This window comes from Lygodium microphyllum, chromosome 14, assembly GCF_053477565.2.
Source record: "Lygodium microphyllum isolate KBCC chromosome 14, Lygodium_microphyllum_v1.1.10, whole genome shotgun sequence".
NCBI lineage: Eukaryota > Viridiplantae > Streptophyta > Polypodiopsida > Schizaeales > Lygodiaceae > Lygodium > Lygodium microphyllum.
The window spans coordinates 34,396,243-34,468,331 of NC_141148.1; positions in this window are offsets into that span (position 1 = coordinate 34,396,243).

Here is a 72,089-nt window from a genome sequence, read left to right on the forward strand (position 1 = left end):
GGAAAAATGAGCTTGAAGGTAAGTGGCTATGGCTGTCCTGTCAAAACAGGGACCAATGACTAGTAAATGAGCTCCCACGAGCTCTACAGGTCAAATCTACTCAAACCCTTTAAGATGGAGGATCCTCACTAATGGATCTAAATCCCCCTAAGAGGGTTTGTACTTGTTTTGCCTGAGTTGAGAGATCTAATCCTTCAAACTGGTCGCTATAAAAATTGCACCCAAATTTGGAAAAATGCAAATGCCGGGCATGCTGTGCATCAATCTCCTTGATTTTTGTGCCAAGAAGTTGCGCCTTGACCTGAAGAACAACTCTCGAGAAGAAAAATTGAAGAGATATGGCTTGGTTGATGAGATATGACTACTCCAACAGAGGTAGGTAGGTGCTCTCCACAGACACAGTTATGGCAACGACTCTGAAAAGAGGCAATGTTGAAGCTATACTTGCCCAATATCAATGATTGAGGTGCCAGGGAGGAGATCTAGAAGTAGAGAAACACTTTTCTAGAAGGAAGTTTAGAGAGATTTGGCCTATGGAGAGAGATATGAAAGCTTCAAGCTAACAGGGTGCTATTGGCTATGGTTGCCATGAAAGCTTCATTGAAGGTAGGAATGCAAATGAAGTTGGAGATAGGGTCTAGTACTCAAACTGAGCTGAGCAGAGATGGAAAGGATCTGAGAGGAGCGAAAGGAGAGTTGGGACATGTTCAGCTAAGCTCTGATACCATGTTAAAATACGCAAGATCTAGAGCATGCTATGGTGGCTTGTAAGCATAAACTAAACTCATGATGACATTGGCTGAAGACCACAACTGTTACACAAGTGAATTAGGTTCCAAGATGGAAGCTTGGACTCATAAAGACAATCTTGTGTAATGGACTGACAAAGGCAAGACACTTAACTAAAAGTACAAAGCATCATGACATTGTATTCATTCTATATGAAAAATGGTAGTCAAGTACAATGCTTTATAGTTGTTGGATGGCTACAGTTTTCCTCTCTGTGCATATGGGATTCAGTCTGCCTGCATGTCCTAAGCCCAGAACTGCCTCATACAAAGAGGATACAATAGATGTGATTGTAAATATCTCAACAAAATTAATGTAAAGTACAAAGAAGTGCATTTTTGGCCACCTTTTACTGCAAGTATATGTCCAATATTTTAGAAGGAATGAAAAAGATGAAGTACAAGAACTTAGGTCAAAGAACTAACATCTTAGCTATAGTTGCTTAAGAACATTTCAACATTATTGCATGTCTTCATTGAGATAAAATCCCAATTAAGCTCTTAAATGGATTATTCTATCATTTTGCATAAATTCAATACACATATTAGACTTAAAGAGAATTACAAGAGAATTTGTGGTGCACAATTGGAAACATGTGTAGCAATAGAAAGCTACCCAGGAGGGCCTTGCACAATGGAAGGGGAATGGAGCATAGTTAGCCCCCTCTCTTGTCAACTTGTTAAAAAAGTGTCTTTGATATAAAAACTCCCAACAAAGAGGGCTAGATTAGTGAAGACAATGTAGATATCGAGTCTAGGAAGGCCATAAACTAAGAGAAGAGGGAAGCCCAAGTTAAGAACATATAGGGCCTCAAAAACAAAGCTTGATGGATGGTCACACAATAGAGGCAAGGTGCCAACACCACTAATAGGCATCAAAGAAATGTCACCGGTAGTGATGATATTCTCACAGGGATAGACAACCTATAACAAATCAACTCATGTAGTCATAGGACTCGAGGCACCACTAGCAATGAGCCAAAGGCTACTCAAAGAAAGTGATAGTCAAAGAAGGTTGCTCCACCCGAGAAATGTGTAGAAACATTAACTTAGTGGAAATAGCAAGTGATGAAGTAGAGGTAGACCAAGGCTCTGATGTAGATCCACCCTTTGCTCCCAAACAAAGTTGATGGTATATCCTCCCCCACTTAGAGCTATTGTAGCTTCAAATCAAGAGATAAGAGATACTCAAATGTCTAGATTTGAAAGAGAGATTCAAATTTCCTCCAAATCTCTATAGCGGTGTGGATACGTCGAACACACATGAGCATAGAATCTATACAACTCAAAAGGAGAGAAGAGCAAGATTTGACATTCAACTGTAAAGATGCCTAATTCATGTTCACACCACCATTAAGATCCACGGTAGGTCAAGGCATAGGGATAGTAACAAGATCCAAAAGGTCTCAGTTGTCAAGGAGGCACTCCATGCAGCATGACCATAGAGGGTAGTTTATCCCATCTAGCTCGTCGGATGTAGAGAGAGAGGGTATGTTGAAACCTAAAACGTATAAGCACCAGGTGAGCCTCTCTATACTCAAAGAACACAACCCCTTGGCCTTGTGGCTAGGAGTGTATCAGGGACACATTGTCCTAACTACTATCACGAATCTTGCATTTGTCCTAAATTGTAGTCCAACGATTAAACCCCCACTCCTCAAAGGGAGTCCTTACATATAGATTGGTATAAAATACCTCGTAACACAAACAAAAGGAGGCACCCCTTTGGTTGAATGCCGTGGCCCCACTGTAGCTCTCCTACACCGGGGGGATTTCCCCTGGATGCGCCGCTAACACAAATAACACAGGCGTCATATAGTCCACTCTTATTTTAGAATGATCCAAGATATAAGATATTTCCTCACTTAATATTTTTCCAAAGAATTCGAATGCCTAAACCTATAGCTTAGGTATCTCACAACTCAGCATGGGTCATATGTATAAGAAACCAACTGCAATGCATCTAGGAATTACCATGTGATATGCCCAATGCAACTCTAAATGCCATTGTGCTCAAACATTTTATGATTTATAAATCAACACTGTGAAGTGTAACAAATATTTCTTTCAATGCTTTCAGCCTACATGCCATGCTTTGTTGCTAAGGGTCTGCCACGAGCATCCTCGTGCTACTTGACCCCTTTAACTTAATCTATAAATGTCCTATATGGTATGCACAAATAAATAGATTAGAATTTCATATGTTCACAACAACTAATCAACATCAAAACCCCCCTTTCCCCCTACCATTTAGGTTATACTTCGTTGATTGGTGTAAAGAGCGGTTTTTTCATGTGTTTTTCTTGTAAAAAGTAATAAAATAGACTTTAACATGAAGACACAGCTGAATTGAGGCTTATCCCTCATGCTGCAGCTATGCCAATACACTCATAGGCATAAATCATATTTTTTCTTAATTTTCTAGAGCAAAAAAACTAAATTTCTCCATTTTTCTAATATTTTTCTTCATTTATTTAAATAAAATTTTTTATATTTTTGATTTACAAGTTGGGACTGATCACAATTACTAGACATTGATTTTATATTCATTTCTACTCCATATGAACCCCAAAATCACAATAAAATCCCCAAAATTTATCATTTTCATAAAAACCACATAATTATAGGTTTTGACATAAATGATTAAACAGCTAAATTTTCTAGTTTTCTTCAAGATTCCTTATAAATTTCAGTATTATCAATCAAAGAAATTCATTTACAAACAATTTCATTAAACATCTTTTATAAAATCAATAAAATGAGTGCTCATGCATAGGAACCCGATTTTGAAGGCACGCATTTAATGGTTGAGAGGCCGCTGATACTCTCTCCAACTCTAATCTATGATCCACTCTACTTTGGTACCATTATTCCATTAGCATATTGCATCCAACTCCTTCCCTTTCTTCCATAAATTCATGTGTGTGAACAACCCTCAAGAAGAGAGAGGAGGGAGGAGAGAGAAAGACTAGATTTGTAGATCCACCACCGGGTAGCCATTTTCTGATTGAAGACTAGTGATGGGAAGCAAAGAATTGGTGAAGATGATTAGCATAATCTATTTGATAGCATTCTCTCAGGCTCCAACCCCCCCACCCAGGGAGGCGATGGTTTTTTCACGACGTTATTTTGAAAAACGCCCCCGCCATATCACAAAAATTTTAGGGGGCCTTTTTCCATTCCAAAAGGGCCATGCCCAAAACTTTTAAATCTTTCCCATTTTAACTTGACAATGTTCGGCTTCCCGCATCATCTCGCACGTTTGACACTCGAATTTAGTTCTGAAAAAACTTGCCTAATCAACTTGACATCCCAAGCAGTCGAGAAGCTCTTTCTCTTTAATCTAGTTGTCGAAAAAATTACTAAAAATTTGCAACCACTGCAACGATCGAAGTTTTGCATTTCCTTCTTCCGTGGTCTCTAAAATTGTCGAATCTTCAGGTTCCGTGTTTGTCGGGCTTTAAATTTCAGCCTAAAAGTTGCACTGATCCACTCCGTCTTAGCACTTCATAGGGCTTTAAAAACTGCTCTCATTGGTGACCATTGGATAGGGTGACTCAGCCTATCAAATCCCACGAAGTGATCTGCACAAACAACCAAAGAAGTTGCCACAAGAAATATACTCAACAAAGCACAAGAACAGCTCGCACCCTACCCCCTGATAGAATCCAAGCATGAAAATCTACAAGTGATAGGCCCAGCATAATCTGACAGAAATCCAGAGTGAGTCGCTAATCAACTACTCTAACACCGACTCACTAAAAAGCTTATCAAAGAGGTCATCCTAGTGGTGGTATGAACTACCTACCTAACTTAGGACAATTGGACCAGGACCTCCTACTAGGCGAGGACTCCTATAGCCTGATCATCATTATTTTTTCTTATAGCACATTCTCTTCTCAAAGTTTCCATACTTGGGTGTGTAAAAAGGAGGGAGTGGAGTGTGGAGTTACCCAAGAAGAACATGACATCGGCCTTAGGTCTTTACTTGGTACCCAAGAACCTACCAAGCTCGTGCGAGGTGACACTTAATCCTTTTCTTTCACTCACTTTTATTTTTGTTCCAACCTTCCTTATATTATTTCTTTTCCCGTCTAGTTGCTACCCCTAGGAAGGCAAGGCATCGGGTTTGACTTATCCCCAAAAACCTACCAAGCCTCCACAAGGCGATAATCAACTACTTATAGGAATTTGTTTCCCTTTTTCTTTTCCTTTTCTTATTGAGGGGGTAGAACCCCTTTTTACACACCTCTGTAATTTTTATCTTTAGATATATTCAGAACTTTCTCTTCTTTTGCTATTTTGGCAAGCATCTCTAACTACCTCATACTAGCAGGGACTCCTAGGACCGCTACCTAGTAAGTAGGAAGGATAGGGTCACAAGGACTACCCTCTATCATAGGCCTTTAATGTGTGACAATGCCCTAATAGGAGGTAGAAAAATACTAAAATCTCCCCAAAATATACCTAACCAAACCCTAGGATTTCATGCCTTGTTTGCTAATCCCCACAAATGAAAAGAAAATAACCCCCACATACACATATAACATTATCAGCTTAAGGAAAAACCTCGAAAAGGCGATGATACCACCTGGAATGGCCACAAGAAGCTCCTCTTACAGCAGCAAAGGCTCCCTCCAGGCACTTTAGCCAACATGTGTGATGCAATCACTAAAACAGAAAACCATTAAACGTACTTGCACCAAATAGACATATGGCCCTCTTGGCCTAAAGAGATATAACATTTCACAACCAATAGAACTAGACCTCTTGGCCTTATGAAATAAATCATTAGAACTCAACAGAGACGACCCTTTTGGCCTTATGAAATAAAATATTTTACTAGCATTCAACACATCATATTGTTGAAACAACCCCTTGGTCCTAATATCACTCTACTAAAGCACAAAACCAACCAAGGATAAGGCCTCTTAGGCCCTACACTAAGTGCATTAGGTTATTAGCTAATCCCCTACATAAATAGTAAGAGGTGTCCGACAAATATGTTGATACACAATCCTATGCGTCCATGACAAAGTAGGAAGGTGTTCACTTGCTACTTGACTCAGAACCCAAACTAACCATCGGTAGCCAAAATATGACGTGTCAGCAAAAGAAGAGCCCAAATTAGTCCAGGGCTAATGTTAGGAGGTAATTGGAAGGGGTCCCCTAGGCCACAATTGAAAAAGCATCTTCCACAAAAGCATAGTTAGCTAGGGAATCTGCAAAAAGCAATTCCATTGTCGAGGAACTAACTGACAAGTCACCGTCTCAAAGGTATGCAACACATCCAAGGTTGCAGGATGGTACATCCGTAAGATGGGACCCCACGCACTATATGATTACTAACTACGAGTCACCTTTAACCAATAATCGGCGGAAACCACCACATCGGGCTGCATTCAGCCCCATGATCAAGGCCTTGTATTTTGCCATACTATTAGTAAAAGAGGGTCCTAAATAGACTCTCATCTTCATGACAACCCTAATCGGGGATCCTTAATGACCTCATCAATGCTTGCATATTTAGCAGGCCCTCTGGAAGCTTTGTCAAAATATAGAGTATAAACCTAGGCTTCATTGATAGGCCATGCCATAATAATCAGCTCACTCGTACTTATGATAATCAAAATCAAGGTGAGAGAGAGGATGTATAACATGTACAATCCCTCCTTCCATGCTGAACTTGATAGGAATGCTAGTCAGAAGTCATTGATAGTGGTGGCAATAGACCTTAATTTCCCACGCAAAGGATCCGTCTTGCCACTCAGTAACTTGATATCCTTTTCTCCACTAGATCACTCGACCTTGGTGGTAACATTGCTCAAGAGAGGGATGCTCTAGATAGGGAATGATGCATCCCATCTGCTCATCTTGGTACCTACTACACGTTAAAGCTAAACCATGAAGGACCTGCATAGGCACCAAGCCCAACAAGCCCAACCTCAGCCCTTACACATAGTAAGGTTTTAGCTTATTAAAGTTAACTTTAGTCTTAAATGCTACCCCCTGCTGCAAATATGCTAAAAGGGCGGTAGAGCCATTATTTCCTAAGCATACAATCTTGTATGGTCCACCCAATTTGGGTTCTATTTTTCCTAGAAAGAGCTCCCTTTGATCATCATGATACACCACTAATTGACCTTTCACAAATTTGTACTTCTTAGTTCGAAAATCATGAAGGGCTTTCATTCTCATCTTCCCTACTTCTTGATCTAGTAAAGCTTGCAACCGAATCTCATCAAGATGTGGCAGAGAAGTATACCATTCCTGTAACAGTTCTTCCTCTCCCAACGAATGATTGAGGAAAAAATGCACAGTAGGGAGCTCTATTTCTAGTGGAAAAACTCACTCCTCTTCGTACACAAGCTTGAAATGGGTGTAGCATGTGGCTCTCTTGAATGTCATGTTGTAAGCCCACACTACCACATATAGTTTCTTATCCCAATCACACTTGCTTTTCGATACTATCTTGGATAAGATTCCCACTAGTTTTTCATTCGTACTCTCAACTTGACCATTTTCTTGAGGGTTATATGGGTTAGTCTTGTTTGTGCTTAATCTTTAAAGCTTTAGTCAGAGCCACTATAACCTTGTTCAAGAAGTGTGTCCCTCGATCAGGACACAATCTCCTTTGGTGGACCAAAATGGCAAACAATTTTCTCCATAATGAAACTAACAGTCTCTGGAGCATTGTCCTTCATTGTTGCTTGAGCTTCACACCACTTTGTAAAGTATTTTATTGCTACAATATTATACCTCTTTCGCATAGTTGATGAAGGGTATATTGGTCCCACAAAATCAATACCCCATTTTTCAAAGGGTAAGGTAACCAAAATGGGATTTAGAGGTCGCCTACAATTTTCCCTCACATTGTGTCTTGGACAGACATCACATCGCTTAACATAACTGAAAGCAACTTGGAAAATCAATGGCCACCAATATCTAGCACGGAGAGCTTTTTGGGCGATAAGCCAGCCAGTAAAATGTCCCCCACATGCTGAATCATGGCACTCCTCAATAATAAATGGTACCTCATCGGGTACTATACAATGATGATAGATATCATCTACTCCCCTCCGATACAATACACCCTCTATAATCTAAAAGTGTAATGCTTGTTGCTTGATCTTTCTCTTTTCAGACTTCGATAAAGCAGCCCCAAATCCTCCTGTAGATAAATAATGTATTATAGCTATATACCAAGAAGGGATGGAGGCTGTATCGTTTTTATATAGACCTTCAATATCACTTCCCTCAACCAGGATTTCCTTCGGCTACCTGAAATCTACAAGAAATTCCACAATATCCTACAACTTTGGTGGCTTGCTCCTAATCTCATAATTGAACTCCTGCAAAGTGATTAACCACTTTGCTAAATGGTTAGGCAGCTACAACTTGTTTATCAACAATCTGAGTCCTTCCACCTTTGTAAAGAATACCACCTTCTCATAGAGAATATAATGCCTAAATTTCTTCATCCCAAAGACCATCCCACGGCACAATTTCTACATGTATGTATAGTTAACTTTAGATATCCCCAATTTCCTACTAGCAAAGGCAATTGGATGATACCATTTCTCCTCTCAAATTTGAGCTAAACAATAGAGCTGATACTATGCATTGTGGCTGCTAAAAATATATAGAAAACTTCACCTCTTCTGGGTGCTTTTAGGATTGGAAATTTTGCTAATTCCTATTCACATACTCAAAGGATACTTGATAGGCTTCATTCCACACTAATAGATAGTTAAAAGATACCATTCAGTGTGTTAAACCAAAAATATCAGGCCAGCCTTTCATAGCTTTGCCAATTCTTCGAATAGCCCATCCCTTAATTCAAAAGGCATACGCCTTACTTTGCCGCACAAGGTGGCTACCTTGCTTCAAAGGAATCATATGAATAGCTAGGTTGGGAGGAATGCCTTTCAACTCATCATAACTCCAAGCAAAGATATCGTGGAATTCTTGAATCATCAAGGACATGTAGTCCTTCCTTTCCTTTGAACTGAGCATAGACCCTAATTTAATTGGCCGTGAATCATTCATTGTACCAAGGTTAAGCTCAATTACATCTACATCCCTTATCCTCTCTTGAGCCTCTATTGGCTCATTCAAAGTCACTGGGTAAATATCCTCTATAGTGGACCCCTCATTGGATTTGTCACTTGATGACGTCTCATTAACAAATGGAGCATCTAGCATATCAAACTCTGACAAAGATGAAGGAACTCTCTCACTCTGAGGAGATTCAGGATATGCATCTACTACTACACGTCTAGCACCTCGACCAAAGATCAATCGCCCAGCGAATAAATCAACCTGACAGTTTGCTTGCAAGATCCTTGGCCTACCTAGCAATACTCGATAGCTAGGTTGCCCTACAAACCTAATGACCCTAAAGTCCAGAATGCATTCTACTTTGGCAATGCTCACATGGACTTTAGTGATGCAACCTTCAGGTTCTCTTAAATTGTCATCATTAGCCATTCGGAGGATTGTGGAGGCATCTTTTTTTATTTCTAATCCTAGTCTCTCTATCAATTCCAAACTCATAATGTTGACAGAGGATCATGTGTCCACAATAACATGGTCCACTAATATTCCATCAACATATGATGTTACCCTCAGACAATGCTTTTCAGCATGCTCAAGCCAATAATCTCCTACTTGTGCTATTCTTCAAGGTCTCAATGATATACCCAGTGCATAGAATCTTCTTAAATTCCTTACGTACTCCTAGAGACAACTTAATCAACTATAGAAGATTTACATTTGGCTTAATTTTGCAAAGAGAACTCGCTAAATCAAATTCATGATAGCTAGCAAGATCTCACTTTTCTTGCCAGCCCATTCTCTCCTTTGGTCTTTGAACCAACTTTGGTGCTTCTTTCTTGGCTTTTTCCTTCTTCTTTGGTGACTCCTTATTCCTCTTGGGGTCGGCTTTACCATCTACGGCCTTGAGAGGTCAACCTTCCATATTGGGATTAAGGACTTGTGTCCCCTTATCATCTTACTTGGGGTTTCCCTCAACACGTTTTGCCTTGGCTTTGTCAACTTCTTTACCCATTTGACCTCTCGTAATAACCCATAGATTAGAAGCTTTAGTGCCATTGATGTAAACAACTTCTATAAGACTAACTCCACTGCCACTAGGTAGCTCCTCTACCATAGCTTTTCCTCTTTGCAATATTTGCTTCGGTCCTTCATCTTGTTGGAGATTATTCCATTGCGCTCGATCATTAAGTGGACATGGTTGTTTACTTCCTTGTTGGAGAGAGCTAATGTTACTCCAATAGGTGCTAGCTAAATGGTAGGACTTTCCACATATGTCATATTTAACATTTGGATAATTCCTAGGGAAATGTTGGCCACCACACCACTTACAGTTGAATCTTGAGGGGCCACCCTCTTTAGGGCATCGACTCTCTATCAAGTTCTGCTCTCGGAGAAGTTATTATATGTATATCTTCTACATCATATGCATCCAAGGCCTATTTATAAATAGCCTTATCTATAATTTTTTTTGAATAAAACATAACCCTTTTCTATTCAATCTATAAATAACCCCTTTACATTACACCCTTCTATATGTAAAAAATGTATAAAAATGATATTTTAAAAATACCTTATTTTGAACCCACGTGATGGACACATATATTTATGAGTAACTTACCTGAGGCTCTGTACTTCTTAAGAAATTTAACATCAATGGCTATTTGTCTATATTGTTCGCTAATTATATCAGTGTAGTGCTTCATCAATATCCTTAACTTTGCCAAGGACATTTGAGGCACTCGACTCATAGTTGCGATCGTCTACCTATCATTCCATTGGCCTAACCACTTTGATTAGGGATTCACTATTGATTCCTTGGAACAATGGTAGGATTTATCGTTGGGCTTCCAACAATCAGTGGAGCCATTTGACTTGTCATAGGCATGGTCAGAGACTAGGAGGAGTTGCCAACATGGGCACATTTGGAATTGTGCTTCCTCTCCCATAAGGAGGACTCATGGGCATCCCTTGGCCTCCATTCGTCACCATTAAAGTATTTCCAAACCCTAAACTTGGATTCTAGTTTGACCTAGAGGCATTAGCTGCTTGTAATCACAATTTCACCTCTTCTGCTCGTATAATAGTTGTATCAATGTAGGCAAGAGCAACACTACTTAGTTGCATGAATGTTAAAGTTTAACCCATTCAAAAAATATTGCAATTGAGCGAAAGCTGGAATAGAAATATAGGTTTGCAACTTTCGACATACCTCCTTTAGTTTCATGGCATATCCTCGGATATTCTCATGAGGTTCTTGACGTGTAACATTGAGGACACATAGCCAATATTGAACTCCCCTTTCACGCGAAAAATCTCTTTGAAAGGCTACAAAGAATAAGTTGATCGCAGTTATAGTTCCAGCCTCTAGGCTGTGATACCACACTCTAGCTTGTCCTTTCAGAGTCATGTTGAAGAATATAATCAAGTGTCCCTCATCTTGAATTTGACATTTAAACATTAACTTTTGGAATTCATTAATGTGAAGTTCCGCAACTTCCTCTGCTAACCCATTAAAAATGGGTAGAGGAAACCCTAAGACTGGAAAATCTATCATTCTAGAAGGAATTGCAATGGATTCCGCCACCATGGTAACAACAAGATTGCTAAAAGAGTTTGCACAACCGGAACTATCACTCCACTCGAAGTGAATGGACTAGTTTGAAGGGGGAAAATACTAGAGCTTCCTCCCCTAATGGAATATGCATTGAGCTAGGGTTACTAAGACCCCCCCTGTAAGGATATTGGACCAATTCTTTGCGGAGAATATCTTCTATTTATTTCAGCCCACCATCTAGCTCGTTTAGCTCTTTCTTGCTTTTGAAGCTCGGCTTGACGGTCTTGTGAGTCTAGCTCACTAATTATTGCATACACTAATGAATTGGTCCCTATTGAGGTCCCTATTTATCGAGATTCAAAAATTGCCACTTATTAATGGCTCCCAAAAAATGCATCACCTATCGGGACCTAAAACGATCCCGACACTGGCTATAAGCACTAGCTAGGCTCTCTATACTCAAAGAACACAACCCCTCGACCTCGTGGCCAGGAGCGTATCAGGGATACACTGTCCTAACTACTATCGTGAATCTTGCATTTTTCCTAAATTGTAGTCCAATGATTAAACCAGGGAGTCCCTACACATAGATCGGTATAAAATACCTCATAACACAAACAAAAGGAGGCAGCCCTCTGACTGAATGTTGTGGCCCCACTGCAACTCTCCTACACCAGGGGGATTGGCCCCTCAATGCGCCACTAACAAAAATAACACATGCGTCACACACTCCACTTTTATTTTAGAACGATCTAGGAGATAAGATATTTCCTCACTTAACAGTTTTCAAAAGAACCCGAACGCCTAAACCTATAGCTTAGGTGTCTCATAACTCAGCGTGGGTCATATGTATAAGAAACCAGTTGCAATGCATCTAGGAATTACCATGTGATATGCGCAATGCAACTGTGAATGCCATTGTGCTCAAACATTTTATGATTTATAAATCAGCATTATGAAGTGTAAAAGGGTCAGCCTTGAGTATCCTTGTGATGCTTAACCCCTTTTAACTTAATTTATAACGTCCTATATGGTATGCACAAACAAATATATTAGAATTTCATGTGCAACTAATCAAGGCATCAAAAACCCCCTTTCCCCCTATCGTTAGGTTATGCTTCGTTTTGATGGGTGTAAAGAGTGATTTTTTCATGTGTTTTTTCTTATAAAAAGCGGTAAAAATGGACTTAACATGAAGTCACAACTGAACTAAGATTTATTCCTCATGCTATAACCATGCCATACACTCATGGACATTAAGCATATTTTTTCTTAATTTTCTAGTGCAAAAAAACCAAATTTCTTAAAATTTTAACTATTTTTTAAATTTATTTAGATAAAAATTATGATATTTCTATTTTATGTGTTGGGACTGATCAAAATTATTGGACATTGATTTTATATTCATTTCTACTCCATATGAACCTCAAAATTACAACAAAACCCCCAAAATTTATCATTTTTATAAACACCACATAATTGTGGGTTTTATGTGTTTTGATGTAAATTATTAAATGATTAAATTTTCCAATTTCCTTCAATATTTTTGATAAATTTCAACATTTTCAATCAAAGGAATCCATTTACAAAAAATTTCATCAAACATCTTTCATAAAACCAATAAAATGAGTGCTTACATATAGGAACCCTGTTTTGGAGGTGCATATTTAATGGTGGCGAGGCCGGTGATGCTCATTTATGGCCAATGATGCTCTCTCCAACTGTAATCTATGATCTACTCCACTCTTGTACCATTATTCCATCAACATCTCGCATCTAGCTCCTTTCATTTCTTCCATAAATTCATGCATGTGGACAACCCTCAAGAAGAGAGAGGAGGGAGGAGAGAGAAAGACTAGATTTGTGGATCCACCATCGGGCAACCATTTTCTAATAGGCAAACATTGAAGAATTGGTGAATATGATCAGCACAATCTGCTTGATAGCCTTCTCTTAGGCTCCAAATCCCCCCCCACCAATCAAATCGTTGCCAAATGGGGGGGGGGGGGGGGGGGACTGTTTTTTCACGATGCCATTTTGAAAAATGCACCCCCTCCCCCATATCACAAAAATTTGAGGGAGCCTTTGCCCCCCCCAAAAGAGTCATGCCCAAAACTTTTAAATCTTGCTCATTTTAACTTGATAATGTCTGGCTTCCCACATCTCGAATGTTTGACACACGAATTCGGTTTTGAAAATCATCCCTGACCGACTCGACATCCCAAACGGTCGGGAAGCTCTTTCTCTTCAATCCGTTTGTCGAAAAAATTACTAAAAATCTAAAACCACTGCAATGGATGAAGTTTTGCATTTCCATCTTCCTCAGTCTCTAAAATTGTCGGAGCTTTAGGTTTTGCGTTCATCGACTTTAAATTCCCACCTAAAATTTGCACTAATTTACTCCGTCTCGGCATTTCACATGGCTTTAAAAATTGCTCTCGGGGTAGGATTGGCACTTGTTTAAGAGATATAATGAATACCAATTGGGGATTAGAAGCCTTGAAAGAATATAACAAGAAAGAATATTAAGATAGTGGTCGATTTGAATGATCTCAAATCACATGATCCACCATAGCATACATGTTGGTCATAGATGTCCTTCAATAAAGTACTTGCAAGAAAAGAAAGAAGATACTACCATTGAAATAAAGGTGACCAATAAGAGGTGTCCTCAAGATAATCGAGGTCTATCAGGCATTATGATACTGAAGAAAATTGACTGAAGAAATGTAGACGATGAGTACCCGATTTTGAACAGAATACACAATGTTGTGGGTGGAAAAAAAGTAGTAAATACAGAGGAAAATATGTCTTCAATCCATAAACATAGAAAATCTAAGGGCTAGTTAAGTAGTGCTCGAAAAGCAAGTCTGCCTTGATTGTTGGCCTACTATAGAGGCTGCCCATCACAAAAAGGAAGTCACCCTTATCAGCAAAGACCATTCAGCATATGAGAATGTGTTGAGGGTTGATACGACTGTGTTTTTTGCTATTTTTTATTGGATTTTTGGGTGATTTTTGTATGATTAGAATGCTAATTGATTATTTTGGAAGTTTTTGGGAGAGTTTTTGATAAGGTTGAATAGGTTTGAGAAGCTCATGATGTTTTTCAGTGGAGATATGATGTGTTAAAAGGTTCTGTTGAGTGGAAGATAGGTTATGATTGGTTCTATTAAGCTTCTATTTTGTTTCATGTTTTCTTTCTATATGAGAGATTAGAATGATGATTGATGGAGTTTAAGAGTCTTTAGATGCTTATTGAATGATTTTTTTTGGTTTTGAATGGTTTTAGTTGAGCTAAATGCTTTCTAATGACTTTCTATTAATCCTCTGTTGATTGTCTATAGAGCTTTTGTCTTTGTTCTATTTTCATTTTGCATACCTCCATAAGTTTTTTGTTGGATGAATGTGTAGCTTGGGGAAGTTTTCTAATCTTTGAAAGAGATGAATAAAAGCTCAAAATATCTCAAAGAAGTGGAAGAAGTAGTTGGTCAAGACTCAAGTGAAGACTGAAGTGACAGTGACACTATTGAGCTGTGAAAGGACATTGTAGTGGCTCTAGTGACCCTTCATATCAAATATACCTCTTGGGAGGGGTATCCATGACCAAAGAGGAATTATGGACTATTATTATTTGATTATTCCAATATACTATTGTGAGAGAGTGAGAGATAGGTAACTTTTCATGAAAAACAATGTATTTATGAGTAAAAGATTATGAGAAAGACTGTGAACACTATGAAGCTATTGAAGATGAATACTATGTGATGATTTCCATTCAAAGTGGAGCATTCATTTGTGTTCTCTTGTTCTTTTGATGAATAATAAGAACAATGTGTTGAAGTTTTGTTGTGATAAATTTGTGGGAGAATTGTTATATGATGTTGTAGGAAGATTTGAGAAGATTGGTAGTATTGTTTTTCTGCTTATGGTTGATTAAAATATGACGAACATGCTTGTTGATGATACAATATAGATTTTCTTACAAGGCTTGATCCTCATGCTCCAGCCTTGTTATACATTCACGAACATAAAATGTATTTTTTTCTAAATTTTTAAGTGAAAAAACTAAAAATTTACTTATTTTTTCTATTTTTTATTTATTTATTCATAAAAATGTGGTAATTTTTTATTTATATGTCTTGAATAATCACATTGACTGAGCACTATTTTTTTTGTTTTTATTTCTAGTGTGTATTTAGTTATTACTACAGACACTCCTAGCCCGCGAGGCCATGTGGTGGTGGAGGTGTTTGTTGTTTGCATGAGGTCTGGCTAGTGCCATAGCTAGTGCCGACTCATTTGTGGTCCCATCAATAAACAACAACTGATACTATGCATGGTGACTACTAAAAATATGTAAAATACTTTGCCCATTTTAGGTGCTTTTAAAAATTGTGCTTTTACTAGCTCATGTTTCACATCATCAAAAGCTACCTTACAAGGGTCACTCCATTCAAATAGATAGCTAAAGGATAATAGATTTGTTAGTGGCAACGTTCTCTTTGCGAGGGCATTTATGAACCTCCGGTAGTACCCTATAGATGATAGAAAACTGCCTACTTCTTTTGGAGTGTGTGGTGGACTCACGGTGACTATGATATTGATCTTTTCAGGGTCAATTGCGATCCCTATTGAACTGACCACATGGCCTAGCAATAGCCCATTGTTGAGATGACAAGTTCAACACATGCGGACATTAATGATGGACCGCCTGGTTAGATGAATCCACACGTCTACACTTAGCACGTCGATGGTCATTATGACTCTCACATGGCCACTTACTCATTACTTATTATATTCAGGTTGTTACACATATTTATAGCTGGCATAGTTATAGCGCCAGTCGACTAGTATAGTCAGTTATGCATTGTTTGAATTAGTAGACCACTTTCCTTTATGTTGTATCTTATCTGTACTTTGTGTACATTGTAAAGTGTGTGGAAGAAGAAGAAAAAACCAGCAAGAAAACGTTTTGGCCTCCATCTCTCTTCTTGTCTCTTGAGTGACCTTCTCCTTGTGCATTCTGTGTGTGTTTGGCGCCGCAGCTCAAGCAAGTCCCCCCACCACGCGATTCTTGACATGGTATTAGAGCTGCACCACTGATTGAGGCTGGTTTTGAAGGCTAAAGCGAAGGAGAGGAGCCAAGGATTCAAGTAAGCAAGCAACGGATAAGAAGCTCTTCCATTCTCTACTTCTTCTCTAGGACAGTGCCTATGGAGGCACCAAAAGCAGGGCATAGCAAAAATCTTAAATTGCAGTGAGATTTGGTGTGTGCGAAGAGTGCTGCTATTTTGGCCATCCGAGGTCATTTCAGGTCCCGTTTTAGACTCGCAAGGTTGCGGACAACAGTTTGAGGTATCCTGCAATTTCAACTGTGTTTGCTATATACATGTGCACAGGTTACAGATTTCAGATCTATAAGTTTAAAGGTATTTACGAGTGAATATACACAATGTTTATCTGCAAACTAGTTGCAGATTGCATGTATTGTTGAGTAGACAGTGAAAAAGGCTATTTGGTGTATTACTGTGCACTACAAGTCGAGGGTTGCAAAAGATTTGCTTGTTGTTTGGTATTAGTTTTGTGATAATGGCAGAGAACAGTGGAAACCCCATCATTGAGAAGCTCAACAAGAACAACTACCCTTCATGAAAGTTCTGTGCCACGAACTTCCTTATTGGAAAAGGCCTCTATGAGTTTGTTTCAGGTGAATAAAAGGACCCGGAGGTGAGTGATTCTACAATTGCAGAAGAGACAAAGGCACGGAAGGAATGGAATGCAAAAGACAAAAGGTCATGTATTGGTTGTCTGTAGTAATTGACAATAATATGCTGGGAAATATTAGAAATGCAGAGAATTCATATGTAGCTTGGACCATACTTGAAAGTATATTTTCCATAAACACAAAGGTACAAAAGATTCAACTCAAGCAAGAGTTGAATACATTGAAGAAAGGGAAGATGTCTATCAATGAGTATGCATTGAAGGTAAGGAGCATTGCAGATGCCTTGGCAGGATTGATGCAATGCTCGATGATGATGATTTGGTGTCATCTACCTTGGGTGGACTTAACAATGAAAAGGCTTGGAAGTCTTTTGTAACTTTCGTATATGTCAGAAAGCCATTTCCAGATTTCGATGAGTTGGTCTCCCTTATGATCACTGAAGAGATCAACATGCCGAGTGAGGCATCTGAAAAAAGTGGTGAATAGGTCCAAGCTTTCTACTCTAGTTCAGGAAGGGGACATGGCAAGTTCTCTTCAAGAGGCCGTGGTATAGGACATGGTAGTGACAACCAGCAAAACAGATTGAATCAGCAATTTGGCGATATGCAGGTTTCAAGTGGTCGTGGTAACTTTAGAGGAAGGGGGAGCTTTAGAGGAAGAGGTGGATGGCAGAACAGATATTCTAACAACTCTGGTATTGTGTGTCACTATTGTCGCAAAACAGGTCATATTGTAGCCCAATGTTATGCTAAGAAAGATGATATTTGCAATGGTAAGTTGCAACAAGGAAACTATACATCATTTTCACGATAGAATGAAGACAAAAATGAACGTCTATTTGTTATGCAACATATGTTGAATGCTGTTACAGGAAAGGGAACACATGATGATATTTGGTATGTTGATTCAAGTGCATCCAATCATATGACTAGCCATGCAGAATGGTTTGGAGAAATGCAGGATTTGCAAAATACAGGTTATGTGCAAACGGGTGATGATTCATGCCACCCAATCTCACACATTGGAAAAGTTTCCTTGTCCTTGCATGATGGTAAGACAAAGAGTCTTTCAGATGTATTACATGTGCTATCTATTACAAAGAACTTGGTGTCAGTTGGTTAGATGGTAGAGCAAGGGCTGCAAGTCAGATTTAATACAAAGGGTTGCTTTGTAGAAGACTTCAATGACAAGTGCAGGTTGGTTGCAAAGGGAAGTAGAGTTGGACGTATGTTTACTCTGGATGCTGGAATTCCTACTATGAATACTACTATGTATGCTAAATGAAAAGGTGTTGTTGCAGATATTGAAATTTGGCACAAATGCATTGGACATGCAAATGTACAAAGGCTGAAATTAATGCAGTCCAAAGGGTTGGTTACAGGTTTGCCTAGATTTAGAATTGCAGAATTTCATAAGGTATGCGAAGCATGTCAGTTTGGTAAGCAGGCAAGACAACCCTTTTCACATGATAGAGATGTAAGCAAAAATATCATTGATGTTGTGCATACGGATATTTGGGGGCCTACACAAAATGTATCTCTTGGAGGCATACTTTGTCACATTCATTGATGATTGTTCTAGAAAGCTGTGGGTATATTTTATGAAGGAAAAGAGTGAAGCATTTGAGCACTTTAGAACTTTCAAGGCTGTAGTTGAAAGAGAAACATGCTTGAAAGTAAAGTGCTTGAGGTCAGATAGAGGGGGAGCGTACCTCTCGAATGAGTTCAACGATTTTCTGAGGTCTCATGGGATAAAGAGACAGTTCACATGCAGGTATACCCCACAGCAAAATGGTGTTGCAGAAAAAAAAAACAGGCACATTGCAGAAGTTGCATGGGCATTAATGGCTGAAAAGAAAATGCCCAAACATTTTTGGTTTGAGGCTGTCCATACTGCTATTTACATTATGAATAGAACTCCCACAAGTGCAGTTCATGGGATGACTCCTAAAGAATGCTTTACTAGCAAGAAGCCTAATGTATCGCACTTGAAGGTATTTGGTTGTGTTGCATATGTTCATGTGCCAAATGAGCTACGGAAGAAGCTTGATCCAAAGGCATAAAAATATGTCTTTATTGGATACTCTTTAGAGTAGAAAGGGTATCGCCATTATAATCCTGTCACATGTAAGTTCAGAGTGAGCAGGGATGCCATCTTTGATGAAATGAGCAGCTGGTATGCATCTAGTGGTGATGCATTGGATGATGATGATGACCATGACACTCATGTGCAGGCTAAAAAGCAAGAATCACGGACTCTAAGTGGACCAGTGACATCATCTGGTCGTCCTTGGTCTGGGAGACTAAGGAGTAGCTCTACATCTTCAGGTGCATCTGATAGCACTACAGGTAAAGACAAAGGAAAGAATAAAGTGTCAGATGGCATTGATGTAGTTCTTAATGGAGACTCTAGTGACTCAGAGAGCTTGGATGATGAGCTTGGTATTCCTTTTGTCAGGACACTAGGTATACAGAGAGCTCATAGTAATGTAAAGGCTCCATTGAGTGATCCGACGGTACGCAGATCTAGTAGGGTCAGATACCCTGTTAAAAGATTTGGTTTTGAAGGCTATGCAGCTCACCATTATGCTTATGTGGTGAAACTAGTTGAGGATGTTGAGCCCACTTGTTTTGAGGATGTTGTTGGTCATACTCATTGGGATGTAGCAATGGATGAGGAGATGGCTGCATTAGAGGCCAATAAGACTTGGGATCTAGTATCATTGCTGAAGGGCAAGAAAGCTATTGGATGTAAGTGGGTTTATAAGATTAAGCACAATGCAGATGGTTCTATTAGTAGGTACAAAGCTAGGCTGGTTGTAAAAGGCTATGCTCAGACATATGGCATAGATTATGAAGAAACCTTCAGTCCAGTTGCTAGGATGGCAACTGTCAAATGTGTGATTGCTTTGGCAGCAGCCAAAGGTTGGAGGTTACAGCAAATGGATGTGAAGAATGCCTTCTTGCATGGTGATTTGCAGGAAGAAGTGTATATGGATCAGCTAGTAGGTAATGAAGATTTAGAGCATCCCATGTATGTGTGCAAGTTGAAGAAGGCGCTCTATAGGCTCAAGCAAGCGCCTAGAGCATGGTCTGACAAGATCAGAGAGCATCTTGTCAATATTGGCTTTTATGTTTTTGATACTGATCACTCACTTTATGTGAGAAAGGGAGATGCAGGTTTGGTCATCATAGTCATCTATGTGGATGACTTGATCATTACAGGTGATAGTGATAGTGGGATTGCTAAAGTCAAGGACTTTTTGAAGAAGAAGTTTAAGATGAAGGATTTAGGTGAGCTAAGGTTCTTCCTTGGCATTGAGGTGATCAGATGTGATGATGGTATATGGCTATCCCAAAGATAGTATGACTTGGATATATTGTCCAAGTATGGTATGATAGCATGCAATCCACTTTTAGTCCCGTTGGAGTAGAATATAAAGTTGAGTGCTGATGTTGGGGATGATATAGAAGACCCTACTATGTTTAGGAGGATAGTGGGGTGTTTGATCTACATGATCATTATAAGGCTAGACTTGAGCTACGCTATTGGTCTTGTGAATCAGCTTATGTAAGTACCTAGAAAGACACATTTGGATGCAGTCAGATGCATATTGAGATATGTGAAGTCCACATTACATCATGGACTTTTCTATGAGGCAGATACAGATGTACAAGTGTTTGGATACACAGATGCAGTTTGGGCTGGTAGTAGTATGTTTGATAGAAGATCTACCAGGGGATACATGTTCTCTCTTGGTAGTGCAACAATTACTTGGAGCAGCAAAGAGCAATCTATAGTTGCTTTGTCGAGTACAGAGGCTGAGTATAGAGGTATTGTTGTTGTAGCATGTGAGGTAGTATGGCTGCAAAAGTTATTGGCTGATTTAGATGTGCAGGTGGAAGGTCCAGTTGTCATTTATTATGACAACATGAGCAGTATACAGTTAGCTAGGAACCCTGTGTTCCATGCCAGGACAAAACATATTGAGGTACACTACCACTTTGTGAGAGAGAAGGTACTAGCAGGTGAGATTGACTTGGTGTATGTCAGCACACAGGATCAGATAGCTGACATCTTTACGAAGGCATTGGGTACAGAGAAGCTTCAAAAGTTTTGAAGCTTACTTGGAGTTGTAGAGATGCAGTTGAGCTTGAGGGGGAGTGTTGAGATGACAAGCTCAACACATGCGGACATTAATGATGGACCACCTAGTTAGATGGGTCCACACATCTACACTTAGCACGTCGGTGGTCATTATGACTCTCACATGGCCACTGGCTCATTACTTATTATATTCAGGTTGTTACACCTATTTACAACTGGCATAGTTATAGCGCTAGTCGACTGGTGTAGTCGGTTATGCATTGTTTGACTTAGTAGGCCACTTTCCTTTATGTTGTATCTTATCTATACTTTGTGTACATTGTAAAGTGTGTGGAAGAAGAAGAAGAAACCAGCAAAAAAACGTTTTGGCCTCCATCTCTCTTCTTGTCTCTTGAGTGAGCTTCTCCTTGTGCATTCTGTGTGTGTTTGGTGCCGCAGCTCAAGCAAGTCCCCCTACCACGCAATTCTTGACACCCATAAGGTACCCAAAAGAAGCACTTCCGTGGGTTAAGAGCTATGCAAAATTATATGCAGTGCTAAAAAAACTTCCTTAAAATAATCAACTGCCTTTCTCTCTTATGGTGGCTGCCCCCAGATCATCGATAAATACTTTTAACTCCTCTTGGGAGATGTCACCAAAGGTCTTTTTGCTGTTTGTTGCCATGAACCAGGTGCATTGCATAAACCAAAGGCCATCACATGGTACACAAACATACTGAAGACAATAATGAAAGTTTTTTTCAGCTTATCTTCTTCTGCAATTGCCATCCAGCTGTACTCTGCAAAGTAATCAATAAATGAATATATCTCCCTACCCGATAATTGGTCTAAAATTTGGTCAATAAAGGGCAATGGGTAGTAGTCCTTAGTTGTCTGCTTATTCAGCTCTCTAAAGTCTATGCAAAGCTAGATTTGAGTATTTTTCTTCTTCCTGATAACAACAGGTGAACAACATTCAGTGCGATGAATAGGGAAGATCAAACCAACTTTTTGCAATTTTTGTAACTCTTCGAATTGTCCTCCCTCAGTTTGAAAGGCATACGCCTTTTTTTCTGACCCAAAAGACGGTTACCTTCCTTTAGATGAATGGTATGGACAACTAGACTCAGAGGAATACCTCTTAGCTCATCATAACTTTAGGCAAAAATGTCGCGGAACTCTTGGATAAGGGACGCATAGTCCTCCCTTTCTTCTGGACTGAGCATGGACCCTAATTTAATTGGTTGCGGATCATTTGGTGCACCAAGATCCAACTCAATCACATTTGCGCCTCTTATCCTATCTTGAGCTTCTATTGGCTCATTCAAAGTTATTTGATAGATGTCCTCCGTAGTGGACCCTTCTTTTGATTCATCACTCCATGACGTCTCACTAGTAGATACATATTCTAATGTCTCTGATTCCATAGAGGATAGAGGAGCTCTCTCGCTTTGAGGAGACTCAGGATAAGCATCTACTACCACCCGATTGGCACCTTTGCCAAATATTAATCGACCAGTAGGTATATCCACTTGACAGTCGAATCGCAAGATCCATGGCCTTCCTAACAATACTTGATAGCTTGGCCGTCGTGTGAACCTAATAACCCTAAAGTCCACAGTGGAATCCACACTAGCAATGGTCACAATGACTTTGGTAATACAAACTTCAGGTTTCCTTAAAATATCATTAGCCATTCACACAATTGTGGAGGTATATTTTTGGATTGCTAGACCCAGCCTCTCCATCATTTTTGAACTCACGATGTTAACAGATGATCATGTATCTATGATAGCATAGTCCACTAGTATTCCATCAATGTAGGGTGCAACCCTTGGGCAATGCTTTTGAGCATGCTCCCACCAATCATCTCCTACTTGCACTATACCCAAAGGTTCCACGATATACCCAGTATGCAGGATCTTTTTAAATTCCTTGTGCACTCCTGGAGACAGCTTAATTAGCTGCAAGAGATTCACTCCTGGTTTAATTTCACAAAGAGAGCTTGCCAAATCAAATTCGTGATAGTTTGATAGAGCTCTCTTCTCTCGCTAGACCATTCTCTCTTTTGGTCATTGACTGGCTTTCGTGCTTCCTTCTTAGCTTTTTCCTTTCTCCTTGGTAATTCTTTATCCTTCTTGGCATCAGCTTTACTCTCTATGGGTTTTAAAGGTCCTCCTTCCATGTCAGGGGTTAAGGACTCATGTCCCTTTGTCGTCTTGCTTAGGGTTTCCATCGACAAGTTTCACATTACCCTTGTTGTCTTCTCTACCATTTTGACTCTTGTAATGGCCAGTAGATTAGAAGCTTCGATACCATTAATCCATACAACCTCAATGAGGCTAAATTCATTGCCACTAGGCAGCTCCTCTATAGTAGCCTTACCTCTTTGAAGTATTTGTTTCAGCCCACCATCTTGCTGAAGATTGTTTCCTTGCACACGGTGGTTAACAGGACCTAGTTGTCTACTACCTTGTTAGAGAGAGCTAATCTTACTCCAACAGGTGGTAGCCAAATGGCTGAACTTCCCATAAATATCACATTTGATGTTTGGACAATTTCTGGGTAGTGTTGGTCGCCACACCATTTACAACTAAATCTTGATGGGCCACCCTCTTCAGGGCGTCTATTTCCTATCAGATTCTGTCGGTTTATAAGGAAATTAACATAAATGACTATTTGTCTATATTGTTTGGAAATCATGTTAGTCATGCTTCATCATATCCTTAACTTTGCTAAGGACATTCGATGCTCTTAACTCATAACCGTAATCGTCTATTCATCATTTCATTAGCCTAACAATTTGATTGCGCATTGGTTGTTGACTCACATGAACAACGTTAGGGTTCAATGCTTGGCCTCCAACATTTGGTGGAACCATCTAACTAGCCATATGCATAGTCACATCGGGAGGAGCTGGCAATAAAGGCACATTTTGGACCATGCTTCCTCTCACATTCGGGCTAGTCATAGCTATCCCTTGACTTCCATTACCATTGGTCAATGCCAAATTATTTCCCAAAACAAGACCCATATTAAGATTGGTTCGAGAGGCATAGACTACTTGTAGTTGGGATTCTACTTCTTGTGCTCGTCTAATGGCTGTATCTACATTCGATAAAGTGACACTACTCAAGTACACCTGAATGTTGAAATCCAGACCATGCAAAAAATATTGCAATTGGGTAGTTGCTAGGATAGAGATAGAGGCTTGGAATTTGTGAAAGACCTCTTTTAACTTCTTGGCATATGCTTAGATATCCTCATGTGGCTATTGACGTGTCACATTTAATACCCATAGACAATATTTTCCACCCCTTTTAGGGGCAAAACCCCTTTGAAAGGCTTCAAAAAATAAATCAATAGTGGTTATGGTTCCAACCTCTAAGCTGTGATATCATATGGCAGCTCTTCCTTTGAGAGTCATGTTAAAGAACATCATTAAATTCCCTTCAACTTGGATTCGATAGTTGAACTTATGAGGGAATCTTTATAGAGCATAGAGCTTATGAGTTCTCATGGTCTCAAGGATGAGGTGAACTTGGGCTTCATGGTCCTCCTCTTCCTTGGAATAAACCAAGGTATCATCAAAGAAGACAAGTACAAAATCATCAAGATATGGTCTAAAAATGTCATGCATTAGCTTGTTAAAGGTGGCACGGGCATTAGTCAGAGTCCGAAAGACTACCATAACTTCGAAATGAACATATCTTGTGTTGAATGTCGTCTTAGGAATATCTTCTTCTTTGACACGGATCTGGTAGTAGCGTGACGTCAAATCGATTTTGGAGAAGATCTTTGTTCCCTGCAATTGATCAAGTAACTTGTCTATCTTTGGGATAGGATACTTATTTTTGATAGTTACTTGGTTTAGGCCTCTATAGTAGATGCAAAGGGGAAGTGTACCATCCTTCTTCTTTTGGAATAGGACCGGAGCTCCCCATAGAGAACTGCTGGGGTGTATGTATCCTTGGTCCAATAGCTATTTGACTTGTTCCTTTAACTCAATAGCTTTAGGAATGGACATCTTGTAGTCCTTTTTGCGACTCGTGCAGCTCTTAGTGTTAGCTTAATCTCATGATCCACTTTCCTTGGTGGTGGTAATTTAGTCAATTCTTTTAGAAACACATCCGCATACTCTTTTTGCCAAGATGGTTCTTCATTGGTGTCCTCTACTTGTTCTGGTTTGTTTAGCTTGATCAGGTAGACGTGTAATCCTTTTCTTATCCCCTTAACTATTTGCATTGCCTTAGCTAGATGGATCCTTGGTTTACCAGATTCTCATTGTGTTGTCACTAGCTCACCCTTAGGATTGTAAAATATTACACGGCGCAGCGAACAGAATCTGAGAAAGAGATTGAGAGTACACAACAGATAAGAGGAGAATTAGTAAATTCTTTAACTTCAAACAACTAATACAAAGATGGCTCTGTCCACCCGTGCACTTCCACTGTGTGAAGCTTAGATGGCGATCTAGACAGAAGATAGGTGAAGAGCTTAAGGCTAGCTGGAACAACAACTTTTACTGGGTGAGAGATGGGTGATTGATGGCTATGAAGGGGTTTAGCTTTTATAGCCTGCGAAGGTCGTTAGGTCAGCCTGTTGACCGACCTACCATATGAGCCTCCACTAGTAGGCCAGGGAATATTCCAGGGAATATTTCCTTTACCATCGGGTTGGGGGCGCTGCCCCCAGACCCCTGCTAGGGGGGCCGCTGGCCCCCCTGGGACCCCCCCAGCCAGGGGCCGCTTCCACGGCCCTCGGACCCCACAATAGGGACCCCTTTTAACTCCCTTACATTGCAACTCGATGCAATGCACCTCGAGTTGCTACCAGCTTAACCACTCTGCCTAACCCAAAGATTAGACCCACAATGGTCACCTTTTTGCCATCCGATCACATAGACCTCATTTGATATACAAGTCAGGACTCAACCAATGTTCGGGCTCACATTTGGCTTCTCCTCATAACGGGGGCCTTACAACTTTGAGCACCATGGATCATTGGTAGCACCTAATGAGGGTGGGGCATTGATCATATCTAACAAGGATTCCAAAAGGAGACTTGTCCTTTCCCACAATGGATGTGAGCATCATTGGGGACTAGCCAATCCATCTCGAGTAGGTATTCATGGACTTCTAGATTCAACACCTTGAACTTAACAGATGTGGGTTTGTCTCCGAGTAGGAATTCCACCTTAGTAGTTTGCCTAGTGCAAGTGATTTCTCACCCATTTGCTAATTCAATAAGAAAAGTAGGTACAATTACAGTGGCTATTCCTAACCTTCTTGCACAAGCTGGTGAAATAAAGGAATGAGTGTTGCCATAGTCAATCAAGGTTTTGAATTTCTTACCTTGATAATCTGATGGTGTTTGGATTACTGAGAACTGGCGGTTTGGTCCCTTTTTGTGGAGAGAGGCATGAATGTATACCTTCTCAATCTTAGCTACCATAAAAGGGTCTTCTTCTTCGTTGATTCCCTTAGTGGAGATATTGGAAGTTTTTGCCCTCCCCATTGACCGCAACCATGGGTAGCTCTGGCTTGGCCACTGAATTTTCCTTGGCGACGCTCTCTGCCAAGTTTGGGGCATTCCCTTTTGAAGTGTCTAGGTTCATTACAGTGGAAACATTGCATGCTTTGATTGCTTCTTTGAGTGGGGACAAAGTCACTGATTATTTTCCCTCGGCTTCTTCAGTTGGCCTTGACTTTGTCCTTAAGCCCTCTTGAATTAAGCTTTCAACATTCTTGGATTTCTAGTCCTTGTAAGACCATGGTCTATTATTCTTGGGCTTTGGTTGGACTTCTTGGGCCATAGGTCCTACTCTTATCAATGCATCTTGCAAATCCAAAGGACACATTGATTCCAATCGGGTGTTCAATGGTGGATTTAGCCCATCACAAAACTTCAAAACTTGTTGGGGAATGCTCATGGTTGGAGCATATTTCAGCAAGGACACAAATCTCGAGTAGTACACTTCCAGTGATAGGCTCAATTGTTTCAATTTGAAGAACTCATTCATCTTCTGAGTTCTGTATACAGGTGGAATGTATCTTCCTTGCACGACTTCCTTTAGCTTAACCCAAGTAATTGTGTTTTCAAAAAATGCTTGGTCCTTACACCATTACTTCTACTAGAGCCTGACTTCTTCGGTAAGTTTGAGCTTGGCGATCATGGCCTGGTTCACGGGTGTTGTTCCTACTGCACTAAAATAATCTTCCATGGATTTAATCCATACCTCGGCATCAGCTTCAACAGTCTTCCCTTTTTCGTCGAATTTTGGTGGTTTAATCTATTTGAGGAGGAACGTCTTCTCTTGTGCCTTAGTTGGGCTCAGTGCAGACATAAGACTCTGGTTCTACGCTTGGGGTTGTATCTAGCTTTGGATTAAAACCTTCGCGTTAAGGTTACATTTACATATCTCTACACAACTTGAATCAATGCACAATTTATTTTTCAATAACTACCATGCGACAAATCAAATAAACATAAAATTCTTATTTATCCATGAAGAAGCATAAGCTTCAAGTACAATTATTCAGGAATAGATAAGGATTGGTTGGGATGATTTTATTTTTCAATAGATACATCAACACCAAGTTAATAATTCCTTATTGGATTCAGATACAGGGACAGAATAGTAATATGGATTGGGAGAATAGATTCTCAGGAAACGATAAGTCATGGAAAGTTCAAGAAGTCCCTGTTTTTGATGGCCATGACATTCGTTTCACCCCATTACTTTAATTCTGTCAGCTGGCAAGACTTTGACCACCTCATCATAGATGGGAAGTTCAAGAAGTCCCTGTTTTTGATAGTCATGACATTCGTTTCACCCCATTACTTTAATTCTGTCAGAGCTGGCAAGACTTTGACCACCTCATCATAGATGTAGCGATTCTGTTCTACTTGCCAGGATCCAATGTGTAGGATAGAATTTGCACGAGCCTCATGGAATATGAATAACTTGATAATCTTCAAGTCTTCCAACCATTTTAGCCTCTTCAGGTTGTTTTGAAGATAGGTGAGTTGGTTGGCATCTATATAGCAGTATCCCATGCTCCAAGTCCAACGCCTTTCCACATACAGTGGTGAAGGGTTGTAGACTTGATCTAAGATCCCTATCATGTCAGATCGTTAGCGATAACTTGAAGAGTTCATAGCCACCTTGTACATGATGTGAAATATGAGGAATCTGCTCCATGCCTCGTAAGTCTAGAAGCGACATAATCCACAAGTGAGTGAAAAAAAAAACAATTATTTTCTAGTGAAAACATTGCTTCACTCTTCCCAATTTATTGCTATCCAGGTTGTTTTATTCATAGGTTCACTCTGATACCAATTGTAACATGCCCACCTATTGGCTATTTGAGTACGTTTTGGCGGTCCATCGAGAAATGAATCTAAGCGTTTCCACCCAGTACTCCCATGGAATGTTTAGGGGTTTTTCACCTAGGGTTTCCTGAGTCTGCCTTGCAATGGAACGTTCGTGGTCAAAACCCACTAGGATCAACTTAAAATCTGGGTTCCTAGTTGACAAGGTCTCTTAAGATCATTCTGGTGTCGGGTTTTGGACATCCTACTTTACATAGAGATACCCAATCCAAAGCAGATCCAAGCCACACTTGGTTCAAAGAGAATGGGAAATGAGAGTGATGCATTGCTCAACCTCTCTACCATAGGGCATAGTCCCATTTTGGTCCCCTAAAATGGCATGAACCGGGTTCTAGCTTAACAATTCCAAAAGTCAACCCAGCGATAAATCCTTGTGAGAAGCCTCCTAGTTCTTTGGGACCACCCTGCCATAGGACGGACCCGTCCGGGATTTTGTCCACCCACTTCCCTCAATGGGTATTCTTTAGTTACCTAATTAGGTCCTACCACATTTATGTAGGACATTTAAAAATAGCTTCCTTAATTAAGCCTTTTAAGAAACATGGTTTGTTTGCGCAACTTATGGCACTGACAAAAAAATAGTTCAAACAAGTCCTTTGGAAGTAAACATTATATTATCTTCTTAACTGAAATACAAGTCTTTTCCAGAAGGGACGGATTCTGTGATTTATGAGGATGGGTCTTATTTTCTCCAAGTATCCACCCTTGCACTAGTAACATGGCCTTGAGATTCTATGCTGATTCACGTAGATTGTTTGAGTAGGACCCGAAGGCAAGGAATTTACGGCCAGAGCCCCCCTAGAATCCAAGCATCCTCCTATATTCAAACTAACCTACGGAGAGACCACTTGTGGTGGGTTCGGTCCACGTTCCCTCATGGTTATTTGGAACCCCCTTGGCTAGGGCAAGTGGTTAGCAGGGGGTAGCTTGGTCCACCCTCGTTGAATTCAACTTGATTTATTATTCAAATTTTTGTTGTAAGCTTGGGTCATTCATTCCATTCACAGACATTGAACCTAGATTTACAACCACAAACAAACAGTGTAGGCGTGTGCTCTCAAGACATCTGCTAAGGAGGAGTCCTCATCTTTGACGCTAATGTTGCCTTTCTTGATCATTCCTGCCTTGGCGTCATTTTTTGTTATTTCTCGAGGGATGGGGAATACCCTTTGCTTGATCTCAGTACTATGTATTAGGGTAGGGCAGTTTTACTATAGTTTTAATGAGGGCTTCCCTGGATTACTATCCTTTGATCCCCCCCTCTCTTATGATCTTAGTATAGGGTTTTGTTGAGTCAATTGGTAATCATTTTTTTTCTACTTTAGAACTCTATTGGGTTCTAGGTCCACCCTAGGGTCTCCTCGTCTTCAAGATAATGGATACTTATATTTACTCTTTTTTTTTTCAAGACAATGTAAACCAAGTCTACTTACCATTCCGAGATAGCTACGAGCATCGAATGTAGCTTGGCGAGTAGTCTTCTCCTTCTGGGTACTACACTCGAGCTTCCTTGTGTTAGTTTTGGGGTGTTTCATATTTTGAAATGGTATACTTAAGCGTGTTTTGGGTTCATCGCAGTTGGCTATTGGGGTAGAGACCAAGGAGCGTGTTGGCTTCAAGTAAAAAATATGGTCCTAAGGTTGAGCTGATTCATCTTGTGACTAGGGTCCTAGGTGGGCCGAGCTAAACCTTGGCTTTGCTTATTGGCCAGGACCTTATATACTAAACTAGTCCTTTCAAACGAGCTCAACAATTCACATGCGCATCCTAATCTACCTTTTTAGATGCATACCTCATTATGGTGCAGTTGAAGCTATTCATGATGCCATGCAAGTCCCAATGCAAGTCTCCCCTATGTTGTCAATGAGATGCAAGGTCCCTATTCATAGAAATCCCTTCCAGTACATTTATGCAACTCATAAGGCATGACTTAATTACTCAAATGCGAGTGTACATGCATCCATTGAAAATGCAAGTTAATTCTCTACGATGGTCTATGGAGTATAATTTACCTAGACGGAATATTTATGTACCTTGACCATCTATGATGCATATGCGGAAGTTAGATCCTATTTCTTGACTTGTTTTCGCTACACCCGTAGATACCCATTTTATTTTTGACATTCCATGATTATTAAATCTCTTTTTGGCTACCTTTCAATATATGCAAACTACTTGACACAAGGCATGACTTTATTTATAATAATGCTTATGCTTAAATATTCGATTTCAGTTTCTAATGTGGTAGCAGTACCTGGTTTTGGAGAGCCGAGTTAGCATTTTCACCTGATAAACCGTTCTTGTTGATAGTGGCATCTTTTTTCGACCCTTCCCGTGTAGTCGCGACTTTTCCAATCTCTTGGGAGAGCTTACGCTTTGGGGCCATTGTGGAGTTGGAGGCAGTCTTCGCTTCCTTCGAAGGACTCCTTGGTGCTGGAGTTACTACGCCTTGTCTTGCCTTTCGCGGACTCCTTGTCAACTTGAGGCAATCGATGGAGAGATTACGAGGCTTGCGATGGGGAAAGACGGTGCTCGAGCCTTTGCTCAAGGAAGGGGTTGGTTCTTGAGCCTCTTCTCCCTCTCTCTCTCCCTCTCTCCCTCTCTCCCTCTCTTACTCTCCTTCACTACCTCTCTTTCCTTCTCTCTCCTTCTCAAATGGCAGCAAGAGGGGGGAGAAAAGAAGAATAACAGCCTCGTTGAAAGGAAGAGGGGGGGGATTTATCTATAAGGAAAAGTTAGTGATAATTAACGCCGGGGGGGGGGGGGGGGGGAGAAGAGGATTGCCTCATTTCTTAAGGGGGGGAAGAAATTTATAGGGGGAGAAAGGAAGGGTGTTATGGGGGTGATAGCAGAGGGCCCCCTCCCTCTGTCTTTACCTTGGCGGCCAGGCTGGCCCTCCTACCATGCGGACTATGCCTCTTGGAAGGAGAAGGAGAGATTAGTGGGATTGGAGGTGGCACACGTGTGCCCCTCCCCCCATTGCAATCATCGTTTTCGTAGATTTCGATCTCCTCTACCTCCCACATCACACCTTCTCCCATTGTGATCTTCTCCTCCACCCCTCGTTGGGTGATAGTCGCCTCAAATTTTTTTCTCCTAGTTCGTCTCCCCCTCCCGCCGCCAATCAACGACATTGCCAAGGGGGGGGAGAGAGGTAATTAAAAAAAATATTTTGTTAGTTTTAAATTAATTCATAAAAAAGGGGGGGGGGAGAAATCCTGATGGTGTTGGCAAAATGATGGTGTATTACAGATGATTGATTGATTTTAAGAGCGTTTGGAAGCTTATGGAATGATTTTTGATGGTTTTGAATGGTTTAAGTTAATGAGCTAAATGCTTTCTGATGACTTTCTGCTAACCCTATGTTGACCATTTGTAGAGCTTCTGTCTCTATTTTGTTTTTGTTATGTATACCTCTATAAGCTTTTTGTTGTATTTATGAGTGAGATATTGTGAGAAAGAATATGAAGACTATGAAGCTATTGAAGATAAATACTAATGGATGATTTTCATTCAAAGTTGAGCATTATTTTGTGTTCTCTTGTTCTTTTGATGAAGAATATGAAGAATGAATTGAAGTTTTATTATGATAAATCCGTGGAAGAATTGTTATATGATGCTATGAGAAGATTGGTGTTTTTTTTCTCCTTGTGGTTGATTAAAATATCACAAACATGCTTGTTGATGATACAAGATAGATTTTCTTGGAGTAGATTCCCCATTTTCTTGGCGTTCCTCTTGGGGCTCTAGAATGTAGCAAAGAAAGAAATCTATCAGTTTTGTAAACAAGCTTCCCATTAGAGAATAGGTGCCTTCCAACCTGTAAATGTGGCATCCAAGAGGATCGATGACCTACCTACATAAAATACAAAGATACAGGGGTTGCTTGCACAAAAACATAGGTAATGCAGGGTCTGGTTCTGCAGCACATGTGCCAAAGACTTCTTACAGAAAACACAAGTTTATTTTGGTGCCACTTAGCTAATATAATGGCCACCGAACCTATTTGACATTGCCTAAGAGGTGTAGTAATAATGTTGCCCACCTTGGTATAGGCCGCATAGAAGCAAAATGTAAATCTGTAAGGGTAAATGTAGCCTAGAAAATGGCTCAAAATATGTCACCCTACTCTATTTGACTCCAATGGCAAGGTCTGCAGCATGTGGGAATGATGCTTGGTAAGCTTTATCACGGAGGACAACACTCTCCTCTTCAAAGATCTTGAGCTCTAACATGCAACTCTGTTACCATGTGAGAGTGTGCAATGGAAAGAGGAAAGTGAACACAGAGAGAAGGAGGAGACAAAGAGAGAATGCATGAGAGAGAATGAACAATGAAGCTGCAATGGTTGAAGGTACAAGGCTACAATGGTCAGCCCCAACTAGAGCCCCAAGAGGAACACCAAGGAAAAGGGAATTCTCTTGCAAGAAAATCTATCTTGTAACATCAACAAGCTTTGATTTCATTCTTTTGATCTTCAAAACAAAGAAAACAACAATTCTTCACGCAACATCATAGTAGATTTCTCCCACGGATTTGATAGAATCAACCATAATCTTCAACGTCTTCATAGAATTCTTCAATAGAACAAAGAACACAAGGGAATACACCATCTTTAAATGGAAATAAATCACATATTATTCATTTTCAATGTCTTCATAGTTCTCTGACCAATCAGAACCTATCAGAATATCACATCTCCAGTGAAAATCATCATGAACTTCCAAAACATAATCAATATCATCCAAAAAACTCTCAAATACTTCCTTTAACAACCATATATCACTCTAAATCCAACAAAAATCAATCATTCAATCCTCAAAAACAACAAAAATCAGTCAAAAATGTAGTCTTTTTTCACTCTCAACATATCCCTACACTTAGAAAGGAAGCGTCCTCGTGACCTAAGGAAAAGAAGAATATAAGTTCACTAAAGAGCTCAATTTTGTCTTCCATCAGATCTTCAATAATCTTTCCAAAACATGACCCCAACTTATCACTTGTATCTGATAAAAAATACTACTAAAGGAAAACTTCCATTATTCAATAACTCATGTGATTAATCATTTTAAAAGCCCATTACAAATTTGTAAAGGATATAAGAGGTTATCTTCAGCTTTCCACCATAAGCTTTTCTTCCACCAGCAATAGCTTGAAACGAGCTCTCGAACAAGTTATTCTCAATCAGCACGAACTCATCACATATAATGATTACAACATATACACAAACACTAACACAACCATCTGAATGACACCTCCAAAAAGAGATATATAATTAAGAATCATCCAAGATACATTGCAAAGGCATCAATGAAGATGATCCCTTTTGAAGACTTGGTGGTTTTGAAAGTGATCCATGGAGAAGGATTCATCTACAAATGTCTTTGGAGGATTTTGAAAGAACTGCAAGCAACACATCCTTTCTAGCAAGACAAGGTATCTGCAAGGGAGACATAGGGCATGAAAATATAGGACATCCAACTGGTGGGAGTCAATGTTCACATTGACATTCGGACAAAGCTTTGGAATGGCCTTTTGATCATTATGGGAATGCCTATGCATGTATGCGAGATACCAAGCAAAATGAGCTGTCAATCTCACCGAAGGATCTAGAGATTGTGAATATTGGTGAGCAAAATGAAGGTAGTTCTGGTATGCTTAACTGTCAGTTGTCCAATCCCCTGGAATTATTGGCCAGTTTATCTGAGGTCTTGTAAGAGAATCAGTCGAGCTCCATCCTTGTCTTCTTGGAATCTGCTGAGATCAAACCCTTCATATTCATTAACCAAAAGAGGGGGTCGAGAGATAGAAGTGGCAGGAGATGGAAGTGGAATAAGTAAAAGAGGATGAAGAGATGGGTAGACAAAATCATAAAAGGAGGAATAAGTTAGAGGAGTGGTTGAAAATTTTAGGGGACAATTAGGAAAGGTGTTAATTGACAAATAGGAAAGGTAGAAGATACATAGATAGATGGAGAAGAGCATGGTGGAGAAGGGGAAAATACTCTATCTTCTATAAAAGAGCAATATGTAAATATGGAAATTTGAGGAAAAGATTGAGGTTGGAAAAGAAGGGGTAAGATTGCTGTTGAATTGGTTTGATAGAGGGAAAGATATATATCATAACGGTGAGCCATTTGTTAGTAATACAGTAGGCTAGGAACAGAGGGACCTAAGATGGATCTTCACTGATAGGCATTTAAAAAAATGGAATCAAATGGATTGTTTTTGGAAAGGTGAACTAAGAGATCCACCCTCAGTTGGTTAGTGCTCTATACATAGGTAGAGACTGTGTTCTGTCGTTGATTCAGGACCATAGAATCAATCATGGAGTGCGAGGAATTATCAAGGCAAGTAGCCACTTTTGAGGAGTAACTCTGGAACATGTCATCTATTCGCAACTCCAAATAGTTGACATACAAAATAGCTTGTAAAACCACATCTCCCACATACTAGGCCATATCTACTTCATCTGGAATCAACAAGTCTCCTCGTAGATACATATATGACAGCAACATGGTAACCATCGTAACAGAATATTCAAACATCATGTGGACCACCTTTGCCAGTAACTCAGGAGACCAAGCCCCACTCCAACCATCCTCTGGAAGAGGAAGATCCATCATTGAAAGCTTCATGTAAAAGGCCAACTTTTGCAATTGATAGTGGACAAAGAAAGAATGGTCCGGAGGAACATATTCCTGGAAATGTTCAAATGTAGACCATAGCAGATCCATCCTCAATTGCAATCTTTCCACTTTATCTTGGAATAAAGGACACAAGGTAGCTTGTCTATGGAGAACGTCCAAGTCCTACTGTGAGAGAGAAGAAATCAGGGGAACATTAGGGCTTGGAGGAATAGACTGTGACTCAGAGCGGAATTTTGATGTTGAGAAGTACTTAAAAATAGCTAAAAATTACGAATATCAAGGGAAAAATATTCAACATCGAAGGCGGCGGCTCGATCTAGGACAATTTTAAGCATCAAAGTGCTTTAAAGACGCCCGAGCGACACTTGATTTTTCATAATTTTTCAGACTATCGTACAGGTTGTCAGGAGTTACTGGCCAATGCGGGATGCTGAGCTGGATGCCCAAGATTTTTCAGAGCTCAATTCGGAGTCCGTACGGGGAAATGGCCAAGAAACCGGGCAAGATGTGAAGAGGTGGATATTAGAGTGGTCAAATGGGTGATGCCTTTTGGGAGCCCAACATTTTATGCCACTTAGCAAGAAAGGGGGAAAAAAAATCGTGGAGAGAGAGGAGAAGAAGGCGCCATCAGATCACGCCGATTTTCACGCTTGGGAGATGGAGATGCCATCTCTTGCCTGCAAATAACCATGCCGATTGATCATTGCCCCTCATTCCCCCTTGGATGCTGAGTATATCGCCGTGCTTCGCTCCTCCAATGGCGGTCTCTATGAAGAATTCTGATTTCAGTCTTTCTCTCTCCTCCCTCTCTCTCTTCCAAGGGCAGATTCATGTGGTGAAGAAGAAGAAGAAGAAGAATGGATGGCCGGATGCTTGTCCAATGAAGACCAGATTGCTCCGTGGTTCAAGAAGAAGGAAGATTGTTGATTGTGGACTATCATGAGCATTAATGGTGGCTAGAAATCAGTCCCGAGATATGGCAAATAAAAACCCGCAACCCGCAAAGAACGGTAATCTCATTTTTACAAAGGAAATTGATGTTTTATGCAATTTACTTTATGAATATTTGTTCCCATGGGATGATTATGCATTATAATGTTGTTTGCTATGAGTTTGATCAGTTTATGTTTAGAAAATCAGAAAATCATAAGTGCTGTGAATGAAATTAATAGTGTAAAACCCATAAAACACGCGAAATATGGGAAAACTGGGTATTTTTGAGATATAAATAGAAAATATAATAAGACACACCAACTAAATTTGTGTCTTTGCTGCAAATGAACCTAAGGGCCACAGCCCACAACTCATTTTGTATTTTCAGCTATTTAATATTGTGAAAAATACAAGAAAAATAGGGAAAATGGGTAAAAATAGGGGAAAAATAGATTTTGAGTGCCGAAAATTAAGGAAAAAGAAGATTCATGGTTGTGGATGTATGGGGGGTCTGAAGTATGAGGTTTAGCCTCAGTTCAGCCCTACCTTTATGTTCTAGTGAGTTTTTATTGCTTTTCATACAAAAAAAACATGGAAAAATTTACCCTAAACTGATTAATGATGCACAACCTAAACGGGTGAGGGGGTAGAGTGTATAAAAGGTGTTTAAATGCTGAAGAAAATGATGGAAAGATTGCTGGTTTTTATGCATACCATTTAGATTGGTTGATAATTAAAAAATTAAGAACCTAGTAGTACGGAAGTTTCTCGGTGCTAGGTTCATGCAACGTTGCACATGAGCGATAGTCAAAATCATTGAAAGAATGCTTTTGCACTAAACACAAATGTTGATTTTCTTAATTGTTTGAGCACATGGACATTCACAATTTGCATGAAGCATAAAATGATAAAAGGTATCAGACAATACCTCTTGGATGCATGGCAATTGCTTTCTAGAGGAATATGACCAACGTTGAGTGAGTAAGGTTGTCCGAGCTGTAGGCTAGGCATTGGGTCTAAGGGGAAAGTAAAGTGAGGTATGGTACATTCCTGGATATGATCAATTGGTACCTTGAGTGAAAATGTGTGCGGAGTGTTATTATATATGTTTAGCGACGCATCGAGGGGCCAATCCCCAAGGTGTAGGAGAGTCGCAGTGAGGTAGCGGTAGTCAGCCGTGGGAGGACCTCCTATGTTTGTACTTCGTGCTATTTGGCAATGTGTTGAGACTCCCTTTGAGGAGTGTTAATTGGGTTAGAGTTGGACTACGATACGTGATACAAATGCAAGATGTTTAGGAAGATGATGTATGTGTCATCCACGCTCCTGGCCGTGAGGCCGTGGGGTTGTTGAGCGCATGATAGAGGTTTGGCTAGTGCATGAGCCAATGCCAGCCCGTTTTAGGTCCCATCAGTGAGACTGTGCTAGTTGGTCTTGCAAATGCTTGATTTGGGAAGCTTGTGATTCCACTGTGTCATTAGCAGTCTGTAAGGCTGAAAGTTTTACATCTAAAAGAGTTTGAAACTCTTGCACTTCTGTGGACATCCTCTCCTTCTCCTCTGAGATTCTAGTAACCTCTAATTGAGCTTCTGTTTAACTGAATCTTCAAAGAAGATATCTCGTCTCTTTGGGTTTCAATCAATTGGGTTTGTTGCTCCATCTATTTAAACAAATCTGCCAGTGTGTCTTTAGCAGAGGCTAGTTCTGATGTTGCCTTATGAAACTGGTCTTTGGACTGCATCAGTTCTTCATAAAAGGAAGCATACAGTTGTTGAACACATGCTATCTCACTGAAAGTTCAATTGAACTATGGATGTCTTTACATAGGAATGGAATGGCATCTCCCGATACTAGACTGTTCAATTGAGGGGACTGATATGTCCAAGGAACCATCTCAATGTGCTTTGAACAGGTTGTTACATGTGAGATAAGTAGGGAGATCACTGCCAGGTGTAGCAGGAATTGTCACGAAAGGAAGAACTAAAGGAGCTTTATTTGCCACCGACTTTAAGCGTTTGTGCTGTATGACCAGGGGAGGAGAATCCAGATCCTCTATATCAATTGGGTCTGACTCTTTGGAAGGTGGAGGGGGAGGTACTAGATTAGATGGAGGAGGTGGAGACACACTCTTCTTTAAACCTGAAAATGTCAAGAAGGCAGAGAGGTAGGATCCATAGGTGACATTTGTGACATTCCCCCTGGTTACTTTAACGAAATGTTGATCCATCTTTTTAAGTAGATAAGTGCTCCAATCGATAGCTACTCCTTTTAACACCATCCTTGAAGATGTGAAGAGCTCTTTGGACAAGTAATGGGATGGTGTTTTTGCAGGCATAAACTTGTCTTAGAGGAACTGACAGACCAATTTCCACACAAGATCAGTGATCATGGAAAAGGAAACTCCTGAAGTGCTGATCACTTTCTTGACATCCAGAATTTCCTTGGTCTATTTCTGTAACAGCTTCAAAATCTGATCATTAGAGAATAGTTGGCGAGCTGTAACAAAGGGCTCTCCTTTGTAGGGAAGAGACAGAGCCTTCCCTAACCCTCGGGGTATCAATGTCATGGAAGTACCATGGACCAATCCCGACTTCTTGCTGTATGAGGCAATGAACTCATCACACATGGATGGATCTTCTAGAATCAAGGAAAAGGAGGCAGCCACGAAAGTCGCAAGTCCTGCCTTCGTGAGAGGTTCAAAAGTAAGTAGGGAAGAGTAATCCCTACTGACCAGTGGGACATACTGGATAGGGGGAGGAGTGTGAGGCACCGTTCAGATGGTAAACACACACCACAACACAGACAGTCACAAAGAATGCTTGCAAAACAACCAAAGGGCTATAAAAAAGGAATCAATCCAAAACATGGACACACATACATACATAGACATAACTAACCCAGTTACCACCCTAGACAATACACAGCCTAGAAAAAATTCGGCATGACCTCTACACATATGCAACCAAAAGCTTCATGCGATGCAATATTCAAGCACCCAAATCCCCATATCAGGAAATAAAGAAAGAACTACACATCGTACCTGTAATCGTAACACATGGACAAATCAGACTACCATAAAAATGTACATCAAGACTTGACCATAACCTAGATCATTAGTGTCAACTAAAAAACTTGTACGCGCCTATCCCACGAAGCGTGTTTATTAAAAAAGGGAAAAAATGTGCACTGAGGGGGAATTATTTTAATGAAGGGGTCATTTTAATAAATTATTAACAATGGGTGACATTTTATTAGGTTATAAACCTTAATAAGAAAACGATTGTTTCTTCTTAAAATGTTAATTACAAATTATTAAGTGGAAACGGTGCTTTATCACAACGTGGACTACGATTCCCAGACTGGGTCTCTAAATGAAAATTCCTTGATTAAAAATTAATATTGATGTGGAGCGCTTTTTTGCCAGCGCGTGCTTTTGTGACGGCAGGTTCATTTTTAAATTATTAAATTGTGTGTTTAGCGCGAATGCACATGGAAAATGTGGTGAATAGATAGTTCATTTTAACAATTAAGTGTGATTAAAGGGAAAACAAAAATAAATAAAGCGCACAAAATAAATACCTGGTAGGGGTGTGTATGCAAAGGCCTGAAGGCGCACGGAAGAGTCCCCCAAAAGCAATGAATCCAGTCAAACAAAATCAAAGACCACTGTGAACAACAAAGACAACACCTAAGTGGGCTTGATAATTTTTAATATTATGATTTATGATTATATTTTTATTGAATGATGAGTATTTGTTTAATTTTATAGTTTGTTTGTTTGGTATTGTAGGTGGGTTTGTTTTGTGTGTTATAACATGGTTTGGATAATTTATTTTATTATGTGTGTTTGGTTTGTTTGTTTTATGTGGTTTTTTAAATCTGTTTTTGCTTTAAAAAAAAAAATAATATGTGGTTTTTTTTTCAAAAGGAAGAATAATAATCAATTATGAATATGTGATGAAGTAAAAAATAAATTTCAGCCATTTAGGAAATATCCACAAGTTATGTTAGGAAAAGAACATTTGGATTTTTATGTTTAATCTGTTTATTAAAAAAAATATTGATGCCTTGTATGAAAATAGTTTAAAGGGAAAAATGAGTGGAAAAAGGTCAGGGGGTGGGTGGAATTTTCTAGAAACTATTTGATTTTTTGGTATTTTTAAACTAATTTTAAATGAATTTTCGGGATTTTAAGGTAATTTTGAATAAATTATCAAATATTTAATTTTTTGTAAATTTGGTGGTGGAAATTTCCTCCTAATTTTTTTTTCAAAAATTTGCAGAAATATAGGAGAAGTTTTAGAAAATTTTCTGAGATTTTTCTGAGTTGAAATGAATTTAGAAATTAACTAAGTCAAGTAAAGCATGGAAATCAGGTTAGTTTAGTAAGGAGGGTCAAATCAAGTCAGCTAAGTCCTGTTAGTCTGGTTAGTCAAGTCAGGTTAGTCAAGGGGGATTAGGGTAGTCTGGGTTAGTTTAGGTTAGTTTGGTTAGGCTAAGTCAAATCAGGTTAGGTTAGTCTGGGTGAGTCAAGGTTAGTTAGGTTAGGCTAAGTCAGATCAAGTTAGGTTAGTCTGGGTGAGTCTAGGTTAGTTAGGTTAGGCTAGTCTTGGTGAGTCTAGGTTAGTTAGGTTAGGCTAAGTCAGATTCTAACTAACCTAGGTTAGTTAGTTAGGGTTAGTTAGTAGGGTGGGGACTAAGCTGAGGTAGGTTAGTTAGATTAAGGTTAGGTTAACTAGACCAAGGTTAGGTTAACTAGACTAAGGTTAGGTTAACTAGACTAAGGTTAGGTTAACTAGACCAAGGTTAGGTTAACTAAACTAAGGTTAGGTTAACTAGACTAAGGTTAATGGAACTAGATTAAGATTAGTTTAACTAAACTAAGGTTAATGGAACTAGATTAAGGTTAGTTTAACTACACTAAGGTTAATGGAACTAGATTAAGGTTAGTTTAACTACACTAAGGTTACATTAACTAGATGAGGTTAGTTTAACTACACTAAGGTTATATTAACTAGATGAGAGTTAATTTAACTAAACTAAGGTTAGTAGAGCCTAACCTATAGGGCAGTTAGTAGGAGGAGGAGGGGGGGGGGGGGGGGGGAGGAGGAGGAGGAGGGGGTGGTGCGTGGAGGAGCCGGCGTCCTCCAATGGCGGCATCATCTGCAACGGGCGGGGGCACGACCGAGGGCGGTATAGGGCGGCGTCACTGGCACTGGGGCGGTAGCACGTCAGCTCATCGGGATGGCGAGGTCGTTGGCTGGCGGCGACGCGGGCCACGGGACCAGCGCGGGTGGAGAACCAGTGTGGCAGTGAGCGGGGAGAAGGGAGAGGAGTTAGGCGGGGCTAATGTGGTGGGGGGAAAAGGGGTCGCAGGGAAGGGTGGAGAAAAGGAGGGAGAGAGGAGACGCACGGGGAGGGGAAGAGAGGGAAAGGAGGAGATGGGGTAGGGAAGGGGACGGTTGAAGTGGGGAGGGTGGGAAGGAGGGGATGGGGTGGGGGGGCACGTGGGAGGGGGGTAGAGAAGAAGGAGGAGAAGGAGAAGAAGGAGAAAGAAGAGGGAGGGGAGAAGGAAGAGGAGGAAGAGCTGGCGGGAAGAAGTGGAGGGAGAAGGAGAGAGAAGAGGTGGAGGGGAGGAGGAGAAAAAGAAGAAGAAGAAGTTGCAGGGGAAGAGGAAAGAAGAAGGGAAGAAGGAAGGGGAGGGAAGAAGAGGAGGAAGGAGAAGAGAGGAAGAACGAACAAGTACGTAGGTGTTTTTTTTCTTTTTTTTTTGTTTCTTTTGTAGCATTTTTGGTTTTTTTTTGTTTTGATGGTTTTCTTGTTTATATATATATATATATATATGGATTTTCCATGGTATGTGTATGTGTGTGTTTTTATTGTTCTTTTTTTTGTCTTCTTCTTTCTTTGTTTTTTTTCGGCTTTAAGTTAGATTTTTTTTAGTATGTGTTATTATTATTATTATTTTAATTTTGTTTTTTTGGTGGTTAAATTTTTTTCTATTGTGATATTAAATAATGAATAAATAAGAAAAGAACACATCCTCGGCTCCGGCGCATGTGCGGGCAGAGGTTTTTTTTTTTTGCAATGACGGATTCAAATGGACAGAGATGGGGATGCGCGAGCCATAGATGCCACAGGGGCGTCCCGAGGCGTGTAAAACCAAAAATAGGCGCATTCAGGCGCGAGACGAGAAACACAGTTAACGGGAAAAATAAAGAAAAATTAATAAAATCCAAACCGTTTGTCCGAACAAAAATCCGTAAAAAGGAAAAATGGGCCGGGGGATGAGGGAAAAACGTTGGAAATATGCAACAATGGTTCCGGGACAAAATCAGGGTGTTCACATGGGAAAAACAAAAAAAATTAACCCGAAAACACATACTGGCATTAATATCAAAAAATCCGCGCATCGGAATGAAGTATCGAAAGAAGGAAAAGTGTGCAGAACAAGGAGGAGATGGGGTAGGGAAGGGGACGGTTGAAGTAGGGAGGGTGGGAAGGAGGGGACGGGGTGGGGGGGCACGTGGGAGGGGGTAGAGAAGAAGGAGGAGAAGGAGAAAGAAGAGGGAGGGGAGAAGGAAGAGGAGGAAGAGCTGGCAGGAAGGAGAAGTGGAGGGAGAAGGAGAGAGAAGAGGTGGAGGGGAGGAGGAGAAGAAGAAGGAGAAGAAGTTGCAGGGGAAGAGGAAAGAAGAAGGGAAGAAGGAAGGGAGGGAAGAAGAGGAGGAAGGAGGAGAGAGGAAGAATGAACATCTACGTAGGTGTTTTTTTTCTTTTTTTTCGTTTTCTTCTTTCTTTTTTTCTCGGTTTTAACTTAGATTTTTTTAGTATGTGTTATTATTATTATTATTATTATTATGTTTTGTTGGTGGTTAAATTTTTTTCTCTTGTGATATTAAATAATGAATAAATAAAAAAGAACACATCCCCGGCTCGGGCATATGCGCGGGTAGAGGTAAATTTTTTTTTTTGCAATGACGGGTTCAAACGGATATAGATGGGGATGCACGAGCCACAGACGCCACATGGCCGTCCTGAGGCGCGTAAAACAAAAAACAGGCACGTTCACGTGTGAGGCAAGAAACAGAGTTAATGGGAAAATTAAAGAAAAATTAATAAAATACAAACCGTTTGTTGGAACAAAAATCTGTAAAAAGGAAAAATGGGCCAGGGGATGAGGAAAAAACATTGGAAATATGCAACAATGGTTCTGGGACAAAATCAAGGTGTTCACATGGGAGAAACGCAAAAAATAAACCCGAAAACACATACGGGCATTAATATCAGAAAATGCGCACATCGGAATGAAGTACGGAAAGAAGGAAAAGTGTGCAGAACAATGTCTCCAACAACCCTATCATGTCAAAACACAGTTCCGATCGAGATACGATGCGTTCACATGGGAAAAACCCCAAAAATAGGCTTGAAAATGGACTCGAAAATTAATACGGGAAAAACCGTGCTTCGGAATAGTAGATGATAAAAAGGAAAAATGTCCGGTAAAAACACAGTTTGGGGGAAATTAGGATGGGTTCACGTGGAAAAAACACAAAAAATAGATTTAAAAACTCTCGAAAAAATTAATAACTAAAAATCTGGCAGTCAAAAGAGGGGGGAAAAGGAAAAAGTGGGAAAAAGGCTGGCAGGACAGGGCTATCAAATCAAACTGGAATTCCGATGAAAATAGGGCAGGTTCACGTGAAAAAATGTGAAAATAGACACGAAAAAGGTCCGAAAACCCGCAAAAAATAACGGATGAACCGTGCATCGACATGATATGGAGTAAAAATGAAAAATGTCAAGGGGAAGGAGTAGAACAGGCTTGACTCATCATATCAGGGTTCTGAAGCAATCAAGATGCGTTCACATGGAAAACTATTCAATTTATAGGAATTGCTTCAAAAATTAATAACTTGAGAATAGTCTGTTGGAACAAGGGTCCGTAAAAGGAAAAAATAGGAAGTTTGAAGGTACAAACAGGGCTGTAAGGTTGGATTGAGTTTTCGGTGAAGGTAAGGTCTGTTTGTATGAAAGAAGCGCAAAACCTAGAATAAGGGCAAACGGTCAAGGAACAACCCCTAGGATAGGGTGAAATTGAACGGAAGGGTGGGGAAGGGAGCCCATCAGGGTAACATGAAATCACAGCATAGATGTATGATTAGAACAGGGTGTATTCATTGGGGTATGCAACATGGATGTGCAGGGACGCGTCCCCACACTTAAGAACTTAGCAGGAAGGGTAACCCAAACATCAAGGACGTGGTATCTCACATCAGACCAACCACAACGTCCCCACACCTAAAACATGATCATCACTGAGAAACAGAAGGTGTAGGGTTAGAAAAACTTGGCCCATAGTATCGAGGAGGAATGTCGACTATCAAGGTTGCGTCTGGAGGCGTCGTTGGCTACATGAGGTAACAAGGTGTCTTCACATGACACATCCTTTGTCCTTCATGGCAGGGATCACGTGGCAGCACCCAGGGAGGTAGCTGGTTGACGGAATCACTGAAAATTCATCGATAACGAGGGATATTGCACTCAACTCACGATCACTCAAAGAGATTGAAAGAGCAGGCACTCGCCCCATTACTAATATCACTCGAGGAAATAAGGATGCAAACCCATAGCTCACACCTGGTTTAGGAATTGACAAAATAATGATGTAGAGGGAGTATGCCAGGGTGCACAATTGATGGTGCATCAGTGCGTCCAACCCGTCTGGCATAGGTGCAAGGAGAAAGGCTAGGGAGCCTTGTAGTGCAGTGAGTAGAACAGAATGACGTGTCTTGTGCTTATGGAAGAAACCCAGCCTATGGGTGGATAGGGAAATGGAAACGTACCTGACTCCAAAGGTCGTAACGTCCCTCAATCCTCACCTCTCGGTAATTGATTGAAGAAACTCCAGTCACACTCAGCCCACCCTCTATCTCACGCTCTGTTGAAAGATACAGAGGGCATCCATGTCCTGAAACCCATTGATGTAATCCTCATGGTCACTTGTGCAAAGGTTGTATGCCTTGTGCATATTTGATGGTGCAACTGTGCATCTCGCCTTGTGCCGGCATACAGTGCAAGAAGGAAGGCCAATGAGCCTTATAGTACAGTGCACAGAAATAGATCGTGCTTTGTGCATTGAGAGGCCCATCCCGTGCATGCAACACTCCGTTCACACTTCTCACCTCTCATTTGATTTGAAAGGAAAGACTGGTCACTCACCCCACCCTCTGTCTCACTCTCTGATAGATACAGAGGGCAGCCCATACTCACATCCCCATCCGGTTAGGATGAAAGCTCACATCACTCAAGGGGTTGGTGATGAAGATCATGTCGGCTATTGGTGTCATCAGGATCTTGAGGAGGAGGGGTACCCAGGGAGGCAACCTACAAATCTCATACCTCAATGATGTGTAAGAAGATTGTCAGTTAAGAAGGGCAGACGGATTGATATTGCAAAGACAACGCACCAAGGGAGGTGGCTTCAAATTGCTTGCTGAAAAGGTTATGCTGGTGAGTTAGCTATCCTGAACTGCAGAGTGTTATTACCTTTTCCACAGTCAGCTTCTTGCCCAAGGGTGTTTCCACCTTTTCTTGGAACGAGGCCTGTTATGACATGGAATTTCTTCCTTTTCTCCCATAACAGTTTTGTTGTTTTTATATATTTTTTTCTTTTTTTATGTTTTTTGTTGTTGTTGTTTTTTTCATTAAGAAAGAGAATGGTAGAAATACCATATATTAGGACCAACTTGCCACCGTTGTTGGATTAGGCGAGAAGAGAACAATGTCAGGTTGAGATTTTTCTACGAGAGGGGATAGCAAAACGAGACTGCCTCATGAGGAGAATCATAATGGCTATCAGAATCACGACAAGAAGGACAGTGCGATGCCCAAAAGGGAAAGGGTAGGTCGACTGTGATTTTCAAGATCCCCAGGGAGGGAAGTACTTTTTTAGGCGATAGCCATTGATGAGGAAAGGATCATCAGAGACATCAACGGTCTGCACCTGAATAGAGCCGTTAGGATTGATGGCAAGTACCTTGTATGGACCCATCCACAGTTGTTGAAGCTTGCCAGGAAACTTGCCAAATCTCGAATCATAGGCTAGAACAAGGTCACCTTCTTTGAACTCCTTGTGCTTGATGAAACTGTCATGATGGGCCTTGCGTCGCGCTTGAGTGGTTTCCATGCAGTGTAGGGCCATCCGCCGTATCTCATCCAAGCATTCCAAGTGCAAGAGACGACGTTGCAGTGACTCACTATCTCCCAAGCATTCTTTAACTGCCACTTGCAAAGAGGGTAATTCTAGCTCAACAGGGAAGACGGCTTTTGTACCATACACTAGCTGAAAAGGGGTCTGCTGCCTTACGAGAGAATCTGTACGCCCAGAGGGCCTCTGTAAGTCGATCGTCCCAGTCGTGACGATGTGCAGAAATTGTTCTTGTCAGAATCGAGCAAAGGATACGATTGGTAACTTTAACTTGGCCATTGGCTCTAGGGTAATAGGGAGTGGACTTACGATGGCGGATCTTATACAGTTCTATCAGCTCCTCCATGATTTTGTTAAGGAAATGAGTACCTCTATCACTTACCAGCTTGAGGGGACTGCCAAAACGGGTGATAATATTCTCGTACATGAACAGGGCTACACTATTACCATCGTCCCGCTTTAGGGCTTTAGCTTCACACCACTTTGTGACATAATCCGTACATACTAGGATGTATCTGTTCTGCTTCCGTCTGGTGGATGGATCAATGGGACCCACAAAATCAATCCCCCACTTCTCAAATGGCTTTAGGGGGAGAATGGGTTGAAGTGGCATGGCACTTGTTTTTGTTAAATGATGTGGATCTAGGACATGACACAAGCTGTGGTGGATCAAAGATGTAAACCAAGTTCATAATGACATGGACAAGTAGAGACAAACTATTACACAAGTGAATTAGGTTCCAAGATAGATTAGCTTGGACTCATAAACACAATCTTGTGTAGAATCGACAATGACAGACACTTAACTGAAAGTACAAAGCATCATGATATTGTGTTCATTTCATAGTCAAGTACAATGCTTTATAGACTTTGAGTTGTTCCACTCTCTTCACTATGCATATGGGATTCAGGACAGCTCCTCTTGGAGCATACATCATTTGTCTATTTCTCAACACCCCCCCTCAAATGATGAGTCCCTACACTTGCTGGCTTTTGCCCCCCCCTTCATGATAACATGGCCTGGAAGACTAGCTCATAGGCAGCCTAGTCAAGTTAAAGCTTGAGACTTTACATCTTGGCAAGGGTTGTACAAATCAAAATCACTAAGGAAAAGAAAGATCCACTATGGGAAAAACATATGTAAGATACAATGAAAGTTCTTCAAAACAATCTGTCAGAGTTGTTGACGGTAGTGGAAGTATATTCTTCTTCTTCTCCTTCTTCCATGAATTGGTTCTGGTGATGATCACTTTGCAATTGTTGGGCTCTCTTCTTGTGGAAACATTCACTGGCTACATGTCCAGTCTTACCACAATAGTGACATGTAATCCGATCCTTGTTATTGTTGTTGATGAATCCTCGACCTCTTCCTTTAGGTCCAGCAGCTCCTTTGGTGTACAAAAGATTGTCCCTAGATAATGAGACATTGTCTTTTGCATTCTTGGTTTTTACTTTGCCTTCTTCGTCGAGTAGTGAGTGCTCAATATCTTTAAGTGTGAGGCTTGGAACATTACTCAAAGTGGACACAAGATTTTCATATGGATCCTTGTTTACACTTGCAAGCAGTACGGCTATTGCTTCATCTTCCTCAATATTCTTTTTAAGAGATGCAAGTTGAGTTTTTAAACTCTTAAACTTATTAATGTGTATGGTCATAGAAGCACTGTCTTTGATATCCAGTTTATAAAACTGCATGAGAAGTTTTACCTTTGAATTCTTTGCTTGAGTACCAAACATTTTATCAAGTTCCTCCCAGGCAGTTTTAGCATTTCTAATACCAGATATATGATGTAACACATCATCACTTAATCCCCAAGCAATGATGCCTAGTGCCTTATTATTCATCTTCTTCCATTCTTTGGATTTGAACTGGTCTTCTTCAACGAACCCGTCTTCATCATCTTCCTTCTTGTTATCTGCATCATCTTCAAACAAGTCCCATAAGTCCTTTCGCATTAGGTGGTACATGGTCTTTTCCTTCCAGGCATGGAAGCCTTCTCCATTGAACTTTGCTATTTGCTCAAGTTCTGCCATGTTGAGTAGCTCCAATTAACTCAGAAAAGACCAGCAAGGGGGATTTGTGAAGTGTCACAAGGAGGTTAGTGTCAACTGACACTAGTTGAGTATCAATAGATACTATTCTTGAGCTTAGTATTGAATGTCAGTGCTTGATCTTCTTCTTGCTTGTTGATTTGAAGTGTTAATCTTGTTGGGAACTGAGTTCAACCTCAGATAAGAGTGGCAGTGTGTGCCCTAATTTGAAGGGAATGAGAAATTGAAGAAAAAATGAGCTTGCACCTTGATGGCTATGGCTTCCTGGATTAGGGCTTTGACCCAGGCCTGGTTTTTTTCAGATATCTAGAGCTAGAGTTGATCATTTTGAATTTTTTTAAAATGGAAATGTAGCTTACTCCATGGTCTACAAGAACCCCATGATAATCGTCAAGATCGGATACAGCAGTATGCGCATAGATCAGCGAAACGTAACCAGGCGCAGATATGGCAGCGGCGTCGAATTTCAGCAATGCCAGGCTTGTAGGTATCCAATGTCAGGCTTAGATGTGATAGGCAAGAGCTCCTTGAGTAGAAGAACAATCCTCCTGAAGAAAGAACACTAAAATATTGCTTGGTTTGAAAGATATGAGAGCTCAAAGTGAGGTATGTCCTGTAGGCCACAAACTAGGGCTATGGCAGCAACTGACAATAGTGACAATGTTGAGGTCCAGATAGCCAAATCTCATGGATTGATGTGATAAAGGGAAGATTTGTGAGGTGGAGAACAACTTTCCAGAAGGAATCTCAGAGAGATTTGGTATGTGGAGTGAGATACAGGAGCTTCAAGATGACAGGGTGCTGCTGGCTATGGCTGCCACAAGGTCCAACTAAGATTTGAAGTTGAAACTGAAGATATGAGCTGAATGTGGGCTGGTTAGAGATCATCAGAGATGAAGGGAGACTAGAGATTCAGAGTGTGAGCTGTGCCATGCCCAACTGGGCTTTGATACCATGTTAAATGATGTGGATCTAGGACATGACACAAGCTATGGTGGATCAAAGATGCAAATCAAGTTCATAATGACATGGACAAGTAGAGACAAACTATTACACAAGTGAATTAGGTTCCAAGATAGATTAGCTTGGACTCATAAACACAATCTTGTGTAGAATCAACAATGACACACACTTAACTAAAAGTATAAAGCATCATGATATTGTGTTCATTTCATAGTGAAGTACAATGCTTTATAGGCTTTGAGTTGTTCCACTCTCCTCACTGTGCATATGGGATTCAGGACAGCTCCTCTTGGAGCATACATCATTTGTCTATTTCTCAACAGTTTTGGTGGGTTTCCCCATTCGTTGATAAGCATCACATCTCTTACAGTAATCGTATGCATCCTTGTGGAGGGTCGGCCACCAGTATCCTACTAATAGAGCCTTCCTGGCCGTCACTTCTCCTGCGAAGTGTCCACCACATGGTTCGTCATGGCATGCTTTCAATACTATGCCAATTTCATCCCCTGCAATGCATCTTCGCAGCACTTCCTCTTTGCCTCTCTTGTACAGTGCACCGCCTAGCAAAGTGTAGGGGACCGATTCTAAGAGAAGCTTCTTCCTCTCATGACTTGAGATGCCAGGAGGATATTGTTGAGTTGCCAAGAGGTTGGCTATGTTTGCATACCACGGAGTAACTATTTCAACTAGAAACAAGGAAGCATCATGAAGGTCTGGATCATCCTGTTCCTCTTCTTCTGTTTGAGGGATCCATGATAGATGATCGGCTAGGACATGGGAACGGCCAGGCTTAGTGACTACTTCAAAGTAGAACTCCTGGAATAGGAGCAACCATCTCATTAGTCGTCCTTTAACATATGCTTTGTTCATCAAGAAGGACAGGGCTTCATGATCCACATAGAACTTGAAATGTGTTGATAGTAGATAGTGTCGAAACTTCTCCAGTGCAAACACCATTGCCAAGCACTCAAGCTTTGTCACTGTATAGTTCCATTCCCTATCAGTGACATTTTGGCTTGCATATTATATTGGTTGATCTAATTTAGAATGGCCCTTTTGACATAGGACAACACCTAGCCCTTCAACTGATGCATCTGTGTGTACATGGAACTCCTTCGTCCAATCAGGAGGCTGTAAAATAGGTGCTTGGATCATGCAATGTTTTAGGGTATTAAAGGCCTCTTCATAGTCATCAATCCAAAGGAAATCAACTTCTTTCCTTAGGGGCTTGTGTAGAGGGGCTGCCTTAGTTGCAAAATGTGCAATAAATCTTCTGTAATAGTCCACATGGCCAAGAAATCCTCTCAATTGCTTGAGGTTTGTTGGTGCTGTTAAAGCGGCAATCTTCTCAATCTTTGCTGGGTCTGTTTGCAATTCCTTGTACAGAGACAATATGGCCCAAAAGAACTCCTGAGGAGACGCCAAAGGCACATTTGTCGGGGTTGAGAGAAATCCCATACTCTCAGCATCTGTCAAAACATTGCTCTAGGTGTCCCCAGTGCTCACGGATCAAACTATAGACACAAAATTCATCAAGATACACCTCAATGAAATCATGCAAATGATTCTAGAAGGCAACTATCATTACTTGTTGAAAGGTGGCAGGAGCATTACAGAGCCCAAATGGCATCACTCTGTAGGCATAGGTCCCCCATTCTGTGGTGAAGGTTGTTTTGGATTGGTCCTCCTCTGCGATTTGGACTTGGTGATATCCGCTAAATCCATCCAAGAGGGAATAAAGCTCATGGCCTGCTACTGTGTCCAACAATTGGTCTGTAAAAGGGATAGGGAAATGATCCTTCTTCGTCTTCGAATTGAGCTTTCGAAAGTCAACACATATTCAAAGTTTCTCGTTCTTCTTGGGTACTACCACAATGGGTGAAACCCATTCACTGTTAGCCACGGGATAAATGAACTTGGCTTCAAGGAGTTTCAATAATTCAGCCTTCACCAGAGCAGAGTAATTAGGATTCATACATCTTTGTCTTTGCCTTACATGTTTGGCATTGGGCTCTAGGTCAATGTAATGTTGACATACTATGGGATCAATCCCCTTTAGGTCTTTATACGACCAAGCAAACACATCTAAGTTCTCCTTTAGTATGTCTCGCAAGACCACTAGTTCTTCTTTTGGAAGATTGAGACCCACTTTGAGGTGACGTTTAGTACCCTCAGCATCCAGGAATGTTACTTGTCTTTCACCTTCCACTTTGCGGATAAATTTCCCACAGATTGCTTCTGGGTAGAGGTCTGACTCTTTCAAGAGAGTAGTATCCTCGTCTGATGTTCTACTAGAACCAGTGTTCTCCTTCTGAACAGATGACTCATTCGTTTGTTTAGGTTGTTGGAAGGGTATCAGAGCTTTGTTTACTTCGGTGTGAGTGGTAATTTCTTTTGGACTTAGGGATTCATCTTCAGAGGATGCGTCCAGAAATGTCACATAGCACGGACCTGCTAGAGGCCGGGGCTCTGAGGGCTCTGGCTTCTGTTGGTAGGGGGTATCATCATCATCTTTCCTTTGGACTGAACGGTCAGGGCAACAGGAGCCATTGGTGAACTTAATTTTTATGCTTTTAATCCATTGCTTGTACAGATTCTGCATACTTTGTGGTCCATTGATCAACGCGAATGGAACCATGGTCATTCCATCCAGCACCCGGAGATCTTCGGCCTCTGAGGTCTCTGTAGGGACATCAACAAGATCATCCTCTATCAGAGGAAATTCTTCATCTGCACTTGCATAACTTGTTTCGTTTTCTTTCTCATCGTTTTCATCCTCTTCCTCTGAAGGCTCTGTCACTGCTTCTGTAGAGGCTCTGTAAGAGAAGAATAGATCTTCTGCCTCTGCATCTACTTCTAATTCTGCCACAGCTTCTGACTTTGCTTCTGCCTCTGGCTCTAGCTTTGTATTTGTTACTGTCTCTGTATCCGCTCTGTCTCTATACTAACTCTGCTCTGTAATTGTACTATCTCTGTACTAACTCTGCTTTGCGACTGTCATGTAACAGGGATAACAATACATCCACGCTTCTATTTCACTATCAAAGATGATTTCAGAAGTTAATTCTAATTGAGGCAGGAGATATTCTCCCATGGACAAGGATTTTACATCCAATGGGGTAGTTGGCTTACAGTGCCCACTGTTAGGGAATGTGCCTCTATTTTCTTAGGAAAGATCTGCTTAATAGCCTCTTCATCTCCTAATGTACCATCTGTTACCTCGTTAGAGGAGTCGGTTATGACTTCAATGGATGTGGATCCATTGCCTTTTTGCGATCCATACAGCTTTAATACCGCTTTGTTGGGTCCTCTGCCTAGGGTTAGGGTTCCTTTGAACCAGTCCGCCGTCCTGACTCTTGCTTCAAAAAGCCAAGGTCTTCCCAACAGTAGAGGGTATGAGGTTCCATAAGAATTTGGTTTGACCACCAAATATGTCAGCCAATAATCTCTTCCTGCAAGGGTTGTTTTTACATATGGGAGGATGCCCAACGGTTTGACTCTGCTTTGGTCTGCCAATCTGATAAGCCACTGTGTAGGTTGAATTCCTTGCAACCCTAAGTCCTTCATTGTGACATCTGTCATTATGTTCACTGATGATCCTCCACCAATCAATGCATCTGAAATGAAGCATCCTTCTATCCATACACTAATCTTTGGGGTTCCAGGATCTAGGAAGGCATTAGCCACATCTACTTCCTTTATAGGCTCTAGGGCCTTATTGGTCTTGGTTGCTGTTGAAGGAGCGATCCTTAGTCCACGTCTTCTTGTCAAGATGCCTTTAAATTTCTTTCGCAGCAGGGAGACATCATCAACACTGTCAGAATGTTAAGTTTGGTTTAAAAGTGTCTAGGTCTTTGACCAAGTCATAATCTTTGATAGGATCCACATGCTTCTCTAGCCGGCTGGGAAAGGGGGCTACACCCATTTTCATTTTTTATTTTTCTTATAACAATTGCAACATCAGCACTCCTTGTGTTTCTAGAAGTGCTTCTGTATCTTCTATCTCGTGGGTCTCTAGTCTTGTCTCTGAGACTGTCTCTGTAACTCTTTGTGGCACTATAGTACTCTGTACTGCACTGTTATGTTCTATACTACTCTGTCCCTCTGTAGGTAGGTTGAACTTCATAGTCTTGGTAGGAGAGTAATTTTCATTCTGAACCACTGGTTCCTTCTTCTTAGTGTGCATCACAACAGAAACTTCCAACTCGACCAAATTGGAAGCAGGCTCTTGTACCTTCTGTTGGCTATCAGTGGCATTGGCCTTTACATGGGTTGGATTGGGACAGTCCTTTGCAGTGTGGCCTTCCCCTTTACATTGACTACATAAGGGCTTGTAATCCATAGGTCGTCTAGGTTTTGAAAAATTCGAGGAGATATGTCCCTTTTCTCCACACCTATAACATTCCACCTCTGATCTCTGACCACCTCCAGACTGTCGTCCTCTGTAACTTTGAGAGGGAAACCTTCTTGGTGTCAGAGAGAGAACTAGGGAGAGAGAAAGAGGAGAGAGAAAGACTGCAGAGGAGAGAGAAAGACTGCAGGAAGAGAGAGAAATAGAGTGACGAGGAGAGAGAAAGACTAGAATTGGAGAGAGAAAGACAGGAAAGATGAAGAAGCCATGGAAGCTTGGAGCAAGAAGGGAGAGAAAGTTTGTAATTGTATTGATATGTCAAAAAGATGTGAAAAATTACAACTTCTCTCCTTATATACCAGTGTCAGTGTGACATGGCATATTATTAACATTCTAAGTATTCCCAGCTTCTTACAATCCATCCCTTCCCAAAAGTTTTTGTCCCCAAAAACAAAACTAGAAAGAGCTAAAGAAAAGATGGATAGAACAGAGTACTACTCTGTTTTACAGCTTAACAAATAGGGAATGAGTGAAGAATTTATCATTACAAGGGCTGAATTTGAAGTACGAAAAGTGGACCCTGCTATATACATGATTTGAAGAACCTTAGAAGCCATTGGAGCCATAGAATCTTCAACAAATAGTTCCAGAAGAAAGTAGACAGCTTGCTGGAATAACAGTCCCTGCTGGACCAAATCAGCCATAACTTTTGATAGAAGTGTCCAAATGAAGTGTACCACATATCAAAACGAAGCTCTTGAAGAGTACTTTAAGCTCATGCAGATAGCTCAATTCTGAAAATGAAGTACGACAAAAACTGTTCTAAAACAGCGTGCTGTCCTGAACCAGTCTGCACCAATACTAGCTCCATAAGCAATAGGCTTCAGCCACTAATTTATCCTTCAAGTATGGATACTCATCCAATATTGAATCAGGTCTCCAAGAAGCCTCTTCAGAGGGTAAACCTCTCCATTTAATCAAATATTCCACAATAGAACGTGATCGAAGCTTCTTTTCACGCTGACCTATAACAGCCTCTGGGATGTACTGAACAATACCATCTTCATCAATAGGTGGCAGCTCATCAACTAAATCCACTGGATCACCATAATAGGGCTTGAGCTGACTAACATGGAAGACGTTATGAATCTTTGTAGAAGAGGGAAGCTCTAGTCTGTAAGCCAAATCTCCAATCCGCTTAAGGATCCTGTAAGGGCCATAGAATCTGTGGGCAGATTTGTGTGCTGATTTCCTCTTCACCATTAGCCACTTGTACTCTAATGGGCTGCTGTAAGTCGGTGGGAACACAATTCAACTTGTACAAAATGGATTTATTGACAAAACTGTGGGTACTGCCACTATCTATCAGGATGAACACTGGCTTTCCACATATGCTTCCCTTCATACGAAGTGTATTAGGGTTCTTAGATCCCGTCCAAGCATCCATAGAGATAGAACAATTAGTGGCAGCAGGCAACTCATTACAAAATCCACCAGGATCAAATGGGATATCACCGCCTGGATCAAAAGGAAAAGAGTCAGATGGATCATAGAAGTACTCATGTCCACCATCATCCTCGAAATCTTCATTTTCAGCATTGATTGGGACTGCATTAACTTCATCTATGTCATTTTCAAGGTCCTCAAGAACTAGCATACTCTGAATTTTTGGCTTGGCATTTTTGTATACACACTTTGAAGCATGGTCAGGAGTATACTTTTCTCCACACTTGAAGCATAAGCCTTTGTCCTTTCTTTCCTTGTAAAGATCCATGGGAATATTTCTAGAATTTGTATTGGCTGAAGTAGACTTAGGCTTATTATCACCTTGCTTAAATTCAACCTTTGGACTGTTTGCTGTCCTGAAATTGCCTTGAAGCCTAGAAGCATTAAACGGGGGATAAGTTGGTATCCGTAAGCTCCCACTAGGCATATGGTTGCTGCCATAATTGTTACCAACTTGCCCTTGCTTTAAAACAGTCCTTGGCTGTCCATAACTTGGCTGAAATGAAGACTCTTTCCTATACTTCCTTCCAAAGCGCTCTGCAAGCTCAATAGCCTTGAAAAGTGAAGTAGGATTTTGCGCCATAACATCAGCTGACAAGGATGGTTCCAAACCATACATGAACTTGTGTAACTTGGCCTCATCACTGATGTTTTCCACATACATGGTCAAGTTGAGGAATTGGTTTGTATATTCCCTTACACTTAGGCTCCTTTGTTCCAAGTTGTACCATCTTCGTTCTAACTTCTCTTTCTCAAGAGGTGAAACAAAGACTTCAGCCATAAGTGCCTTGAAAGCTTCCCAATTCTCAATAAGTACATTCTCTTTCTTGATATACCTCCACCAAGTGTGAGCAAATCCTTCTAAGTGGAGGGAGGCAAAATGTATCTTCATATCATCAGTTTTAGGAAATATGTCGAAATAAGACTCCATCTTAGAAGTCCATTCCTCTAATTCTGATGGTGAAGATGACTGGCCATTGAATTTGGATAAAACAATTTTATCCTTGAATTCTCTATCATGGAAAGGTTGCTGTCCCAAAACTGGCTGATCGGAATTTCTAAGTACAGAACCCCCAAAATGAGATTGAAATCTTCCAACAGGTGGCTGAGAATTACCCTGTAATCTTCCTGTTGGTAAAGCACCCCTAGAATGCTGAGTATGCAGTCCAAAAGCTTGAGTATTGGCGCCGTTCAAACTGCCCAAATAGTCATCATGCCTTTGTGAAGCTTCTCCCACTTCATATTGACTATTGGGTATGCCTCTTCTTCCTATTATCCCATCCCCATAACCATTTTGGTTGGATGGCTGAAGTGGAACTGAGGGGTCACTATTTGAACAAGCCTTCTCATTTGCTTCTTTTGATCCCTTTTGTGACTGCATGAGTTGAGAAAATTGTGCCATAAGTTGGGCATTAGATTCTACCAACTTATCAATGGAAGCATTGGTTCTGTTAGTTGATTCCATCATCTTCTCAACAGTAGACTTCGTTTGATCAAATGATAAAATCATATGCTCCATTGTTGACAAAATAGTCTCATGACGTTCCTTATGTCTTAGTTCATGGGCACACAAAGCGTCATTGAGAATACTAATCTCTCCTTGTTGAGGCTCTTCAGGGTTCTCTTGAAGTGTGCTTTCCATCATAGAATCCCTGATTTGCTGTGCATAGTCCTCCTGGACCTTATTTTTGCCTTTATGACCTGCCATACTAGTGCAGTCCTGCAGTACCCCTTGTCAGTAAAACGGCTATAACTTTGGCTAGAAAACTCCGATTGCAAAACTTTTTTGTGCGAATCGAAGCTTACAATTCCCTCTTCGAGATGAGCTATAGCACGCTATAACAGGTTTAGGACAGAAAATTCTGTAACTGACTTTCAGAGTCTGAACTGTCCAGTCCTGCACCCTGTTTAGACCTGTAAGTGCCCTGTTTTGACCCTGTAATGCAAGAAAGTAACCTCCAAAGGCTACCAAACCCTGCAAAGGGGTATATAGGACCTGTGGGTACCCTGTAGTACCTGCACCTGTACTTCAGTATCAAAAGGTGTACCTGTATCCACCTGTAAATACCCTGTGGGTAACCTGAAAATGCCCTGTTTTACCCTGTTTTACTCCAATAGGTACTTGAGTCGTTGGAAAGTCTTCAATCTTCAATTCTCCACTCGCTGTACCTGTGTGAGGGATAAAACGGCAGGACGGGCTCCCTACACGGGCTCCGAATCACCGGGAGGTGGGCAAAGTTCCCCCCGGGTCGGTTGGTTGCACCCCTTCGGGATCTTCGATAGTGAGGGAGGGTCACCTCTCTTTTGTCCCACTATCTCCCCCGGCATCCACCTTTTTCCTCGGTGGGAATATCAACATGGCAGAGGCTAGTGTACTAAGCAATCAGCATGATATGCATTTGGAAAATATTCATTCAGCCTTTCATGAGATGCAATTGATTGAGATAAAAGAACTTGAGATGGAAGAAGGGTTTTACCTATGCAATTCAGTGACTCACTGATTGCTAGTACTTACCCTTTACAATTTTCCAATTTAGGCAAAAGAGAATCAACCAATCAATTGGATTAGAGTAAGCAAAGGAATCAATGAATGTATTCAGTCCATAGGATTCAAATGTTATGCTGAAATCTCAGATTAAGGCCCTTCATTCACTGATTGAAGCTAATATGCATTAGACAAGCATTGCATTCATGAATAGATGAATTCAAGCAAAGGTTGGCTGAGAATTTGATGAAAATGTTCAATTCTTTAATCTCTCAGTCAAATGGCTTAAGCTCAGCAATTGGATTGATGAGAGAGATTAAAAATTGAAGAGAAATACCTTGACATGGCTGAAAATAACTTGCCAAATGCTTGATAGGGCTCCCGGTTGTCCAATGTTAGCAAAATAATCCAAGAAGCTTGCTTATCTGATGGTAGAGACCAATCTTGAGGCTTCAAATGCTTGAAATTGAAGCATTAAACCCGTTTCCCCCAAATTTTTGCTCCATTGAAGCTCTTGATCTTCAATCTTAAGCCATCCCGTGCTTAATCCTTGCAATTTGTTGAAGAATCCTTGCTGAAATGATTCCACGGGCCAAAAGGATGAAGAATCTTCAAGAAATTGTCAAGAAATGGAAGCTTGGGCTGAAGCTTTCATGGCTGCCCATGGACTGTTCATGTAAAGTTCAAGAGATGCTGAAGAATCATGAAAGGGAGCTGAATCCTCCCTTGTTTGCTGAAGATTTTACTTGCCAAGGGATCAGGGAGAGTGCCAAGGGCTGATGAGGAAGCAACCTGAGCAGGATGCAGGCTGGAATCAGCCCGAAAATTGCGCCGCAATTTTCGGGGCTGTTTCCTGCTCCATGGCTGAGGCAACACTGAGCAACCTTGTGCTCATTCTGAAGGTCTTGATCTGGGGAAACTATTCCAAGTAATGGTTGGCCAAGAAACTCAGGGGTTTGAGAGAGATGAAGTGATCTTTAGGGCTGATCTTCCATGAAACCTGCAGGAAACTCCAGGAAAGGGGAAAGAGAAACCCCTCTTTTGAAAGTAACCACAGTTTGTTCTCAAACTAAGCCCGGTTAACCATCCTTTACCCTAGTTACCTCCATTTTTGCATAAAATTTGATGACGTCCAGCCATTTAAGCCTTTACCCGCCATATCTGACCTTGAATAACTCCAGATGTAGTCATTGCTAACTGTAGTTGTCCTGCAGCACTCCACTAGTCACTGTCTTGTACCATTTTTGTCTGAAATTGGTTTTGAAATAGGAAAATAGGAGTGAAAATGGAAGAAAATAATGGATCAAAGACTGAAGCTCTGATACCACTTGTCAGAGAGAGAACTAGGGAGAGAGAAAGAGGAGAGAGAAAGACTGCAGAGGAGAGAGAAAGACTGCAGGAAGAGAGAGAAATAGAGTGACGAGGAGAGAGAAAGACTAGAATTGGAGAGAGAAAGACAGGAAAGATGAAGAAGCCATGGAAGCTTGGAGCAAGAAGGGAGAGAAAGTTTGTAATTGTATTGATATGTCAAAAAGATGTGAAAAATTACAACTTCTCTCCTTATATACCAGTGTCAGTGTGACATGGCATATTATTAACATTCTAAGTATTCCCAGCTTCTTACACTTGGACCGAAATTAGGACCAAACTCCCTAGGCTTTGGTCCAATATCCTGTTTTTTCATTTTAGATTCCAACAAGTTGAATCTTGCATTTTCATCCTTCTGTCTTCGTTCATGCATCTCTTTCAGAGAGCAAATATCCTCTATATAGTCCTTCCGCAAACAGTAGGAAGAACAGAAGGCTCCAGGAATGGTTGGTTTTCGAGTACATTCAGTGGCTAAATGTCCCGCTTGATGACACTTTCCGCATCATGTATTAGAGCGCATCACATCTCTTCCAGCTCCCATAGGAGTGGATATATTGGTAGTATTCACCTTCAACATCTGTAGCTGCTCTGTAATCACATCCAAAAGCTCTTTCTTGATACTTGCAACTGAGTTGGATAAGTAGTCTTTCAGATTTTCACCTCCTGAAGTACCTGTAGTAGGGTTTTGGGAAGTGTCTATAATTACTGCATAAACTGGTTGGGTCGATCCAGAGGGTCCTCTGCTTTGGCTGTGATTCAGAGCTCCTATTGTGACTTGGGGTTTTTGATTCTAGTTGGTAGGGTTCCACTGTTGTTGATTCGCCATTGGAGAAACTGTTTGAGGCCACTGTTGTTGTGGTTGAACCATCATTTGAGGCACTGTTGTTTGTGATGACCACACTGGATTAGGTGCATTATATTGCAGCACTGTTTGCATTTGGGGATAGGGGTAGGGAACTGTCCCTGGAACTGCATTTGGTGGGTATACCATTCCAGGCATTAGAGGAGGTAAGACTCCTCTTCTTGGAGTCATTGACAGCCTTGCTTCAACTTCGTCATATAGTCTTGCACTTTCCACTACAGCTTGCAGATTGACTGGTCTTCTCAATTCCACAAACTTGCGAACCTCTGGTTGTAGGCCCCTGAGAAATACTCCTATTTGGATTCTTTCGTCCAAATGATGGTTAGTCCATCTCTTCAGGATGGATTCCATTCGCGAGACATAAGCTTCTACTCTTTCTCCAGAGGACTGAAATCCTCTCACATCTGCTCTTCAAAACCTTCATGCTTGAATTTCGTGAGGAAGGCCAACTTCAAGTCGTCCCATGTGCCAAAAGTTCCTGCTTCTTGTCTCTCATACCATTGAAATGCCGCGCCCTTGAAAGTGGCAGGGAATATTGCTAACCAATGCTCAGGGGTTCTGGCATTGTTAGCCACACATGCTACCATAAACTCTGCTACATGAAGATTAGGGTCTTCATTGTACTCTCCCTTAAAAATTGGAAATGGGACTACATTTGTTGTCCAGTCATCAATATTTCTAGGACATATCTGACTAGGAAGGGGACCTTGAGTTTCCATGGGGACTTTTGTAAAGAGTGCTTTTAAGGCGTCAAAGGAGGCTTCCGCTCTGCAAGCTCGTTCTCAGCTTTGATTTTTGCCTTCTCTCTCCTCATGTATCTTTGGACTCGTTCCAATGCTTGCCTCTTTATTGCATCATTCATTAGGGGGTTGGCTTCAACCAAATGGTCTGGACTCAACATGATAGTATCAGAGAGGGCTTCAGTCTCTAATAGATTCTCTAGCCAACATCTCCTCTACTTCCTTCTTTTCAACATCTCTGAATTCAGCTTTCAAACCACTACAGAGGGGAAGATATTCTGTTCTGAAAGTATCAAAACTCATTCTTCTTAGGATTGTTGTTACATCATTATAATAATGCCAGCTTCTGAGGGTTTCAACAGTGTATGTTGTGAAAAATACTCTGTCTACCAACTTCCAGTGGGTTGCTAATTGGACAAACAGAAGATTATCAGTGCACCAAGCATCCCATGTTTCTTGCTGTTGAGCATCCACGAACAAATTCCAACTCTTTTCCTTCTTGTCTTCGTGAACTTCCACAGACCAAGACTCTTGAAGCTTCTTCATAATCTCCCAACTGATGATGTCTGGAAACTTCTCAATGAATGCCAAACCTTCCATGGATGGTCATTCTCTTTGTTTCTTCTTTTCAGTTTGTTCCCAAACAGTTTTCCACCAAGATGCAAGTTTCTACTGCTTCAACAGGAAGAGGAAACATTCCACCATATAGAGCATGCATCATGATGGTAATATGTTTCCGCCATTGTGGGATGAACTTCTTGTGGAAAGTGGCTTTGATTATGAGAAATTCCAACTCTTCAGTGGAAGAAGGAACTTTGCAAACATCCATTGAATTGTCCTCTTCTTGGCAATGCCATTTCCTTCATTTTCAGCCTCTTCTGATGCTTGTTGATGGCAAGTTTCCCCAGCTACGCACCAAAAACATGGAGCCCCAAGAGGAACACCAAGGAAAAGGGAATTCTCTTGCAAGAAAATCTATCTTGTAACATCAACAAGCTTTGTTTTCATTCTTTTGATCTCCAAAAGGTTACAGAAGGTCATTAAAACCTCATAACTCATACTTAAACCATTCCAAACTATCAAAAACTATTCAATAAGCTTTCAAAAGATCTCAATCTTCATCAATCATCAATCCATGCTTCATATTGAAGACAATCAGAATAAAACAAAAGCTATACAGAAGGTATACAGGACCAATCAGAACCTATCGAAACATCACATCTCCACTGAAAATCATCATGAACTTCCAAAACATAATTAATATCATCCAAAACACTCTCAAATACTTCCTTTAACAACCATATATCACTCTAAATCCATAAAAAATCAATCATTCAGTCCTCAAAAACAACAAAAATCAGTAAAAAATTCAGTCTTTTTCCACTCTCAACACCAACATGTAGCTCTATGCATCAATGTGGGTGCCAACTGGTTGCAAGAGGATGAGAGAATGAGGAGGGTTGGCTGATCACAAAGGATCAATGATGGATAATGGATAATGAAACTGGGAGGGCATGCTGCCTATATATAAGTAAAAAAGAGGAAAAACCCCTAACAAATATCCAAAAGTGCATAAATAGAAATGCACTAATGTGCCCTTGATCTAAAGTGTCTAAAATATATAAATGATAGACAAATAAAATTTCATAGCTCCTAATGTCCTCTTTTGACTTAGATTGAGGCTCACAGGTAGGAGATGACCATGCAAGACACACATGACTACTAAGAGTAACATCCACAATCCCAAAATCCTACACAAGAAGGATGTAACTCGATCGTATAACAATGTAGAAATGTTTGTTATTTAGTATATGGGGGTTGATTTCATGGCTAAATTATCGAAGACTTATAGTAGGAGAGGGTACTAGAGGAAATGAGCATACAATTGTAATGAAAAGTTGTTTTATTCATTTTCTAGAAAAGAAAGAATAAGTTGTTGTGGATTGCATCTTCTTTTGCAAAGTATTTAAAGGACATGTTTTTTTTTGTTGATTTTGTCTTTTTTTAAGAAAATGTTGATCGTTTTGAAAAGAGATGGCTTTATTATTCAATGTCATTGTTTGATTGATATTATAAAAAATGGATATTTTCCTAGTTGTTGATGATAAGTTGATTAGATTGATTGTGTATTTGCACAAAAAGTTATTGTGCTCTTATGGATAGATTTGGAGGTCATTATGCTAGGAGGCAAAAAAAGTGGTAGCGAGGCTATGGCTATAAATCCCTTAGGTCTATCAAGGATCAATCTAACCCCTATGAGCCCAGGACGATGGAATTCCTAGAAGGCCCTGATGTAAGATATGGGTGGATTGGTGGATCATGTGCCATGAGATTTGGATATGAGTATTGGATTAAGAGACGGAACGTGGGGTTGACATTATACCTTGAAGAAGGTACGGATAAATTTTCTTGTTTTGTAACCATTTTCAAAAGAATATTTGATACTATCTTTATGGTGTGGATTAACTTATGTGAAAAAACCTAGTGCCCAAAAAATTACTTAAGGAAGCTAGTTTTATTTGTTAAAATATAAGTGTGATAGATAATTAGATAACTAAAGCTTATCCATAGAGGGAAGTGAGAGGGAAAGATCCTTGAAGGATCTGTCGTAGGGTAGGGTGGTCCTGATGAGCCAAGAGCTTCTTCCAAATGTGTCAACTAGAAATTAAGCATTGACCAACTAGAAGATTAAATATGACCTTGATTCCATATTTTTTTAAGGGATTAGAGTGAGACTATTCCCTACAAGTAGAGGGGTTGACGTGCTACACTCCCCTTTGTTTCTCACTTTAGTGGTCCATTGAGAAATGAATCTAAGTGTCGTTGCTCGGCACTCCCATGGAATGTTCCAGGGTTTTTCACCTAGGGTTTCCCGAGTCTGCCTCTCACAAACAACAGAATGTTTGTAGTTGAACCCACTAGGATCGACTTGAATTCTGGGTTCCTAGTGACCAAGGTCTCCCAACAGTATTCTAGCGTCGGGTATTGGACATCCTACTTTATGCAAATATACCCAAGCCAAAGCAGACCCATGCCGCACTTGGTTCACAGATAATGGGAAAGGAGAGGGATGCATTGCTCAACCTCTCTGATTTTAAGACAGAGTCCCATTCCGGTCCCCTAAAATGGCATGAATTGGGTTCTAACTTAACAATACCTAAAGGTCGAACAATGGTAAAACCTTGTGAGAAGCCTCCTAGTTCTCTAGGACCTCCCTATTGTAGGACAGACCTGTCAGGGTTCCGCCCACCCACTTTCCTCAATAGCTTTTATTTCTAATTAGGTTCTACCACAATTATGCGTGACATTTAAAACTAGCTTTCTTAATTAAGCCTTTAGGGAACAAGGTTCGTTCGCGTAATTTATAGCACAAACATGAATACAGAGCAAGCAATCCTTTTGATAAACAAGTTCCTTAACTTATTTTCCAGTTAATCTTTGTCTCCTACATATACAACAGAAATTATATATATCCCTTGTATCCAATAGAAGTACCTGATCCAAATCACATGGCATCATGATTTCCATCAATTATCTAGAATAGGATCTTCAAATGCCATAGACAATGGGCTCACGATAGTCTTCAACTTTGAGTTCTGGACTAGGAAAGGGGTGTCCAAAGCTCCACCTGACCCCAGGTGACCTAGGAGTGAGACACAACTTCTGTGGTTTGCCTTTTCACCACTCGACCTTCGGCCCATGAATCAAGCAGTGCTCTTCTCGGGTCGAAACACGGCGAGACCTTGGAGATGATCCACCCCATGAAAAATATCCTTCATTAATTAATCCAATTAAGAATCAAACACAATCAAGGCAATCAACTTGATATCATCTACCAAGAAAACATTCCTTTATTTCCCATGTGGCAACTTGTCATCACTGACCCTATGCCATGTATTTACCATCAAACACAAGCACTTGGAATGATCATCCAAATCACATCCCAATAAACAATCAGTTTAATGTAAAAGCATTTAGGACGTTATTTGATCAATCAACAAAAACAATGGTATCCTTTTCCAAAACATTGCAGGAATAGTCACGATAACCTTTCCATCACGAACTTGATCTCCCCCTTGGGATCAAGAGCAATTCTATGTAAAATTTGCCTAATACACCCTTCTTTCGGCTAAGGCATATGTTAAGGTTTCAAACACTATACAAGACATAGGTTCTATTAATCATAACCTAGCCTTCTTACCATCAAGTACAAAAGCATCGGTCTTTCCCTTGACTCAGGCTTTCCTAACTCCTTGAGTTCTCTACTTGCCTTTGAGGCCTGGAGTTGTTGTTTGTATCTAGCCCTATCCCCAAATTTGCATTGATAAATGTAATGGTTATCAAATGAATCCCAAGGCATCTTAGTCTTTAAAGCTTAGAGCTTGATGGCTATGGCTACCACAAGATACACAGTTAGGGTTTGGCAAAGATCTCTCTCTGTGAGTGGAATTTCCAGAAGCCCTCTTGTGGGAAGATGGCCCACTAGGGGGGCTATAGAAGCCCTATGGTGGTGGTTGAGATTGCACCGGCTGTTGCCCACGCCACGCCTAAAGATGCCACGCTATCAGAAACTACATCGTTTTTGAGTTTTTGACAATGCTGCCCACAATGTTGACTAATCTCGAGGTTTATTGTGCCAAGCTGATTTTCCTTGGGATAGGCAAGAATTCCCTAGAAGAAATCAGAGGGAGATATAGCCTCCTTTGTCCTCCCCAAGTCCTCTAATGGAGGTAGGTTGCAGTTATGGAGGAAGGAAGGATAAGATGAAAGAGATGATAACTCATGTGCACTTAGTGATAGCTGAGGCTGAGGGAAGTTGAGGAGATCAGAGATGGCTCTAATACCATGTTGGAAACTAGAGTTGCAGCATTGGAATGTGTGCACAAGAGGGAGAAGAGAGCTTAAAGTATAAGAACAAAATCTTGCTTACTAAGTTGCTCAGAGTACAACTTGGGTACACTCTCCCACACATGATAGTGACCCATAGGCTGTTTATATAGCCTCTTCCAAGATAGGGTTAGGGTTTCCCCTCCCCCTAGGGCTATTCACACTCATCTGCCCTTATACTCCCTTGCTTATAGTGGGTTCCTATGCCTGTCTTCTAACAGAGTATAGGTGCAATTTCACTTGAGGGGCATGGAGTCATTGTGTTTTCACACTATCATTGTTTGTGTCTTTTGACACATTAAAAATCAACTCTACTACTAAAATATTTCAGAGTTTTAAGATTGAGTCTTGATGGAAATTATGAAGACTAAGGGTTGAAAAATCTTGAAGGATTTTCTGAAAGGTTGAAGATTCAAGGACATAGTGTCCATTGACACTCACCTAGTGCTTCTTGGCACTTATACTCAACTCCTATGTGCTACTGAAATCTAGTACTGATTTGCTATTTCTCTAGCCTTCTAACATGGGAAAAGACTCTCTAACTGCTCGCTTCAAAGGAGTCGGGTTTCGTACCTGGTAGACCCACATCAAACTCATCTTGATGAAGAAGGGCCTCTGGGCCATTACCACTAGAAAGGAAAAGAAGCCCCGTGATGCGGATCTTGCTGTCACTTGGCAAAAGAACGATGATAAGGCTCAGGCCATTATCAAACTGGAGCTAGAAAATAGCTATATCCACCATTTGGACAATTGTGAGACCTCACAGGATGCATGGAAGAGACTTGACACTATGTTTGGTGCACAGTCTAAATCATCAAAGTATGGTCTCCTGATTGAGTTTTTCAAGCTTCAACACATCACTTGCCAAAATTTAAATTACATGGAAGGACTTCTAACCGAACTTGTAGGAATCAACACTAAAATGGAAGAAGATGTTTGCATCGGTGTTCTACTTAAGAGTTTGCCTCCTGAATATAATAATGTATCAACAACTCTAATTAATATGCCAAAATCTAAACTTGTTGATATACATGCATCACTGTTAGAGGAGGAAAAGAAGCTAAAAACTAAGGAAGAACCAAGTACCTCTAGAGATGAACATGCATTATATGTTGGCAACAGGTACAAAGGCAAGAAGGATCAACTCTTCTGTGACTTCTTCAGAAGAATCAGACACACCGAGAAGTTCTGCCATGCAAGAAAGAGGTCCCAAAAGGCCTATCTAGTTGCAGTCAAAGAAGAAGAAGAAAACAGAGCAAAGGAAGAAGAAGACCACTAGGAGAAGGACAAGCCTCATCAGTCATTCTATTCAGATAGAATTTTTTAGTTTTGTATTTCCTAGCCCTAATGCCTCAAAACATAAACTTGTAAACTCCTTAGTTATCCTTGTACTACAGCCTCTGTACACTTTGTGAGGCCCCTCCTACAGCCTTTGGATGTCCATCATGTTTGTGGTACCCACACTTAGCCTTTTCTGCGACAGCCTCTTGTGTTTTGCCATGTTTATGGTGTGCCCATACTTTGTAGGTGTTGCTTTCACTAAAGCCTCTATACGCTTTGTACTTCTAGTTGTGATTGAGGAGGGGTGTTGAAATATTTGCAATCACACTTACTTTAGTTCCTTTGTGAGGGGTAGTGAGGGCTTAGGACCAGAATCCCATATGCACAGTAGGAGAAAGTACCACCACTCAAATCCTATAAAGCATTGTACTTGCACTCTTTTTCTAAAGCAATGATAGTACTCTTTTCTTTCCAGTAAAGTGTCATGTCACTATCAATACACAAGATTGTGTTTATGAGTCCATGTCTCAATCTTGGAACCTAATTCACTTGTGTAACAATTTGTCCTTGTCAGGGTCAATGTCTTCATGAGTTTCCTTTTTCTCTTTCAGCTTCCATAGCTTTTGCATCTGCCATGTTCTAGATCCCACGTATTTTTACATGTCATAGCTTGCACACTTGATGGATGGCATGATAAGCGACCTAGCCTAAAGAAAATTCATCTTAGAAAACTCCAGGCTTTGTCCAAAGTTCTTGTTGATATCATGAACTATTAGTTCCTTGGGATTATTGAAGTTGCGTGTAGCTAGTACAAACAATAACCATTGGGATTAAAACTACGATGCCTTGAGATATGTCTGATAGTGATTGTGTTTATCAATCCTATCCGAGGTTGGGCTAGATGCAACAACAACTCGAGGGCAAGCGAAGAGCTCAAGGATTAGGAAACCCTTAGTCGAAGGGAAGACCGATGCTTTTGTACTTATTGGAAAGAAGGTTGGGTTATCAATCAATGTAAGGGACTAATAGAACTTATGTCTTGTACCATTTTTGAAACCTTAACATGTGCCTTAGTCAAAAGAAGGGTGTGTTAAGTAAATTTTACATGGAACAGTTCCTAATTCCAAGGGGGAGAGAAAATACGTGATGGAAAGGTTATCGCGACTATTCCTGCAATGTTTGGAAAAGGATACCATTGTTTTTTATCGATTGATCAAGCAACATCCTAAATGCTTTTGCATTAAAATGATTGTTGGGATGTGATTTGGATGATTATTCCAAGTGCTTATGTTTGATGGTAAATGCATGGCAGGGGTCAGTGATGACAAGTTGCCATGGGGAATAAAGGAATGTTTTCTTGGAAGATGATATTAGGCTAATTGCCTTGATTGTGCTTAATTCTTAATTGGAAAATAAAGGAATGTTTTCTCGGAAGATGATACTAGGCTGACAAGTTGCCATGGGGAATAAATGAATGTTTTCTTGGAAGATGATATTAGGCTGATTGCCTTGATTGTTCTTGATTCTTAATTGGACTAATTAAGGAAGGATATTTTACGCAGGTGGATCATCTCCAAGGTCATGCCGCATTTCAACCCAAGAGGGCATTGCTTGATTCACAGGTCGAAGGTCGAGTGGTGAAAATGTCAACCACGAAAGTTGTGTCTCTCTCCTAGGTTGCTTGGGAGCTCTAGACACCCCTTGCCTAGTCCGGAACGGAGTTGTAGACTGCCGTGAGCCTAACAACTAGGGCATTGGAAGATCCTATTCTAGATACTGGATGTAAATTATGGTGCCATGTGATTTGGACCAAGTATTTCTGTTGGACAGAATGGATACATAATCTCTCATGTATGGGTAGGAGACAAATATTAACTTGAAGATAAGCTAAGGAACTTGTTTGACAAAAGGACTGCTTACTCTATTTTTGTGTAATTGCTGTAAATTATGCAAATAAACCTCGTTTCCTAAAAGAATTAATTAAGGAAGCTGATTTTAAAATGTCACACATAATTGTGGTAGGAAAAAATTAGAAAACTAAAGCTATCAAGGGAAGTGAGTGGATGATACCCGGACGGGTCTGTCCTATGGCAAGGTGGTCTTAGAGAACTGGGAGGCTTCTCACAAGGTTTTAACCTTTAGATATTGTTAGGCTAGAATTATGATTCATGCCATTTTAAGGGACTGGAATGGGACTATGCCCTACGAGTAGAGAGGTTGAGTGACACATCTCTCTCGTTTTCCATTCTCCTTGAACCAAGAAGTTCGGCATAGATCTGCTTCAACTTGGGTATCTCTACATAAAGTAGAATGTCTAGGACCTAACGCTAGAATGTTGTTAGGAGACGTTGACCCCTAGGAACCCAGACTTTAGTTTGATCCTAGTAGGTTCGGGCTGTGAATGTTCCATTGTGAGGCAGACTTGAGAAACCCTAGGCGATAAACCCCAGAACATTCCATGGGAGTGCCGGGAGGTGACACTTAGATTTGTTTCTCGATGAACTACTAAAATGTGCTTGGACAACCAATAGGCAGGCATGTTACAAGAGGGATGCCTTGGGCTAAAGCATTCATTGGCCTACTTTCACCTTGTTTTCTCTCCACTTTGGGGTGGACTGCTATCTAAAAATTTTCTTTTATTGTCCTAGTGCATTAGAAGTGGATAAGTTTAAACTTTAAGGCTACTATAAAACAAATTGTTGCCCCTAGAAGTTACTCCAAATTGTTCCTCTCTTATGGAAGCTTTGGTCTATCCAAAAGTTTGATGAATATTTACATCCTTTTTTTACTTATAACATACCACTCAGCCAAAAGAGAGTGGAGGACTTTCGTGCCATTACATCATTTGATAAGTTAGGTTCTAGAAGATAAATTATAAAGCTAAAAAATTTCACTTTCCATAAATGTACTTATGCAATTTTGAGCTTCGAACTCTTCCCATCATTGATTTGATGATTGTTCCTTTTCACACATCTCCACTAGGTATGCACAAAGCCTTCTAAATGGACGGTAGCAAAGTGGATTTTATGATCAGATAATTATGGATAGATGTTAAAAAAAGACTCTAATTTTGTTATCCACTCTTCTAGGTTTGATGGAGAAGAAGAGTGCCCATTTTTTGTAAGGTGGATTATTTTTACTAGCTTCAAGTGGGGCTCGAAATCTATAGTGTGATACACTACTCTCTTTGGAGGTGAGAGTGTAGACATATGGAACAAAAATCCTCTAAAGGAGCTTTCAATGCTAAATTCTTTATTGATCTATAGAATAATTTGTAATCTCTTTATTAAGGTGTAAAAGAAGTATTTGGGAGTGCTTCTTAAACTCCTTTTTGAGTTGCTTTGTTGTAATGAGCTAAAAATCTATTTTGTTATGGATTCCCACTAAATGTATGAGCTATCTCTCAGTGGAAAGACCCATAGTAATTTTCGCTAATTGCATTAGCCAATCACAACCTAGAACCACATTAATAGTACCTATCTCTAAAGCAATTATATCTCCTTGATATTCATAAATTTCAACCAAGAATAAGTGAATTTTAGAGTACATTAGGATGATGACCTCCTCATCACCATTGGCTACTTGAATCTTTATGGACTGCTATAATTCAATGGGAAGCAAATAATGCAATTTGTTCCTTGCTTGTTTTCACAAAAATATGTGTACTACCACTATCCACCAAGATATACACAATATTACCATGGATACTTCCTTGAATTCTTGAGGTGTGTGGACTCCTAGAACCTATCCATCCATCCATAGATATCAAATAGACTGAAAATGGAAGTATATGATAGCTTACTATCCTCTTATCCACATGGATAAAAAAGTATGTGACCAGTTAGAATTAAAAAAAATCCTTCTTGAGGGTCATAAGATTGATATTTCCCACTATCATCTTCATATCTTCATTTTAAGAATTGTATATCATAAATGAAACCTCATCTTCATCTCCTAATTCCTCAATTATAAACATGATGCTCACTTTAGCCTTCTTCTGTACACACTTATTGTGGCATGATCACCATTATAATTTTCTCTATATTTGAAAAACAAGCCTCAATGGTCTTTGAAAAGATCCATCGAGATCTATCTACCTAGGGCTAATGAGAAGCATTTCTTGATCTATTTTTAACTTGTTTGCCCTTCACTTTGAGGTTGACTATTGTCTTAAGAATTTCATTACTATAAGACACATTATTACCTCCAAAAGTTCCTCCAAACTATCCCTATTTTATGGCAACTTTGGTTTGTCCAAAAGTTTGTTGAATATTTACATCCCTCTTGTACGTGAGCTTACTTCTCAACCAACTCAATTTCTTAATAGAGAATGGGGGGATTTTATGCCATTACATTAGCTAATAAGCTAGGTTATAGACCATAACATATTTATATAATTTTGTGTTATCACTGACATGTTAAAATATTGAGGATGCATGCTAAGGAGGATCACTAATGATCAAATAGAAAATCATAATGAGGCATAAGCATTGACAAAGAAGAAAAACTGATATTATCCAAGCATAATGCAAGTACGATTGAATGATAATGTCTGATGAAATGAGTGTGGGAATGAGTGCCTTTTATAGGCTTACAGTAGGTGGTATTGGTGGGTGAGGAAAGGTGGAAAGTGATTATAGTATTCACCAACTGTGGTTTTAATAAACCATGCATACATGACCTAGTCTTGTTGAGATGGCAAGCTCAACACGTGCGGACATTGATGATGGACCGCTTGGCTAGATGAGTCTACATGTCTATACTTAGCACGTTGGTGGTCATTATGATACTCACATGGCCATTGACTTATCACTTATTATATTTAGTTTGTTACACCTACCTACAGCTGGCAAAGATATAATGCCAGTCGATTAGTGTAGTTGGTTATGCTTTGTTTGACTTAGAAGGTCACTTTCCTTTATGTTGTATCTTATCTATACTTTGTGTATATTATATAGAGTGTGGAAGAAAAATCAGCAAGAAAACGTTTTGGCCTCCATCTCTTTTCTTGTGTTTTTGAGTAAGCTTCCTCTTGTGTATATAGTGTGTGTTGGCGCAACAGCTCAAGGAAATCCCCCTATCATGCGATTCTTGACATGGTATCAGAGCCATGCCACTAAGAGAGGCTGATTTTGAAGGATGAAGTGAAGGAGAAGAAGCAAGGTTCAAGCAAGCAAGCAACGGGTAAGAAGATCT